Source organism: Helianthus annuus, chromosome 2, assembly GCF_002127325.2.
Source record: "Helianthus annuus cultivar XRQ/B chromosome 2, HanXRQr2.0-SUNRISE, whole genome shotgun sequence".
Classification (NCBI taxonomy): domain Eukaryota; kingdom Viridiplantae; phylum Streptophyta; class Magnoliopsida; order Asterales; family Asteraceae; genus Helianthus; species Helianthus annuus.
In genome coordinates, this window is record NC_035434.2 from 104,349,702 (window position 1) to 104,421,790 (window position 72,089).

Here is a 72,089-nt window from a genome sequence, read left to right on the forward strand (position 1 = left end):
AGGTATATACTAATACTACATAACTTCATTCTTAAGTTAGTTTCCAAAGAAGAAATTTGTCCATCAAACATGTCAACTAAAACATAAATTATACAAGGTTGAAAAGGTGTTCAAAGATCATGTCAACAAACTTTAAAGTGTATTTTATCTCCTCTTACACTTTTTTCTTCGACTATCTCAAACCTCAGCTTTTTCCCCATAGATATTCCCGTTTCATCCATGATATGCTGCCAATCTGTATGCATCACTAGATGGGTGTTGTGGTAGGTCTTCTAGGATCTCTCCTAACAACCAGCTGTACCAAAAACTTCACATGACCAAATGACAGCACAGCTCTACGGTAATCATTTCGCTAGTGTTCTCGAACAAAGTTCCTCGGTATTACCTGTAAAGGAAAATTCTTTCTTTAGTTATTCATTCAAAACAACATAAACTTTAAGTAATAACAGATAGATCCAAGATTATAAGTAAAATCAGCCATATTAAAAGTAGATATGTAAATACCAAGCTGCGTGTCTCTAAAACATGGTATTCAAACTGTTTTTATAATGTGGACGCCTTTTGCGGTGTTGGTGATTGGTACGGCTGCAGTGATGTTTTGTCTCCCCGTGAAGTGCAATCCCGTCTTTGTTAAAAACCTTCACATTGAAGTTAAAGTCGTCTTCAGGAGTACTTCCCATCCATTGAAACAACAGTTGGCAGCTTTCCTCAATGTCATTTTCAAAGCAAAAAAAGTTGTCCATCCTGGTCCCATAAAACCAGCAGCTAATCCCTTTTTGTTTTCCGGAGAGAAAACATAATGCACATCAACTTTACTACTCTGCTTTGGTCCATGTACTTTGGCAACCAAGTTATCAATTTTTAATCTCCTTTGCGACAATAGCTTCAGCAAATCGTGTGGTAAATGCTATAATTTTCATATATTTTAGAAATGTAAGTGCAATCCCGTCTTTGTTAAAAACCTTCACAGTGAAGTTAAAGTCGTCTTCAGGAGTACTTCCCATCCATTGAAACAACAGTTGGCAGCTTTCCTCAATGTCATTTTCAAAGCAAAAAAGTTGTCCATCCTGGTCCCATAAAACCAACAGCTAATCCCTTTTTGTTTTCCGGAGAGAAAACATAATGCACATCAACTTTACTACTCTGCTTTGGTCCATGTACTTTGGCAACCAAGTTATCAATTTTTAATCTCCTTTGCGACAACAGCTTCAGCAAATCGTGTGGTAAATGCTATAATTTTCATATATTTTAGAAATGTCATATTAGATTTTATATAGGATACAAAAAATAAATTAGAAGTTTTTCTAACAGTCCAAAAGATACACTAGCAATATATAAAAATAAGTAGCAATTTTTAACCTGCTTGCAGTATGTTTCTTCTTCAGCCTGTATCAAGCATCCATGAACATAATCTCTGTTCGAGCCATCTTTTCTAATCTCTAATCCCTCATTGTTCAAAACATTTATCTCAAATTTTGCTTCCTTCAATTTTTTTAAACACAGCTTGTCTATGTTGTTATATCTATAAGTTTCAACAAACTGGGTCCATTCTGGCCCGTTTATCCTCTTACTTTTGTGACCGATGCTCTGTACTGCAATCTTATACTTAAAACCCGTATAATCAACCAACTTTATCACTTCACACTTTCTTGGTAATTGGTTAGCCATTATCTTTGGAAGTACCTATGTATATAAAATACACAACATTTAATATATCTTTAATTTTATAAATAAAATATTTAGCATACAATTGTGATTTGAGCTAATTTGTTCTAAGAATATAGCTTACCAATCCCTCATTTAGGTCTGCCAATTGAGAGACGTTGATAATTATCATAAACTCCATCTGAAAGTAAAAAAAAATACAATAACAGTTAAATACTAAAATATAAAATCAATTATATCTGAAAAGCATTCTATTTAAGATATAAAAAAAAATATCCAACACTCTCTAGGACCAAACTTATATGTTGTGTACTTCAATATGGTCCCTACAACCAAAAATATGAATCTAACACTGTGTAAGATCAAATTTTTATTCTTGTATAATAAAAAAGTATTATATGGCAATAAAGTTTTCAAATATCCATGTTTGTGTCAACTTCAAACTTCAGTTTTTTTTTCAGCAAACAAGGCTATATTCACTTACAAATCAGACATATGAGTACTACAAACTGATTGCAGAATATTTTATCAAAATTAATATTGATAGAACAAATGTATCAAGACTACATGGCAGTTCATACAATAATTCTAAAACCATTCGTAAAATTTACAACCAAATATTTATTAAACAATAATATTTCAGATTGTTATTTAGATGGAATGAATCAAAATGTAACTAAATGGGTTGATATAAATCTTATTATAAAATAAAGAAAACAAGTTCATATAAGTTTATCTATTTTAACATCAGTAGATTATGATTTTGATGTTTATATAATTTGAAATGAGAAAACTGAAAGGAACATGTCAAAGCATACCTGTAAAATACACAAGAGAAAAAAAATACCTGATCTAAAACTTTAAACTTCTGATCGTCAAGTCTGAGGAAGAAGAAACTGTAGAGTTTTTTCGCCGGAGAAGAAGAGCTGAGATTGTATTGGGATTGTTGAAAATAAGATATTTATCTATTAACTTGTAATTGTTTATTTATTTAACTTATAACAATCTTTAATATCGGGATTTAAAAACTATTTTTAATTATATAAATATATTAAATTAATAGATAAGTTTTTCGTATTTAACATTTTAAATTTATAGTCAAGCAGTGGTTATTGCTGTGCAAAATTGCCCTGTTTTAATGTAAAAGGGGGTAAAGTATAAATTTTACAAAATTTAATTTCAACCAACCAGTGTAAATGTAACATCTGTATTAACTCCATTTAATATATTTTTCATCTCCATTATTGAATATAAGCTCTAGAAAACATATTCGGAAGTTTTCTCAAATAACTTTCTTATCAAAATTGGCAAGGTTCTATTGCATAATATAGATTACACGCTATAAAATCAAGTATTGTTTCTTTGATTTATTGTTTGTATTATATATGTTAGATTAATCATTATTTGATGTTATGAGTATGTGTTTGTCACTGACGACTTTTCATATTCTCTCTTGAAGCAAACAATAGTTACTGTAATCCGGTGTATTTTTATTGATTAAGTACTGCATTAACTTAAATGAAGTTACTGATAGCATTCTCTGTTACAATTTGTGCATGCATCTTCGTGATGTTGTCTCCTACATTACGATTGATAAATCAACCATATAATTTTTGTTTGATGCTCATTTACTTAATTGTTGTGAGAGATGATGATTTTCGTTTTGTGCTTTGTTTTTATAATACTTTAAATGTGTGATTATACAAATAGTCCGGTTAATATTTGTTACACTTGTTTTTTAAGTGCTGATTTATTTTAAGGGATGTTAGTGATGTCTATTTTATAATGTTGTTTGTCTATGACTTTTGTTGGATGCTGTTCATTTTTATAAATTGTAAGTTTAAATTGTTTATTGCAGATATGAATCTATCCAATCAAACACCATCCTTTTTACAATTCCTTAATGAAGATAATTTTATATTTTTGGTATATTTTTTAACTTTCCTTCTACTATTAGGATTCTACGTTAATTTTTTATGTAAGATGTTTGTTAACTACTGTTGCAGAATATACCACTTGATTTTCAGACTCTGTTGTGGGACAAGGAGGTCCCGTATGGGCGAATTATAGAGTTACTTAATGGTGACAAATCATGGTTAGTACGAGTAAGGAAGAGAGATGATCATTGTATATTTACTGATGGATGGACAAAGTTTGTTAGAGATTGTTGTTTGAAAACGAAAGATGCTGTATTCGTGAAAGCTATTGGACGTTTGTCATTCGTTGTCTCATGTTTTAAAGAAAAAGTCTACGAGAACTCTTACATTTCAGCAAATATTAGCCCTGAAGTTGGCATGACTGTAAGTAACGATATATTATTTTGTTACTTACTCCAAATATTTTATGCTAGCTCAACAGCTTGCTAACATCTGTTTGCCCTTTTAACGTCTGTTTCCTTATAATCTTAATATCTGTTGACTAACCTTTTTAACTTCTGTTGACTAAGTCTTTTAACCTCGGTTGGCTAACATCTGATATTTAAGATCTGTCCACGTTGCAACCTGTAACAACTCTCATTAAAATTATTATTCATTAAATCATTTTATCCAATCGGAAACCCTAATTGAGACCACCAAGTGATTCTGCACAAACCCTAAAATTTTCAGAACAATCAGAATCAGGATCAGGGCCCCTAAAACTCGGGGGGGTATTCCCTATTGACGATTATCCTTATAATTCGCTGTCTAAATCGAATTTCTTCGATCCATCAACTCAGCTAAGCTACAAACACACGTGGCAACCATTTGATGAAATGTGACTCGTCGCGCCACGCGACGCCCCCAGGATGACCCCTCGCGTGGCGCGAGATTTCAGTATAAATAGAGGGCAGTGGGACTTGAAATTCTGCGTTGAAACGACGTTAAAATTCGTTTTACACTTCGAGATATCGTTCAAATACTACTAAACACACACGATCACGAGATGCTGCTACGATACAGGGTATTAACTCGATCGCTGCTAGGATTCAATGTCCGGTCGATTGAAACTATCCGGTGAATGTTTAAGTGCTTCTCAAATTGGGTTTATACTTTGTCATTCGTCGTGATTCGGATAGGATATTTGAGTATCGCCCGAACTCGGGCTATACTCTGTCATTCGTTGCGAATCTGCTGGATGTTTAAGTATCGCACTTTGTCATTCGTTGTGGGGGTTTAATCTCGTGAATTATCGTATATGATGTATCAGTTATTTACCTAGTTCGTATGCAATTAGGTTATCAGGCTTATTAGTAGGCTAAACTTCACCCCATACACTTACAATCAAAGTAGATGTTAATTCTCAGAAGAACTTGAATCAGGAAGCTTGTTAAATCAATACTGCATGCTTATAATGTGAGTCATTCTCTTTTTATCAAATTATTTCCAAAACTCTATTTATTTCAAAAGTTATAATTACAGGGACTAAGTTTTTGTAATCTTCAATTACTGCCGCAATGTGGGGTTTTGTATACATTACTTATTTCCCGTCACCATTGGATAACGAGTTAGCCAATGGGTGATCTAACCATAGTCACATAAACGAGTCGAGTGACAAATACCGATTTGGGGTAATTGGTTGATAGAAACATTGTAATCTCCCTTAATACTGTAAATTATAACAATGTGTCGTTTTGTGCAATTTGAATGAACTCACCAGTATTTCCTGCTGACAAAACCTTTTTAAAACGCGTTTCAGGTAATTACAGTAGATCGGAATAAGAGTTGGATACGGCACCAACAAGATTTACAGAAGTGGCTCATTTTATTAATTAAATTAAATTAAGAATTATCATTTTATGTATTCGGGTTTATCCCATATTAAAAGCTACCTTTGTAAAACATGAGTTTTATCCCATCTATTTAATAAATAAAAATCCGGTGTTTTCTAAACTCTGATAATTTTCCTAACTCACGGTCCTGATGAAATTTCCGCTGCAATGTTTTTCTAAATAACCACCGGTACCACTTGGCTGCTCGCGACGCCCGATTCCGTCCAGGGTGGGGTCGGGGGTCGTGACACAACCTCTGCTGGACATAATGGATGACAGTTGTTACGAAACCTCTGTTGGATAGCAACAGAGGTATGTAATAGTTGATAGCCAAACAGTGGTTAGGTTGTGTGTAAATACTGTAACTACTGTTGACTAACCCTGTTGAGTAATTCTCATTTTAACTTTTGTTGACTAATCCTTTGTAACTTCTGTTGCTCATTAGTTCATATCAAATTTGTAAGTCTGCGCTAAATATTCCTTTGCTTCTTCTATAGCTAATTGCTGAAAATTTTGGAAACAATTCTATGGTAAAAATTACGAGTATGGGATGACAACTATCTATGTTGGCGAAAGGTTTTGGAATGTGATGATGAAAGGATGGACTGATGGATGCAGATTTATTGATGGATGGTCAAAGTTGATTAAAGAAGTTCCCATACCAGTTGAATCTTGGTTGGTTTTCACCATGATTGTATCTAAAACGTTTGAGCTTTTCGTTTTCCATTCCGAGACTGGAACTAAGGTTTCCTTCAAGAAAGCTGATGTAGTTGTTTTGGATGATTCAGTTTATGGAGATGATGGGTTTGATTTATTGGCTGCGGTATAAAATTTTGATGATAAAATACATTGTTTGATAACATGACGGTGATAAGTAACTTTTGTTATATTATGCTAATAACTTTTAAAATCTCATTTTGTAGGCTAAACACAAACAACTTCTGGATTCCGGGGAAGTTGCTTTGGATGATGAGGATACTGGAGCTTCGGTTGGTAATTCTAAGTAGCTTACGAGTTTTGAGGATATTTTTAATGTATATATACACATGTAATATTTATAAATTATTATGATTTAAAATATGGTTTCTTATATATGATTCTTCTTATAAATATAGTTTGCTGATGATGGGCTATTTGATTCAAAGATTGCGTGTCTGGTTGATGAGTCAAATGTTAGAAATACTGTAAATTTATAATTTTCTACGCATATATTTTATTGTATTATAATTTATAAGTATAAGAAGGTTTTTTTTTTTTATTTTGTTGTAGTCTGAAGATCATTCTGTAAAAATAGCTGATGATGTTAACGATCATCAACTACAGTCTAAAGATTTTCCTGTTCGTGACATTTCTGCCTCTTCAAGTGTTGTATCTAATGTAAGTGTTTATTAGTTTTATACTGTCTATTTTATTATTGTCTCAATATATTGATATTATTCTGTATGATTGAGTCTTAAACTTTAAAGCTGAGTTGAGAAGATAGTTTGTGTTGATAAAGAAAGTTATAAAATTTCAAGAATTTAGAGTTGTTATATTCTAAATTAATTTACTTAGGTGGAAAAGATGCGCAAACTTCGTGTCAAGACAATTGTAGAGGATAATAAAGCTGTTGATAGACCGTATAAAGTTCGAATGTTCGTTTAGTATCATCCACTTCAGAATCAGTCTTACACTTCACCACACATGCTGAAGACAGACTTGTAAGCTTTTGCAGTCGTTGCTTTGTTTCGTTATTTCAACAATTTTAGTTATATATCAATCTTTTATAAAATTCACTATTCAATTTTCTGTTTTTAGCAACTGCCATCAGATGTATCTTCTGCGTTGGATGTGCATACTGATAATCCTAAGCCTATCAAGATCCAGAATCTCAAATGTGAAGTCCAGGAACTGTTTACAACATCTCAAAAATCAATACTGGATTCAAATATGCTGTTGTTGGATGGTCTTCTTATCTGAGATCTTGCAATATTGCTTTTGGTGATGAACTTTCGTTAGAGTTTCACAAGTGTACTCAATTGCTGAAGTTAAAAAAAGTTGTGCATATCGTGACAAAGATAAAGTCCTCTTAGTTTCATGTCATGATTGTTTGTGGTTGTACATTTGGTTTGTTGGTGGTATTAATTTTGCTTTTTAGACATGTTCTATATGTAGTTATGTCTATAAACACGTTTCATTGTCAATGGGTAGGTGCTACTTTTTTTGTGGATAGCACAATGGAAATACTCATATGTATCTTATATATTAACTGATGATGCATGTCTATAGTTGTCTTTTAGCTATAATAGATAACACATTTTGGTACAATATCTATACACATATGTATATGTTCTATCAATATGTGTTATGCATGGTTTTCTAACACATGTTGTTAATAACATTATTCTCTTAATATCTGTTTACTAACATTTGTAGTTTCTGTTGACTGACCTTTTTTAACATGGGTTGACTAACATTTGATAGTTACTATCTATCCATCTGGCAAGCTCTGTTGGAGATAATGGATGACAGTTCTTATTAAAGTCTGTTGGAAAGCAACAGAAATTTTTAACAGTTAATAGACAACAGTGCTTTGCTATCAACAGAATGGAATTGCTGTTGAATAAACCTATTGATCATTAATTTATATCAATTTTGTAAGTCTGCACTAATTATTTTTTTACTTTCTGTCAATATGTGTTAGACATGGTTTTCTAAGAAACGACCCATGTTTGCACACGGATTTTACCGCTAATGACAATAAAAGTGAAATCACATAGACCTAAATATAAAAAGTTTCAAATCTGGACTAAAATAGCAAAACCTCTTGAACAAAAAGGGAGTTTACTCAACATAATATTTATAAACTTTGGCGTTGGTAATCATCTCTTAAAAACATAACAATATTTAGTTGGTTGTTTCGTAAGCGTAAATAGTCTTCCTTCCCCAATCAATCGCGCACGGGTTTCCGCCAGATCCAATTCCTTCACATTCTTTCTTTGTATTTGTTCCCGTTTAGTATAAAATAAATCCATTTTTTAAACCGATAATAACATCCGTTAAGCCCAATTGTTAAATCGAAAACAACAAACCCTAATGTTTGATTGAAAAGCTAGTAATTGAAGGTTTTACGGTATGATTCATTGAAGAAATTACGAAGCTGGGGAATAATAAGATGGATATGAACCCTAATTTCAACTTCCTTTGTTAGTTTTGATGGCCAATTCTCAACATCGCTGCGTTTTCGGTTCGTTCTCAGTTTCAATCCCTTTTGTAACCCTAATACGGATTTGAAAGAGCTTAACTTGTGATTTGTTTGTTTGCTTGCAGTTGGAAATATACCGTATGATGCAACTGAAGAACAGCTTGTGCAAATCTGTGAAGAGGTTGGCCCTGTTGTGTCTTTCAGGTCTGTACGTTTTTATCTATTTCACAAACTAATCAACCTGCATTGAAAAATTGTAGATTATTATATGTGCTGCATTTCATAAGTTAGTGGATGCAATTGAGTTCTATTTAGATTGAAAAATGTGGTGATGAATAAGTTATTGTGCCTTATCTTTCATGTTCCATGTAGATTAGGTTATGTTATGCACATAGAGTTTTTTTTATGTTTATGTATATTTTTTTGGTAAATGTGAGAGCGGGTTGGGAATCCTTTCGGGGCCACACCAACACCCTGTTAACCAATGAGACGAGATAAAGTGTGACAGTGGGTAGGTGGCGGAGTACATGAGGTGTGTGACTCGGGGGCGAGGTGGAGGTCTAAATTGCATGAGGCGTGTGACCTGGAAGCGCCTCTTGTACATGGAAAAATATTTTGCTTCTTTTAGAGCATTCACATTGGAGTCTATAAATTCTACTATCTCTCTATATTTAGAGAAAAAATAGAGAAAACAACCAAAACTCACCACATTGGAGCCTCCATAATAGAGAAAGTTTTATAGAAAACGAAAGTTACCCCCTATAGTCTATATGTAGAGGTTTATTGTTCATCAATCTATTTATCATTGTGAGTGTATACAAAAACCGAGAAAACAAAATAACTGTTTGTGATTAAGATATAGATAGAGTCATAGAGATAGAGGGTTGGATGTGAGATGTTTTTAAAACATAAACAAAGTCTAGAGAAAATGGTGTTTTCAGTTAAATTATATAGATGGACTTCGAGATAGAGAATCGGATGTGAATGCTCTTATGCTGTACATATAGCTTTTTAGGCTGTATCTATAGGTTAATTATATTATATTATATATTAAAAGTTAAAATGTATTTCTAGGTTTTAGCATCTAAATCTTCGGTAGGGCTGCAAACGAATCAAACGTTCGGCAAACAGTTCGTGAACCGTTTGGCGGGAAGTTTGTTTGTGTTCGTTCATTTATTAAACAAACGAACACGAAAAAGAAATTTCGTTCGCTTAGTTAAATAAACGAACATGAACAGAGGCCGCGTTCGTTCGTTTAAGTTCTTGAACATTCGGTAACGTGTTAGATAGTTCATTAGTGTTTTTAGTTTTTATATTTTATTTAAAAATTCCGAACATTAGTTTATGTTCGTGACATTAATAAGTGTCAGTGTGTTATATATTTTGTTAATGAACGCTTGTTTGTGTTCGTTTGTTTCCATTTGTGTTCCTGAACATTAGTTTATGCTCATTTGTGTTCCTGAACATTAGTTTATGCTCATTTGTATTCATCAACGTTCGTTTTTCGTTTGTTGTCTAAAATTAACAAACAAACACAAACGAACACGAACAAGTTCATTTCCTTAACAAATGAACACGAATATAAAATCTCGTTTGGTAGGTGTTCATGAACAGTTCGTGAACACATATATTTCTTAACAAACGAACGTCGACAAGGTCTTGTTCGTATTTGTTCGGTTCGTTTACAGCCCTAACTTCGGTACATGATGTTTAACCTATCGAGAACATAAAATAAACAAACAAACAAAACAAAGAAACATACGTACTATCTAGTAAAATCCCACTTATAAAGTTATAGTAGGGTATGGGGAGGATGAGAGAGGCTGCACCCACTGATACCCCATGCTCAAAAGCCCCCTTTTTTGACATATGCGGTATAAAAATACAGATAACACATTTTATAAATATCTTGTGCCTCACATACGTAATGCGAGCCCTTTTGCCTTGGTTTTGGGGACCCTATCACCTCAGTGTGCCTCGATTTTTCTAAAACCAAGGTGGCCTATAGGGGTTAAGGTAAGAATCATTGGAAGCTTGCTTTTGTTAGGTATTACTTATGCTCACTCGTACGGGGCTGATCCAAATGGCTCATGCCTTAAGAACTTGACGGTATTTCTGATCGATTTCTAAAATGAATAATAATAATAACAAGGACAAGTTACACGAGTAACAAACGGTAATCAAAGGAACCAATGAGAAACGGAATAACAAACCAAATTATCTTTGTAACAAACCCAAATGCTATTTAATAGATTGAAATTAATATATGAAAACAAACCTAATTGTTTTCTTGATTTGCGATGGCACCTCTAGTTTTCACGTGGCTACCATTTTGTCTTCACTGATCGAATCAAAGTCACAACAAATAATATTGTTGACTTTGAATTTTGGTTTCTATGAATTAGATGAAAACAATTAACAAGCAAGAGTAAACTTTTTGGGTCTTATCTATCATGTGACGGCGACAGCATGGGTTTGACGGCAAACATAAACCACATAAAGTGATATAATAATAATAATGATATGCAGTAAATAAATACGATGAACATGAGATTTATGTGGTTCAGTTGCGATGTGCAACCTACGTCCACGATCTAGAACAATCCCTTCAGCTTTTGCATGTTTTTTAGTTAATGCAAAATTTGATTGCTTCTAGCTTTGTGTAACAATTAGTTAGTTTGATTCACATCAATAGATATCGAGTCATGTAACTTCTATTATTGGATTTGATTTCATAAATTGAAAAGTATGGTGGAGAAACAGTTTAACCAGTGTCATCGGCTCACTTTCAGATTAGTTATCGACAGAGAAACTGGTAAGCCCAAAGGCTACGGGTTTTGTGAGTACAAGGATGAAGAAACGGCCCTAAGTGCTCGTCGCAATCTCCATGGTTATGATATAAATGGCAGACAGTTGAGAGTTGACTTTGCCGAAAATGACAAAAATCCCGACAGAGGCCGAGAACAGGTAAATGACGTGAAAGTCCCGTTAAGCATACGTATGTTGCTATTTTGCGTTAGCGTAATTTTTCTTGTTTTTTTTATTTCAGGGTCGCGGTGGACCTGGACTGTCTACAAATACTGGTAATGCTTAAATTTAACTATATCTAATTTGCCTGATTAATTATTTTAGCATAAATAACATAATATCATATGAACTTTGGTACCCTAGCTCCTCAAAAACAAATCGGGGGTCCTGCAGTACATAGTGATCCTAGTCTAAACCAGGCTGTTGGTCTGCAAGTGGCCATGGCTGCTGCAATTGTGATGGCTGGAACTCTTGGAGGTGGTCAAACTATTAACAGCATAAGTCAAAATGGTAACCAAAGTCAACCGACATTGGGAACCGACCCTTTGACACTTCATCTTGCTAAATTACCCAAAGGCCAGTTGACTGAGGTTTTGACCGAGTTTAAGGTAACCGTATTGATTTTTACATACAGTGCTCAAAAGGTTATTGAAATAGTATTATTAATTTCGTTTTAATCACAGGCGTTAGCTACTCAAAACAAGGAACAAGCACGCCAGCTGTTGCTTGCTCACCCGCAGCTGTCAAAGGCGATTTTGCAGGTTGTTTGATTTATCAATTTTCTTCATTAAGCTAAATCATTTCATAGAACTGGTTTCTTGTGCATTTTAATTTACTTCTCCAAGTTTCTAATATTTTGGTTGCAGGCTCATATTATGCTGAAGGCAGTTCCTCCCCACATGGTATGCATTTTACTTCACAATTTTTTTTACCACAAGATATTCTAGTGTACTATTAGAGATGACAATTTTGATCCATATACTTATGAATGAATTAGCTTAAAAGCAAAATGTCATACTGTCAAATGGGTTAGACAAGTCGAAATTCATACAAAGTGTGTTTTAAATGCATAAGATCTTCTTAATCATTTTGCGCATTAAAATAAACTTTATTGAAATGATACATTTTTTTTCTAATAATAAAATATAACTAGTGGGTTACCACCCGCGCTCCGCAGCGGGTTCGAAACTTAGATAAAAATAAGTAAATCGCGGGAGTTAAAGTTGTTTGATGTTTTAGTTAAGGAGCTAAACATGTCATTATTAAAGTTGAGGGGCTAAACATGTCATTATTAAAGTTGAGGGGTTAAACATGTCATTATTAAGGTTGAGAGGCTAAAGTTGTTTTAGTTAAGGGGCTAAACATGTCATTATTAAAGTTGAGGGGCAAAACATGTCATTATTAAAGTTGAGGGGCAAAACATGTCATTATTAAAGTTGAGGGGCTAAAGTTGTAGTTAAGGGGCTAAACATGTCATTACCATAGTTGAGGGACAAAACATGTCATTATTAAAGCTGAGTGGCTAAAGTTGGTTAATGCCAAAGTTGAGGGGCCCAAGTTGGTTGATTATTAAAATTAAGGGGCTAAAGTTGGCTAATGCCAAAGTTGAGGGGCCAACGTTGATTGATGTGACAAAAATAGCATATTTATAGTATATATAATGTTTATAATCACACGTACGTACGAGTGAGCTGTTTTTCGTTTTTATCTATCATGTAGTTACAGATGCCAAATGCTCAACTACTTCCTGGTCAACATGCACATCCTCCGGTCCATGGTGGTCAACTGGGTCAACAATCTTCAATACAATCACTATCCGGGCTGCCCCCTCTTGCTCAGAACAAAGTGCCAATTGGATTCATGCAACAATCTCAAAGTCAACCATCTTCTTCAATAGTTCCCAGCCAGTATGCTGCCATGTCACTTCCTCCACAGCCTCGGTTTCAGACTCCACTGCCAGCTCAGCATCAGGTTCCACATTATTCGACATTGCCCGGAGCATCTGTTGCTGTAAATCTTCAATCATTACGTCCACAACATAGTTGTCAGTTAGCGGTTCCTGTTCAGCCTTCTATTACGACTCATAAGGTACCAATAAACACTTACAAAGATCAAATTGTTCATCCTGCAAAATTGTTGAAAATGGAGGACGGAAGGGGTGCATCTTTCTCACCTGCAGATAATAATCTTCCTGCGTCTGGAAACCAGATTTTAAAAGCGGGTCCCACAGAATCTCAAAAACCGAACCCTGAGGTATTTATCTTTTACCCTATCTTCATATGTTTGTGACTCGTGTTCTTAACGTGTCTTATTCTTTAAATGGTGCAGCTTCCTCCTGGTGCTGAGTCGGCTTTACTGCAACAAGTGTTGAGTCTCACACCAGAGCAGTTAAGTTCGTTGTCTCCAGAACAGCAGCAGCAAGTCATTCAGCTTCAACAGATGCTTCGACAATCAACTTAGTCAAAGAGTCGAGGACTCTATGCATGCCGGTGCAAGTTGGTAATGGCATTCATCAGTCTTAAAATTATTTTTGTCATACACATGTAGATTAGTGATTCAGAAATATGAGGGATCCAATAACACTTGCAAATCATGGAATTGAGTGGTTTAAAGGAAAGTAGATTTTGAAACATAGTCCTTTTCTTAATGTTTTTTTTTTTTTTTTTTGTGTGATGAACTGCTTTTCTATTTTTGTATGGTGAATGACATTTGAAGGTTAAATGAAGTTTCCGTTTGGTTTCAAGTTTTAAGCGGTTAAACGCAATTTTGATTGATTTCAACGGTTTACGAACACTTCTTATGTTTTTCTTTCTCGTCTCATATCTAGTGCAAGCTTACTCGTTGTCTACTATATATAAGAACGAACATTTCCTGCTTTGACGAAAGGGGGAGAAGGCATAGGTATGCAACAACTTTAACATGTGTAATTATACTTGAATATATTGTGGGTCGTTCAAAAAAAAAAGAAGCATTGTCGATGCACACGTCTAGTTGGATCCGGATCCACATCTCTTCATTGACATTTGGTCTCAACCTTTGTCGACTTATGCATATCATCCAAAATATCGTTAAATAGTTATAAAATGACCAATAAGCCATATGCGTAAATTGTTAACGACAAAATGTAAATTTTGAGTTAACTCATGTTAATTTACGCTAGACAATTCCGTATCAACACGCCTACCTTTGACACATGATACTCAATTGGTTTGTCGAATTGATTAAGATATATGTCGGATTAGTTTTCAAAAAGTAAATATGTTCCATTCGAAATTCAAATTGTCGTTGGATTCTTGTATGTATCATCATACTCAGTAAATTCCATCAATGGTAAAACTAAGGTAGGGTCTAAGGAGGGTAAGTTGTAGACAACCTTACCTCTACCCCGTAGGAATAGAGAGATTGCTTCAGATGATTCTTGTTTGTATAATGACTATAAAAAGTTGTATACAAATTCAAATAAATATGCATTAGTTATATTTCAAGAAAACCCGATTTAAATAGAGAACTAAGTAAACTTATAAATACATGTTTTAAACATTTTCTTTTCTCTTAGTATACGTACTTATTGTTCATTATTTGTATACCTTATATTCATTAAACGAAGGGTTATTTTGAGGACCCTAAATATTGCGAGAATCGCAAAAGACCAAATGAAAAAATCGTAAGAACTTGGTAAAAAAAACAATTCAAATTCAAATTTTTTTATACTATCATTATTATTATTTTTCGAATACAATATTAGAAATTTACATTTATTCGTAAATAATTTTTTTACACGTGTAAGCTTGCCATTTACACGCGTGTAAATTTGTTGTATTTACACATTTGTAAATTATTTTATTAAGAGTGATTTTGAGAGGATAGACGAATTATTTAAAAAGCAAATTCTTTTTTGAGTAAAGTACAATTTCTGTCCCTATGTTTACACTCGTTCTCACATACATTCCCTATTTGAAAAAAAAAGTCATTCTAGTCCCTGTGGTTGTCAGTTGGAATCAATAATATCCCTGTTCACAGAATTCGTTGGTCAACCGTTAGTTGACCAGTGAAATGTCTGAAAATCCCTCATGTTGCAACTTAAAAAAAAAAGTTTATAATTTACTTCATATTCATCTGAACCATCCCCTTCATCTTCATTTTGGATCAATCACTCAAGAACAAGAATCATAATTTTGATGAACATTTGAACTTCTTCAATTTGGAATTATGATTGGAATCTGAATGGGAACTTTTTGAAAGGCTATTTACAAAATATAAATTAGCAACATTTTGTTGCTCTGTATTGTTGTAACCTATGTATTTGGAGTTTTTCATAAAAAGTTTTGTATTTTTCATTTTTAACCCAAAGGTTTTTATCTTTTGCATTTAACCCTTTGACTTTTTTTATTTAACCCAAAGCTTTTCATCTTTTACAATTTAACCCCAACATTTTTTATTTTTAACTTTGCCCCCCCCCATACTTTTCATGTTTCACAAGTTTTTCGTTTTACGTTTCGTTCTAAATTTTGTGAGTCAACACGCCGCAACGTGCGTGTGAGATTCAATCGTTGTTCGTCTATTTTTTCCCGTTTGACAGACCAGTCACAATGCTTCTATTTTTCTTCGTTTAACAAGTTCGTTGCAACGCGCGGATCCTAGATCGACTTAGTTATTTTTTCAACGTTTAACGTTTATGGCTAATTTATTCGCATTAACACGTCGCAATGGGCGTGCGTAATTCAACGATTTACGTCAGTTTTTCGTTCGTTGTTAGGTTTTTACTTTTTTATTTTATTTTTACGAGCTCTTCTAATGTTGGTGGTTTTGTTTCGAGTTTACCACTATACCCCTTTACTTAAGAAAAACTATTTTTTACGTACATATTTTTGTGTACTTGCCAATATAAATTTGATTTGCTCTACATTTCGACGTAAACTGTGACAACTCGTACTTTACCGACTCTTAAATTACGTATAACGGTTTAGAACTTTGTGATTTCGTTGATTGATTGAATGTTACGTGCTATATGAATTAATATGAATGTGTATGTATTGTGAACCGAACGTTAACTCAACCGAACACAAGCCCATTCGGGCACACAACCGACTCGAGACCAGCCCATGTGGGTTCCGGCCCACTCCCCATTTCATACGTATATATATTATACACATCTCTTAGGGTTTTGGTTTTTCACCACTTAAACAATCTAGAACACAAACTCTTTCTCCCTCGACTTGGAACCGAAGAACCGCCGAACATCCTTGTTGCTTTGAATCCGAATCCTCCTCTTTCTACCTCGGTTAGTATGTTATCCATGATTCCGTGTTTTATATGCTTAGGTGATGCCATGATGAATCGGATTGTATGATTTAGTATTTGGTTGGTATGAGTTATTTGATCGTTCGGGTTGTTTTAAAATTCGGTTTTTGAATATGGTTAATATAGATGATACATGCTGGTTGACGTTGGTTTGTTCTTGATAGTTGGCTGTTTATATGAATTGATGGTATGGATAAATTAGTCCGAATGTATGCGAACCGGGTAGAATGCATGATAGCCAATGATTTATGATTCGGTATAGTTTTTATAATGATCTGATTGCTGTTCTTGATGTTAATATGAACATGCTTGATTTTCATGATTTGAAGTTGTATGAAACTGTTAGAAATTCGGGTTTGATCTGATTTCCGAAACTGATTAGGTTGTTAGCTTGATTTACGGAACTAATTATGCTGGTAATTAAAGAAACTGTTACACAGCCTGGTTGCGACACATGGTTGCGAGTCGAGACCATAGTTGCGGGTCTAGTTGCGACTCGTAACCATCACACTAGCACACAATCAACACAAGCCGTAACCACGGTTGCGAGTCCCATTGCGACTCGTAACCAGACCATGATGAACCAAGATCACCATTGCGACTCGTAACCAGCTGTTGCGACTCGTAATCTCCGGTTGCGACTCGAGACGAGTTAATGCACGTACACTGTTTGGGCCTTCACTGTCACGGGCCCAATCAATTGGGCCCAACGAATGGATTTGTGGACTGTTTGTTATTGGACTAGTATGCGTTTACTATTTGGGCCGGGGTATGTTGGGCCAGGGTTAACACGCACAAGTATGCTCTTGACTGCTAATTGGACTGCTTATCTGTTTGGGCCGAACACTTAGATTGTTTATCGGATTGCTGATACGTGTACGTGTTTGCCATAATTATACGTGATACAATATACGTGCTATATACGAACCTGACTTGTATAATAACCATGATAGGACGTGGTTGACTACTTACTAGCTTAACTGTACTCTTTGTGTATCTGCCGAGCAAACCAAGGTGAGTTCACACAGCCAAGGCATGGAATTCCCGGGTTGGGAATTGGGTTGGATATGTTACTGTTAAAAGAGTTACTCGTACTTACGCATTCTCTAGACTATAGACCATCGTCCTCAGGTTAGTCAGGACACGTTACGTAAAGCCTACGTAACCCAGATCATTTGCCATTTGTCTCCCGGGTCGGGAGGACACGTTACGTAAAGCCTACGTAACCCAATACCATCCACTGGCTTCCAGGTCGGAAGGCCACGCTGCGTAAAGCCTACGTAGCCCCCACGCGTACCATGTCCTCGGGGAAGGGCACGTCACGTAAAGCCTACGTGACCCTGTACGTTTTCCTGTTCTCGGTAAAGAAGAACACATGGTCGGAAGTTAGTCTAGTAAGTACCGTTAATGAGAAGCCCTCATTAGCCAGGATAAACATGGGAAGCCCCCACCAGTAATATGAACACAAGGTTTGGGAAGCCCCCACCTTAGTACACACTAGTATGGGAAGCCCCACTAGTTATACTTATGCACTATGTTATGAACTTACTTTCTGTGAACTCGCTCAACTAGTTTGTTGATTATTTGCTGCATGCCTTGCAGGACCTTAGGTACATTATGGAGCTTGCACAGGGAGGAGCAGGTCGTTGTGGGATACGGATCATGAACGATATTGAACTTATAACTATTTTGAGTTTACATTACTATGCTTCCGCCATTTAAACGATGTTTGGTTTTGAAACATCAATCATGTCATGATGATTTACATTAATTACTTTTATTATTAAATGCTATGTTTGATATGATTGATGGCTTGATCCTGGTCAGTCACGCTCCCAAGAGGTGGTACTCCGCAGGTGGATTTTGGGGGTGTGACAGATTGGTATCAGAGCCATTGGTTATAGAGAACTTGGTTTTAATATGGGAAAACGTCTTTATTAAAACCGGACTATAACCAGAACAGTGCTCTCAACGATCCACAACGACGCTTCGCTCCACGTGCAAGACTCGACATCCTAGGTAATAAGGTTTATGTTTATTGCCTGTTTGCTAGAACTGCTTAGAACTTTGCTCGCATTACGTTTAGATACACATGATACTATAACATGAGAATCCCTACGTGCTTACACTTTTCTGTCATCGCCCTATTCGCGAACTATTCTTACCTATGCTACTTGTTACAATGAAGATCATGTCTGGAAGAATCAACATGACACAAGCCCAGCTAGAGGCTCTTGTTCAAGCCCAAGTTGCTGCGGCAGTTGCAGCAGCTCAAGCAGGTCAACACGCGCAGCAGCCAGTCTGCACATTCAAGAACTTCATGGACTGTCGTCCAAATTCTTTCAGCGGCACCGAGGGGGCAGTGGGACTCCTCCATTGGTTTGAAAAGCTAGAATCTGTATTCGAAATGTGCGAGTGCCCTGAGGCTCGCAAGGTCAAGTTTGCCACCGGCACTTTGGAAGGGATAGCACTGACTTGGTGGAACGCCCAAGTTCAGATCTTAGGGTTGGCAGCTGCTAACGCCACCCCATGGAACGATTTCAAGGAACTCATCAAGCGTGAGTATTGTACGCGTGAAGATATTCACAAGCTGGAAGACGAGCTGTATAATCTGAAGATGGTTGGGTCAGAGATCGAAGCGTATACTAAACGGTCGAATGAGCTGGCCGTTCTGTGTCCAACTATGGTGGACCCTCCATACAAGCGCATTGAGATGTATCTCAAGGGATTGGCGCCAGAAATTCAGAGCCACGTGACGTCGGCTAATCTCGACAACATACAGGAAATCCAGCGTCTTGCTCATCGCATCACCGATCAGGCAGTGGATCAGAATAAACTGCCCAAGCGTGTTAGTGTTACTACTAACGTCACCACCTCAGTTACTCCTGCTACATCTGGTGACAGTAAAAGAAAGTGGGAAGGAGATTCTAGTAAAGGTTCAGCGACTGTTCAGCCACAAGCTCAGCAGCAGAAGATTGACCACTACCAGAGTCCTAGTCAGCAATCCTCTGGTAGTCACAGACAGAGGAGATATCAGGGTAGTCAACCTAGGTGCCACAACTGCAACAGGCATCACCACGGCCCGTGTAACAAGGGTCGTTGTCAAAGGTGTCTTAAGATGGGCCACGAGGCCAAAGACTGTAGGAGCCCTCGTCCTGCGAATCAGAATCAGCAGCCTCAGCAACCAGCTCCACAGAACCAGCAGCAGCAACAGCAGCCACAGCGTGGAAACCGGGGATGTTTCCAGTGTGGGGCTGAAGGTCACTTCAAACGCGATTGCCCTCAGTTGAACCAGAATCGCAACAACAATAACCAGGGCAACGGGAATAACAACAACGGTGGGAACAACAACAACAACGGCAATGAAGCTCGTGGTCGTGCATTCGTACTAGGTCGAGGCGACGCAGTGAACGATCCCAACGTGGTTATGGGTAAGTTTCTCCTCGACAATATTTACGTTACTGTTTTGTTTGATTCGGGTGCGGATACAAGCTATATGTCTGTGAAAATGTGTCAACTGCTAAAACGTGCACCAACACTTTTACCCACCAAACATGTAGTAGAGTTAGCTAACGGTAAAAGTCTAGAAGCCACGCACGTAGTTCAGGGTTGTAATCTTATCTTAGCTGGCCAAGCCTTCTCTATCGATCTCATTCCCATAGTTTTGGGTAGTTTCGACGTCGTGATTGGGATGGATTGGTTATCCCAACACCAAGCAGAAATCTTATGCAGTGAGAAGATTATTCGCATTCCTCGTTCGGGTCAGGAACCTCTCGAAGTCCAAGGCGACAAGAGTGGTGCTGTGGTTGGCATCATCTCTTTCTTGAAGGCTCAGAAATGCTTACGTAAGGTGCACACTGCCATTCTGGCACTCGTTACAAACGCATCAGCAAAGGAAAAGAAATTGGAGGATATTCCAATTGTACGCGATTACCCTCAGGTGTTTCCTGAAGATTTACCTGGTTTACCGCCTCATCGTCAGGTTGAATTTCAGATCGAGCTCGCTCCAGGAGCAGCACCCATAGCTCGCGCACCATACCGTCTAGCTCCATCAGAATTGGAGGAACTGTCAAAGCAGCTACAAGAGCTCTTGGAAAAGGGCTTCATTCGTCCAAGCTCTTCGCCTTGGGGAGCTCCAGTACTTTTTGTGAAAAAGAAAGACGGTACGTTCGGGATGTGTATCGACTACCGTGAACTCAACAAGGTGACGGTGAAGAACCGTTATCCTCTTCCGCGCATCGACGACTTATTCGATCAGTTGCAAGGGTCGTGCTACTATTCGAAGATAGACTTGAGGTCTGGTTACCATCAGCTGAGAGTCCGGGATGAGGACGTCTCCAAGACAGCCTTCAGAACTCGTTACGGTCACTACGAGTTTCTCGTCATGCCATTCGGGTTAACAAACGCGCCTGCTGTATTTATGGATCTTATGAACAGGGTGTGCAAACCCTATCTTGACAAGTTCGTCATTGTATTCATCGACGACATTCTGATTTACTCCAAGAGTCAGGAGGAACACGAGCAGCATCTTCGCCTTATATTGGAACTCCTTCGGAAGGAACAGCTGTACGCCAAGCTTTCTAAATGCGACTTCTGGCTTCGTGAAGTCCACTTCTTAGGCCATGTGGTGAACAAGGATGGGATCCATGTCGATCCATCCAAGGTAGATTCGATCAGAAACTGGCCTGCACCGTGTACCCCGACAGAAATACGCCAATTCTTGGGTTTGGCGGGTTACTACAGACGGTTTATTAGAGACTTTTCGAAGATTGCTCAGCCACTTACGTTACTGACACAGAAGGGTGTTACTTATTGCTGGGGAGAACCCCAGGAGACTGCTTTTCAGCACCTAAAGGATAGACTTTGCAGTGCACCTATCCTCTCATTGCCAGAGGGCACAGATGACTTCGTGGTTTATTGTGATGCATCCATTCGGGGACTTGGATGTGTGTTAATGCAGCGCGACAAGGTTATCGCTTATGCCTCTCGTCAACTCAAGGCTCATGAACGCAACTACACGACGCACGATTTAGAGCTGGGAGCTGTTGTTTTTGCGCTTAAGATATGGCGACACTACCTGTACGGTACCAGGTGCACGATTTACACCGATCACAGGAGTCTCGAGCATATCCTTAAGCAGAAGGATTTGAACATGCGTCAACGACGATGGGTCGAGTTACTTAACGACTACGAATGCGCCATCAAGTACCATCCAGGCAAAGCCAATGTTGTGGCTGACGCTCTAAGTCGAAAGGACACCTTACCGAAGCGCGTGCGAGCGCTACAGCTTACGATTCAGTCTAACCTTCCAGCACAGATACGAGCTGCTCAGACAGAAGCACTGAAACCAGAAAACGTCAAGGCTGAAGCCTTACGCGGCTCACGACAACAAATGGAACAAAAGGAAGACGGCGCCTACTATGTAACGGGCCGGATTTGGGTCCCTCTCTATGGCGGTTTACGCGAACTTGTGATGGATGAAGCACACAAGTCTCGCTATTCGATACATCCAGGGTCGGATAAAATGTACCACGATATCAGCACTACTTATTGGTGGCCTAGCATGAAGGCCCACATTGCTACGTACGTTGGAAAGTGTTTGACCTGTGCGAGAGTCAAGGTCGAATATCAGAAACCAGCTGGCCTACTTCAGCAGCCTAAGATACCGCAATGGAAATGGGAAGAAATTTCCATGGATTTTGTTACAGGCCTACCTAGATCCCAGCGGGGGAATGATACCATATGGGTGATCGTGGATCGACTCACCAAGTCTGCACACTTCCTACCTATAAAGGAAACGGATAAGTTCTCCACTCTCGCAGACGTCTACCTTAAAGAAGTTGTTTCGAGGCACGGGGTGCCCACATCTATCATTTCGGATCGCGATGCACGATTCACGTCAGAACTTTGGCAAGCGATGCATAAATCCTTTGGCTCACGACTAGACATGAGCACAGCATATCACCCTCAGACGGATGGGCAGTCTGAGCGAACGATTCAAACTCTTGAAGACATGCTTAGGGCATGCGTTATAGATTTCGGCAACGGCTGGGAAAAGCATCTCCCTTTGGTGGAGTTCTCGTATAATAACAGTTATCACACCAGCATTCAAGCCGCTCCCTTCGAGGCATTGTACGGGCGTAAATGCCGGTCACCCCTCTGCTGGGCAGAGGTGGGGGATAGTCAGATTACGGGTCCAGAGATTGTAGTGGACGCCACAGAAAAGATTGCACAAATACGACAACGCATGGCGGCAGCACGCGACCGTCAGAAAGCCTACGCGGACAAGCGTAGAAAGCCATTGGAATTTGAGGTCGGGGACCGAGTTTTATTGAAAGTTTCACCCTGGAAGGGTGTGGTTCGTTTTGGCAAACGGGGCAAACTAAATCCGCGGTATGTCGGACCATTTGAAATCATAGAAAAGATTGGCAAGGTAGCCTACAAGTTGAACCTACCAGCTGAACTCGGGGCAGTTCATAATGTCTTTCACGTATCGAACTTAAAGAAGTGCCTATCAGATGAAAACCTCATCATTCCTTTTAAGGAACTCACTATCGACGAGCGATTGCAGTTCGTCGAGGAACCAGTAGAAATCACGGACCGGGATGTGAAGGTCCTCAAAAACAAGAGAATCCCTCTTGTTCGAGTTCGTTGGAACTCCAAACGTGGTCCAGAGCACACCTGGGAACGCGAAGACAGGATGACAGAAAAGTACCCCCAGTTATTCGGGAACAAGGCAACCACTACTGAGGCTGAAGCTACTACTTCGGAATTTCGGGACGAAATTCCAGATCAACGGGGGGAGGATGTGACACCCCAGGAAAATCAGTGAACAATACAGTCTACCTAGCTTCCTCAGTGAGTGCATACCAAATTTCGGGACGAAATTTCCAATTAGTTGGGGATAATGTGACAACTCGTACTTTACCGACTCTTAAATTACGTATAACGGTTTAGAACTTTGTGATTTCGTTGATTGATTGAATGTTATGTGCTATATGAATTAATATGAATGTGTATGTATTGTGAACCGAACGTTAACTCAACCGAACACAAGCCCATTCGGGCACACAACCGACTCGAGACCAGCCCATGTGGGTTCCGGCCCACTCCCCATTTCATACGTATATATATTATACACATCTCTTAGGGTTTTGGTTTTTCACCACTTAAACAATCTAGAACACAAACTCTTTCTCCCTCGACTTGGAACCGAAGAACCGCCGAACATCCTTGTTGCTTTGAATCCGAATCCTCCTCTTTCTACCTCGGTTAGTATGTTATCCATGATTCCGTGTTTTATATGCTTAGGTGATGCCATGATGAATCGGATTGTATGATTTAGTATTTGGTTGGTATGAGTTATTTGATCGTTCGGGTTGTTTTAAAATTCGGTTTTTGAAAATGGTTAATATAGATGATACATGCTGGTTGACGTTGGTTTGTTCTTGATAGTTGGCTGTTTATATGAATTGATGGTATGGATAAATTAGTCCGAATGTATGCGAACCGGGTAGAATGCATGATAGCCAATGATTTATGATTCGGTATAGTTTTTATAATGATCTGATTGCTGTTCTTGATGTTAATATGAACATGCTTGATTTTCATGATTTGAAGTTGTATGAAACTGTTAGAAATTCGGGTTTGATCTGATTTCCGAAACTGATTAGGTTGTTAGCTTGATTTACGGAACTAATTATGCTGGTAATTAAAGAAACTATTACACAGCCTGGTTGCGACACATGGTTGCGAGTCGAGACCATAGTTGCGGGTCTAGTTGCGACTCGTAACCATCACACTAGCACACAATCAACACAAGCCGTAACCACGGTTGCGAGTCCCATTGCGACTCGTAACCAGACCATGATGAACCGAGATCACCATTGCGACTCGTAACCAGCTGTTGCGACTCGTAATCTCCGGTTGCGACTCGAGACGAGTTAATGCACGTACACTGTTTGGGCCTTCACTGTCACGGGCCCAATCAATTGGGCCCAACGAATGGATTTGTGGACTGTTTGTTATTGGACTAGTATGCGTTTACTATTTGGGCCGGGGTATGTTGGGCCAGGGTTAACACGCACAAGTATGCTCTTGACTGCTAATTGGACTGCTTATCTGTTTGGGCCGAACACTTAGATTGTTTATCGGATTGCTGATACGTGTACGTGTTTGCCATAATTATACGTGATACAATATACGTGCTATATACGAACCTGACTTGTATAATAACCATGATAGGACGTGGTTGACTACTTACTAGCTTAACTGTACTCTTTGTGTATCTGCCGAGCAAACCAAGGTGAGTTCACACAGCCAAGGCATGGAATTCCCGGGTTGGGAATTGGGTTGGATATGTTACTGTTAAAAGAGTTACTCGTACTTACGCATTCTCTAGACTATAGACCATCGTCCTCAGGTTAGTCAGGACACGTTACGTAAAGCCTACGTAACCCAGATCATTTGCCATTTGTCTCCCGGGTCGGGAGGACACGTTACGTAAAGCCTACGTAACCCAATACCATCCACTGGCTTCCAGGTCGGAAGGCCACGCTGCGTAAAGCCTACGTAGCCCCCACGCGTACCATGTCCTCGGGGAAGGGCACGTCACGTAAAGCCTACGTGACCCTGTACGTTTTCCTGTTCTCGGTAAAGAAGAACACATGGTCGGAAGTTAGTCTAGTAAGTACCGTTAATGAGAAGCCCTCATTAGCCAGGATAAACATGGGAAGCCCCCACCAGTAATATGAACACAAGGTTTGGGAAGCCCCCACCTTAGTACACACTAGTATGGGAAGCCCCACTAGTTATACTTATGCACTATGTTATGAACTTACTTTCTGTGAACTCGCTCAACTAGTTTGTTGATTATTTGCTGCATGCCTTGCAGGACCTTAGGTACATTATGGAGCTTGCACAGGGAGGAGCAGGTCGTTGTGGGATACGGATCATGAACGATATTGAACTTATAACTATTTTGAGTTTACATTACTATGCTTCCGCTATTTAAACGATGTTTGGTTTTGAAACATCAATCATGTCATGATGATTTACATTAATTACTTTTATTATTAAATGCTATGTTTGATATGATTGATGGCTTGATCCTGGTCAGTCACGCTCCCAAGAGGTGGTACTCCGCAGGTGGATTTTGGGGGTGTGACATAAACTTCTCCTGTAAACGATTCGGGTTAAATATAATACGTTGGCATTTAACAAAAAAAACATTTTTTCGTGCACATTTTTATGTACGTTTCGGTATGAATTCGAGTTGGTGTATGTTTCGATATAAACTTTTTTGGGGAATGAGTCAGGTCGAATATAATATGTTTTCGTGATTATTTTATGAATGTTTTGTAAATTTTGTTTCGATTGGAGTGGAGTCAAATTGTTGTTTCTTTTTTTCCTTTTTTAAAAGCTCTAATTAATCTCTTTTGAGTATACGTGTCAACTTTTCCGTTATACATGTTACATTTTCTATGTATGACTAGGGTCACATGTAATACGTTATGATTGTACAGTATAAATTTGATTTACTTTATGTTTTGATCCCATCACATTGTTTATATAGGTTACATTAAGTTCAATCGATTACTTTTAAACACGTGTTTTTATATGGTTATCACATCACATAACGTTTGGACGTGTTTTTATATGGTTATCGCATCACATAACGTTTGGATTAATTCATTTGATGTTTGCGATGTACCCGCGCCGTAACGCGCACGGGTCTCATTGCTAGTTAATCAACAACTCTCATCATCACAACAAGCTAATAACATCAAACATTTCCATCTTTTAATTGGAGACTAAGTATTATGGAACTGGGATCATAAATTTTTAAACCTAAAGAGAAACCGAGCAGGATCCCTGACCCTTCTTGAGAAGATACATATGGAACTCTAAAGGCTGTTAAGAATACCGGTTTTATCTAGACTCCCTTTCGGTTATCTAACTATTTTATGAAAAGTACCTTAACATGACCAACTCCCGCATGGTATGAAAGTCTAAGGTAACTTGGGTTCTTGATTCAACTCAATAGACAAGAATTGATAAGGCAACTAAGACGGGCTTCCTACGAGGACCTACATAGCAATTTACCAAACTAGACCTACCGATAATCTCGCACCTCTCGATTGTTAAGATTAGTAGAACACCTAGACCTACTTAATTATTTAATATTACTTCTATGGTAAATCGACCGATTAACCAAACAAATCACAAACACAAAGTTAATGATCTAGCACAATCCTATTATATGAAAGACATTCAACTAAGATCATGCGAAACAATAAACAGTGATTAAACAAATCTAAATATGCAAACACGCCAAATCAATAATCAAGTTCTCTACTTTAACATAAAAGATCCATAAATAACAAATATCCGAATCAAAACAAAGACCTTAACATCTGTTCATCACAATCTAGGTAGTTTTAGGGTTTTAGCCAACAATCATGTTCAAAATAATCAAATCACAAAGTCTAAACAAAGAATTCATAGATGAAGTAGAAGGAAACTAGAAAACAAGACAAAACGGGAGGATAAAACCCGGAAAATCCTCAATCCCGTGCCTTCAAGCTTCTACCCGATAGTTCCTAGCTCGAAAACCTTGCAAAATCTTGATCTCCAAGCTCTTTGGTTCGTCCAACACGGTTTCAATTCGTAGATATTTTCGTTTTGCAGTTTGAGATGTTTATATAGGTTTCCCAGCTTAACAACCAATAGCCCCAACGAGTAACTATGTTAAATTTGGCCTTTTGCCACCCGCAATGGTCAACAGGCTTCTCTCCCGCGGGTGGCAAGGTGTTATTTTGGTCAAATCTGGTCAATGGGGCTCTCGCGGCACGTGACGGGCCTTCCTCTTTCTTCTCGTGGGCCGTGAAAAGGCTAATTTCCTTGAATTTTGTGCTTTCCTCAGCTATTGACCTCCCGATCTCATTCTGGTACTCATTTTTTTGCATATTTTGGCTCGTTTTTTGCACTTTACAGCAACAATTATCACCCGAGACTTGGTAAACACAAACGGATCAGCAGTATACACATTCTACTAAAAACCAAATGAAAACTAACTAAAACTATACAAACTATACACGATAAATGGATATATTTTGCAATACATCGAATGTCCCCACATTTACTCTTTTTTTCGTCCCTGAAAAAGATTTATGCTACGGAATCATATTTATATTAAATATTCGGTTTCAAAACTAAGGTTACTTAATTACAAATTAAACACACGTTAACTGCGAATGCGGATATACGATCCACTTAAACTCAACACCGGTTCCTAAGCCCTTATCATGTTTATTTATGTTTAAGTGTGGTTAGTCCACATAGGATCTCACACTAAAAAGTCACGGATCCACCTAATCTCGAGTTGTCTTTACAATAATAAAAATTAAAAAAGTTCCCATTTGACCGGAACTCGTCTTAACCTGTTACTCAATCCACCGATTATGCCACATTTATCCAATCTTTGTAAGTTTTCTTTTACAAAATATGCTTACATATATTCTTGACATGGTTATTATTTGTAGAGGCTGGTGAACTAAAATGGGACGATTGTAAGGGTGTACCCAAGATGATGGAATCTAACAGGATCCAATTACCATCAGGTTAGCATGATATAAAAGGCATTAATGGGGTGGTGGTCCATTGACAAATGTAAAGCTTTTAAACACCTGGGTTTGTGTGACACCTTGGAAATTTATATTGAATAATATGGCAACATGTGTCCGGAAACTCGAAAAAATTCTAGATTTGTTGAAAGAGAGGGACAAATATATCAAAAATGGAAGAAGGAAAATAGTTGAGGGATCAATATTGGAAAAATGCCAAAAAAAAAAAAACCATTCTGAAGGTCCTTTACGGCCGCAAGGCATATGCCTTACGATCAGTAAGGCATTTAAAAGAAATTTGGCGCCGAAGGTCCTTACGAACCGCAAGACGGATTTATTGACAAGTTCACATTATATACTTTTACAATACCAAAAATTCTCTTATGTCTTATATATGGTTTTTACGGACCTCAAGAGATGTCATCTGAGTTTGAAATTGATTATACAACATAATGAAATATGTTTAAACATAATGGACTTGTCATAGACCTATTCGACCATCCGATACCACATATGGCGTACGACTAGTTTTAATAGAATAAATATATAAACTAGTCGAATCGGGTCAAAACCTATCACATTTAGTTCTAATCAGAATGTTTGGTTATTAAACCCATAGTACATGAGTCCTTGCACTCGAAAGGGTGTAAACCACATTCTATCCGGTCAACGCTTAATCTAGCAAACCGAATGTATCCATTAAGTTAACTGGTCAAATTCAATGACTTATAAATGACCCGTTGACATTCTAACGGATAATATTTCCGTTCATTCCAAACTAGAAGCGTCTAGTAAATTGCGCACAAGTTTTAAGTTTTTTTGAATTACGACTGTGTTAAACATATTGATATTATAAAGACTAGCAAGGTAAATACCCTTAGCATATCTTTTAAAAAGGCTTGGGATATAGCATTAGCCACTTGGTCAGGTATTGCAAAAAAGGGCGAATGATGTCATAGAAATGAAAATAACCCGTTTTAATCCGTTTTGCTTGATAACTTAAACACTTGGGGGTTAACACGACCGTGTCCTGGATATCCCGACTCATTTAGTTGTAGATGGTCATGACTTAAGCGCGGGGTGTAGGCATACACCTGACAGACGCTAATGCTATATATTTATATGATATGGAAAATGTGGTGTGTCGATTAATCAAGTACCGACATATGATTTCCGGTCCCCGACTGTATTGACAAGCATGTAAATTTGGCAACAATGAGATATAGTTTGTCCCAAGTTATTTAAAAATGATATACCAAATGGTATCAAATAACTTTTGAAAAGATTTTCAAAAGAGTTGGTTAATTGTATTTACCAGTGAAAAATTTAAAAAAAAAAAACTAAGCGCATGTTATTAAGCAAATACGAAATAGGCTAGAGCGACTTGGTATTAAGATATTGAAATTTGCAATTCCACGGAAAAAGACCCTTATCAGTCTAAAGCGACTTTTTTTATCCGCCTATGGATAATTACACGTACAAGCTTGTGTAACTTATTTATTAGTTTCAAAATTTTATTTTAATTACTTTACTTTATTTCCATCTTCCGTTGTGCATTGTGATAACTGGTATTAGTCGTTACGTACAAACCTTAAGTCCGGGCCCACCAGGAAATCGTCACGCATAAAAACACTTGAGGGTACATGATGCAATTTTTCCACATAATAATTTATTATGTGGCAATAAACTAACAATCATCTCCATCTACACACCTCCACCTCACTCTCACTCAAACAATGACTGAAACTACAACCCCAAATCCGATTCAGCATCTTAGGCTGCGCCGACATCGCTCGCAAGGTCTCCCGAGCAATCAAAATCTCAAATGACTAAACTTGAAAGCAAGTGACTAATTGTTAAAACCACACAAATAAAAAAGTGAGACGGCTGATTATAATTCACATTTCGGATTGAATTTGCACAAATAAGTTAAAATGAAGAAATCATAATAATTAAAGAGCAAAACATAAAACACTCGAAAGCTTTGAGGGTCGTCATCATCATCATTATCATCATCATACTCATACTGAGCATTAATAGCAAAGTTAAGGTAGTGTCTGAGAGGGTAAGATGTAAATAGCCTTATCTTCACTCGTTAGAAATAGAGAGGCTGCTTCCAGTGAAACCCCCAGCTCGATAGTAGTTTTGGATCAAGCCTTGGACATCTAACACTTAGCAATTAAGACAAACGCCGATTAGTGCATGTACTCCCTTATCTTTCAGCTATCAACGCTACCATACGATGCATGATTAACATCTATCTCTTTTAACGTTATTTTCACGAAATTAGTAAAATAACGTTAAAATTAGTGTAGTTAGACTTTGGCCCCAAACACACACACCGTCAATCAGCGATGCGTTTGAAAGCTTTAAGGGTACATGATGCAAATTAACACTGTTTTCTCTTGATAATCTTTGTGGCAGGCAATCATATTCCCAACCACCCATCACAATCACAATCATCTTCACACTCTCACTCCCAAACAACAAGAATGGCAGAAACCCCCTCAACCCCAATCCGATTCGGCATCCTAGGCTGCGCCGACATCGCTCGCAAGGTCTCAAGAGCAATCACCCTCTCCCCCAACTCCACCATCCACGCAATCGGCAGCCGATCACTCGAAAAAGCCACCAAATTCGCCGCCAACAACAACTTCCCACAACACGCCAAAATCTACGGAACTTACGACGCCGTTTTGGACGACCCTGACGTTGACGCTGTCTATGTTCCGTTACCCACCAGCCTGCACATCAAGTGGGCCGTGCTTGCGGCCCAGAAGAAGAAACATATTCTGCTTGAGAAACCTGTGGCGTTGAATGTTGGTGAGTTTGATGAGATTTTGAAAGCGTGTGAGGTTAATGGTGTCCAGTTGATGGATTCTACTATGTGGATGCATCATCCACGCACGGCTAAGATGAAGAACTTTCTTTCGGATTTGGACAAATTCGGGGAGTTGCGATCGGTAATTACTTATTTCTGATTTTGGGTTTCAAATCCACCAGAGTTTAAAGTTTAAATGAGTTTGAAAGCAAAGTTCATATGAAAAATGTATATATGTTAAATAAATGAAACTTTTAATAAAAGTAGTTATAAATGTGTATAGGCTAAATAAATAATAAATAATAAACTAGGTGAACTTAAGTTTGAAATATTACACTCACGAGCCAAGCTTTAGATTTCATAAGTCGAGCACCGGGGCCGATCCTCTCGGTTTAGAAAAAAATAAAAAAATAAAAATAGTGGAAACGTTATATGATTTGGAAAAAAATAGTGAGGATCTATCGAATGTGCAAAACATTTCCTGGTTCCGCTCTTAAGCGTGCCGAGCTTAGGTTCAGGACTGGTTAGCTTTAAGTGATTTTCTATTTAATTCATTAGGCATTTATCTTTTAGTTTGGGGAAGTTGGACATTTGCTCGCTAATGTTTTGTTTATTATGATTGTGGTAAGTTTTAGCTATTGTTTTTATATGTGTGTCATGATGTAGGTAGGCCTGTAAACGAACCGAACGTTCATGAACTGTTCATGAACTTGTTCGGCGGGAAGTTCGTTTATGTTCGTTTATTTAATAAATGAACGAACACGAACATAAAAGTTTGTTCGTTTAATTAAATGAACGAACATGAACACACCTTGTGTTCGTTCATTTATGTTCATGAACATTCGTTCATTTATGTTCGTGAACGTTCGCTTATTTACGTTTATTTATGTTCGTTTAATTTTTAGTAAATACATAAATAGTTATAGGGTAATGCTAGACAAAAAACCCTAAAATTCTTAGAAAACTCTGGAAACCCAAATCTCCCCCCATTTTTACCCAACCTCCCGACATTTTTTTTTTGAAAAAAATTACACATGTAATATACATGTTTTAGAGTGTTTTGGGCCAAAAAAAACAAAAAAGCGCCGAAGGGATTTTTTTAAAAAAATAAACAAAATTCAGTGCCTAACATGTGTTAGACAAAAATGCTGAAAGTTGCTGAATTTTTTTTTTTTTTTAAATTATCCCTTCGGCGCTTTTTTGATTTTTTTTGCCCAAAACTCTTAAAAACATGTATATTACATGTGTTATTTTTTTCAAAAAAAAAAAATGTCGGGAGGTTGGGTTTTCTAGGGTTTTTTATATAGATAGGGTTTTCTATCTAGCCCTACCCAATAGTTATATTTATATAAATATTAGGTTTTCTAACTACTTATATAAATATAACTCATTAGTATATCTATGAACCCTAATTTAGATGTGTTTTCGGATGAACTGTAATATGTTAGACTTGTTGTTCAATCATGCTAATTTATGTTTGTTTTTGTGTATTCAAATACATTCACTTAAATTTTTTTGGTTATGTTTGTTTGTGTTCGTTAATGTTCGTGAACTGTTCGTTTGGGCTTTAAACGAACGAACATAAACGAACACGAACACGCTCGATTTATTAATGAATGAACACGAACAAAAAAATGTGTTCGATTATATGTTCGTGTTCGTGTTCATGTTCGGTTAAAGCTAAATGAACGAACACGAACATGCCTGTGTTCGTGTTCGTTCGGTTCTTTTACAGGCCTAGATGTAGGTTGGGGTTCAGGTTCTGGTTAAAGCATTAGGTTTGTATGTCTATAACATTTGTTTGACCCTTTTATAACTTTTTTCTTTAATAGATTTGTTTGATATGTTTTTCTTGGGGTGTAAATGAGGCGAGCCGACCCATGCAAGCTCGAACTCGGCTTGTTTCGAGCTATATTTCCAAAGCTTGAGTGTGCTAGTGAGTAGTTTTTACCAAACTTGAGCTCGACTAATTTATTATTTAATTTACATATATTTTTAAATATTTTTTCTTTTATAATTATTTTTCTTATGTAACATAATATATATTAGTTAGTTATTTTTTTTTATCATAATTTTATGTACAGTAAAACCTCTATAAATTAATACTCGATAAATTAATAACCTTGCCTTGGTAAAATTAATAATTTGTCCAGTCCCAACTTGGGACTATTACAAAGTTGGACCCCAATCGATAACATAATAACTTTTTTGAAATCCTATATATTGGTCCCAACGAAAATATAAATTAATATTACTAAAAGATTCAAATTCTAAGATTGTCTAGTAAAAGATGAATCTATAGTAACTTTTTTTTTGCTAAATTTCTAACCATGTTAATGTATTGTACATGGAAAAGAAATGTGTATTGAAACTTTTTTTTTATAATTTAGTTTTTGGTACCAGGAACTAACTTTTTGTATTAAAAAACAATGAACTTGACAAATTCAATTAATTCGTGAATGTATATTGGACTTGGAAATTTAAAGGTCATATGTAGAACCATTTTAAATTAATAAATTGTTAATTTGTCGATATAATAATATCTTGCTAAGTTAATAAAATATCTCGGTCCCAACATTTTCTATTTATAGAGGTTTTAATGTATAGTAGTTATTATTATATAAAAATATATTAAATAAATTTAATAAATAATAGACTCATTTAGGATCGTGAGCTCGCTCGAGTTCGATACGTGAAACTTGGGATTGGGCTGGTATATTAAACAATTTTTTTTTTAAGTTTGAGTTTGTTTAAGCTCGGCTCAATTCAAGATTTTAACTTGCTGGTCCCGAGTAGCTCACGAGCGGCTTGGCTCATTTATACCCCGTTGATTTTCTAGTGCCAAACATTAATTTGATTCTTTTGACCCGTTTCCTTCTTAGTTGATTTTGTTTGTTGGCCCGTTTAAATGTCTAATTTGATTTAGGCTTCTAGTGCTAAAGATTCTGATGATTTCAACCTGTTTGGCCCATTTTCTTTTTCGTTAATTTTGCTTACTTGACATGTCTGAGATGATTTAGAGGTGTAGTTAAATTTGTTTATTTGGCCCGTTTGATATGGTATAGGCTTCTAGTAGCAAACGTTCGGGTGATTTCGATCCATTTGGCCCGTTGGCCGGTTTGAGATAATTTAATGTAATTCATGTGAAACTGAAAGTTCTGTACATCATTGTAGATTCATGCAACCTTTACCTTTGCTGCTGATCAAGACTTTCTTGAAAATGACATCCGTGTGAAGCCTGATCTTGATGCTCTCGGTGCACTTGGAGACGCAGGATGGTATTGCGCTCGTGCAATATTATGGGCCAATGATTTCAACCTGCCCAAATCCGTAACCGCGTTACCAGGAACCATATTTAACAAAGCAGGAGTTATCATATCCTGTGGGGCCGCTTTACACTTGGACGACGGCAAAGTTGCAACGCTTCACTGCTCGTTTCTCGCAAATCTAACAATGACCATTGTCGCTTCAGGAACAAAAGGTAGTTTGCATTTAAATGACTTTGTTATCCCTTTTGAAGAGAAGCAGGGTACGTTCACGACCGCAACCGAATCGGGGTTCACCGAGTTGGTGACCGGGTGGGCCCCTTTACCAAGTCAGCATACTGTCATGACTGATCTTGCACAGGAAGTTCGTATGGTTACTGAGTTTGCGAGGCTGGTCAAAAGTGTTAAGAATGATGGTGCGGCTGTTGAGAAACTGTGGCCAACGTTGAGTCGGAAAACACAGTTTGTGTTGGATGCAGTGAAGATTTCAGTTGAGAAAGGTGGTGAGACTGTGAGTTTGAGTTGACTCGGTTAGGGTCGGTTTGTAATCAAACTTGGATTTCGTTGTTTGAGTGTGAAAACATGAATAATGTTGTAGCCTGTACTTGATAATAATGCATTTTGTATAAGTTATATGTTGGGTTTTTACTTGGTGGGTGGGGGGGGGGGGGGGGGGGGTTTGGCCAGGGGAGGTTCTTAGAAGGCCCGTGCCAGGGCCACGGCCCTGACAAGTTTTTCGGCCGTAGTGCTAATTTTCCGCATTTCGATCGAAATTTTTTATATATACTATGTTCGGCCCGGGCATTTTTTAGTGCCCGTGTCTTTCGGCCCTGGGACGTTCAACGGGCAAGATCCGCCACTTGGGGTGGCAGAAGTTCCTATAAATTCGCAGGGTCGAACACGTATATACCCAAAAATTTCTATACGGAAACTACATACTCTCCACTATTGAACGAAAAGTTCGGGGGTCGGCCGCCCCCTCCCGCCCTACTTAAGCTGCGCCCATGGTTCCGGTGACACCTGTTTGGCCTAAATTTGTATTCGAATCAATGCAAGGGCCGGGTTGGTTTCGACATACTTTTGAGTCTAACCATTGAACCATTAAGCCTGCTTATATGGTGGTTACTTCTGGTTTTTCTTGTTTTTCTTGTTTTCTATCGTCTCACCGGTCAGAGTTGCAGGAACTTTGGACTTTTAACATATTAATGCTCTAAAATACAAATTTATATTCATAAATACAAACATGTATAAAATAGTTACATTTAAACCATGATAACTTACGCTTATCTCTCTTTTTTTTAATAAAAAAAATCAATATAAAATACCTAATCACCCATCAAGTAAACCAAAATATAACTCTATTAGTTAAATGGGTTCACGAGTTTGGCCTGAAATTGATCAAGTCGTAAACGTAACTCAAACCCACAAATTTTATCTTAGAATGGGCTTAATTGTTTACTTGTTAAGATGGGCTTATGTTATTAATAGTTTAAACTTGGCTTAATTTGTTATATATTTGTTAATTAATTTATGGTTTAAACTTGACATAAACACCCCTAATTTTTATTGGTAATTTTGTGATTACATATATATATATATAACTAGGTTATCACCCGCGAACTTCGCGGGTCGGAAGATTTAATCTACATTATCACAAAGTGTATAAATAATATAAATACAAAGGTAACACATTACATAAATTACTTATTGACAAAGTGAAAATATAGTTAAAATGCATTGAAGTATAAAACATTATATCTTTTACTTTTATTAAGAATTAAGGTGTCTCTAGACAAACAACAGTTACTCTTACTCAAAGGTGTCTCCAGACAAACAACAGTTACTCTTTATCAAAAGTATAAAACATTATCACCCATAAATACTCACGGTTTTGGATATTTAAATTTTATGATATATTTTAAAAAGTGAACAATGTGTGACGAATCATTACAAGTTTAATATTATATTTTTATAATACATATTGTATTTATGATGGTTGAACCATTTACGTTGTATAAGACATAAATATATAATGAAAATAAAACAAAAAAGAAATTGCATATTATCAAATCATAATAAACATAGTAACATACTATACATAGAAAACACTAACCTCATCTACATTTAAATACAAAATTCTTGTAAACAAAAGCTTACTCAAGTTATGCCATGAAAATCAATATCAAAGTTTCATGCCTGGAATAAACCAAACAAAATTATAATTTCTGAAAGAGAGTAAACTTTTTTAATGCGAGTTTAGTTAATTCTTAATCACTTATGAGATAGATGGTCAAAAGAGTAACTTACTTTTTTAGTCTCTATGTTGTAGTGGTTTCAACTATTTGAGTCCAAAATCAAGAAATTTAACGCCCCGGGTCCCTAACCACTCATTTTATAACATTTTGAGTCCATTTTTTTGACACTTGTACTTTTGACTTTGAACTCAAGTGGTTAAAACCATTTAAACACCCGGACTCAAGACGTTATAAAATGAACGGTTAGAGACTCAGGGCGTTAAACGTTTTGATTTTGGACTCAAGTGGTTAAAACCACTAAAACAAAAGGATTAAAAAATTAATTTACTCTGGTCAAAATTATGTGAATTTTGTACAACAGATCAAATTCTTCATTGATAAACTTATCCTACACTATGATAAACATTATATAACCAATCAGATTATCAAAGAACAATTTGTACACAAAACATAGCAGCTTAATGACCACAAACCTTGCAAATTGTTTATTTAGAGCTCTCACATGTCTTGACGATTCAGGACGATGCACATCCAACGGAACCCGATTGATTTCATCTGAGTCGATGTTGCCCACGGAGCATTAATTTATGATTCTACAATTTTTTTTACTCTGAAATCACATAAGCATAGTAGCAATTAAAAGCGGGTTCAAAAAAACTATAAAAGTAACTAATTCATTGAAAACTCCTTTTGCACATCAAATTAAACTTATTAATCCATTAACTAATATAACGGAACACATTAAGCTGGTTCAAAGACCCAATTGACTATAGAATTGGACCAAAAACTGAGCTTGACCTTAGGTCGAGCACCCGGAGTGCACTAACATTCTGCCCCCAACCAATCAGGTATCGTCCCATTAAGAACAAACCCATATGAATTAAATGAAATTTATCGAGTACACTTGACCAAAAACATAAGAATGTGTTTAAAAATCAATGAAGCTTACCTTGTGTTGCTTGATTATTGGTGGATGCGTATATATCAAAAGAGTTCTTCATCAAATCTCAGCAATTAAGAGCTTGTCCAAGTTGAGACTTGAGAGAATATCAAGCATGGTATTAGAAATGGTGATACCAGTGCATTAAAAATAAATAAATGATGCCTTTAGAAAATTTATTTAAAATTACGCCATAAATTATTATTATATACAACGAAGATAGAATAATCTCATCTTTAAATTTGTATATACGTATAGACAAAACCTCACTGTCACTCTACACTCTAAATCAAACTGTTCACACCATTGAGCCACCGCATCCCAAATTGCCTGAGCAAAAACACACGACACAAATATATGGTATGTTGCCTCCTCAAATTCTCCGCAAAAACTGCAGTTTCACGAGCCAATGCTGATGCCCCTTTTGTCCAAAGCAACCTTCGTGGTTAACGGTCCCTAGATGCTCTCCAAACCATAAAAAGTCACCTTGATTGGCGCCCAGTTGTTCCACTTGAACTTCTGACCCGTGTTGACCTGATTTGGAACCTGCATTTTTTGCACGAACAATTACATACCGAAAATACCCCTGAAACATCTAATACTAAATTTAAGAACCATGGCTATTTACCTTGGATCCATAGTAACCATAGATATATATCATCAAGGGTTTGATACATTAAGGTCCCACCAGTTCAAAGCCCAACCTTTCATAAGCTAAGCTGTTTTCGCTCTTTTTTTTTGAACCAGACGGAACTATTTTATTCAATGCCACAAAACTTACAAAACCCTATTGCATCAAATCCATTTAAACTTGATTTTGTACATTTTTACACTTTAGACGACTTCCAATCCGTTTGACCCTGCTCCACTCACCGACCATTTTTCTTCTAAATTTCTTTAACCATTTGACCCGTTATACATTAAACACAACACGTTGATCCTTTTATTAGTAATTTGGTTAAAACTGAAAAAATAAGCATGCATGAATCTAAATAATGTATCTATACTACGATATGAAACGATTCAAATCAAACTTGTTACAAACATAGGGAATAAGAAATATTTTGAACTGACCTCCTTGGCTTTAACATTAGACAAAAGCAATAGTATAAGAAGAAGCTGATGTGGCCTTTGTATAAGTTAATGTGCTTTTTAAATGCGTGTCGATTTGAACATGTTTCTTACCCATTTAGCCTTGTATAAGTTAATGTGCTTTTTAAATGCGTGTCGATTTCAGCCTGTAAAACCTTTTAGTAGCCAAATTGATCGAATACTCATCAAAGATCTCCAAGAACCGATTCCAAGTAATCAAAAGCAAAATGTGATACACCAAGCTTTTACATATGTGTATTGTTTAACACTACTACCCCCATACTTCATCAACAATGTAACAAATTTTTAATTATCGTTCAAAACCAAAATTTATCAACAATTTTCAATAATGGTGGTAACCATCAAATTTTCGAGTTAGGGATAGCCTGGTGCTCTCGACTATGAATTAGAATTATACTGCACCTCCATAATTAAATTAGCAAACGATTCACCATTAAAAAACTTAAGGAAAAGGAAAGGAAAAAGGGCGCATAGACATAGTTCTTTCCCATTCCATTTCCTTTAAAGCACTTGTTAATCGTTATTTATAATAACAATAAACATACTTTTGTGATTATTAATTCATAGCTCACCTCAAAATAACATGATATAATACCCATTTAGTAATTAGAACATACTAAAAGCAAGACAATCTTACTAAAATAGTAATCTGACCTGGGAATCTACGTAAATGAACATTGTTATAATTGTGGATGACCATCGAGCTAACTATAGCCACGACTATCGTACTCTCGCCAACCATTTTGACCTGCTCAATGAGTTGAATATTGGAAAGCCATAAAGCATGAATTTTGCTCACTGAAGTTAAAATTGGAGTAGACATGGATAAATAATGAAGATAACTTGCTTGTATTCGAACGTATTCTTGACTGGTGGTGTCCCATACATGCGCTTTGATCACCTTGTCCTCGATATCCATAACCCGCGTGAGAAATTTGACACAACTAACACAGCCAAATCAACTCTGACAATACACCTTTCGATAACCTGTTGGTGAGATATCACTTTCTATAAGGTGAACAACACTAAAAACTGGCAATCACAAACGCAACTTATAACCATCAAAAATCGCTGTTTGACAAAAATCACAATTCTCGTTTTTTCACGCTTGATTAACTTCCCCGACACCTTCCCCCCAATTTGTGTGAAATATTGAATGGCAAATAGGTAAATTGCAACTATCAACAATAAACTCACACAAATTAATAACAAAATGTAACAGAAATTAGGGATAAAACCTACATCAGCGCCATCATCGAAGACGGATTTGCAACTGAATACGATCTATCTCTTTCTTGTTTGCTGTAGAATGTGATTATTGGATCTGACAAGGAAAAAAAGACGATTAATATGATTAGAATCATATGAAAAAAGAAAAAAATTGCCAAAAATTTGATACGCTAACTGAAAAAAATAGAATCAGAGGTCACACTTACCCAACTCCACAAACCTGCTGCAGAAAATAAAATTGCAAAGTTTTTTAACCAGAAGCCTTTTCTTGTATTAACTCTCCCTCCCTCTCGACTAAACAGCTAAACTTCAACCTATAATGACATGAAAAGGTTGTCATATTCAGGCCGCGCAAAATCAGGTAAAGCTTTGGCAAAAGACACTACTTTCTGTACCGACATATTTGGGTCCATGGAGACGACATGAAGATAAGAATCCACCAGTTTCCCAACCTTTGTAATCATGTTAAGTGAACTTCCATCTCTGGAATATGATTTTCTCTATTGCTTGACATAACCCTCCAAGACAACCTCAATCAATTCAACATCATAAATTTTAAATTTTATGATCAGCAGAATTGTCATGTGAAGAAGCTAACATCAAATCATCTAGTGTGGCCTCCTCTAATTGCAAGCTACATTTCTTAATAATTTGTGAACGAATTGCTTAAGACGCGCCTAAAAGATCTCCCATGTTAAGGAGTCTCAGCAGGAATCCAACTGAAACTGATCCTCTCTCGTCTGGAATAAGGCTTACGATCATCTCAAGTTGTTTTTTTCTCTTTTCAGATTCTTCTTCTTGGTTCATTTGAGAAGCTGTTGAGGTTTCTGGGTGAGGCCTTACATCTCAAAGCCAACGGCAAGCATAAACATGTAAAGCTTCACCAATAAGCTGTGGTGGTAGCATGTTGGTTGACTTCACAGTATTAACCACACATCTGAATAGGTCTATATTTAGGTCTGCTATGTCTTCAGTCCACCAATCTTTAGGGGTGGACTCGTGGTGCTTCTTTTTCTCATATCCTTGTCTGGTATAGGTGAAAGACCATCTAACCTGCAACGGCCCATGACATTTAGTCTAAAGTTGCAATTTTCTGACTACTATTAATCGGCTATTGAAGCTGTATATTCTAGCGATTACCTTTGATGGGGGTGTGAGTATTTTATCAACTACACAATCAATGCAGCTTCTGATAATCCCAAGATTCTCAGACCATTCAGGAAACCTTTCTGTAGTCTGCAACGCAACGACTGAATCTTTCCATCCTTCAAGAATGCAAGAATTATAGAAAACCTCTAGCTTTGAGATAAAGTTTCCCTTCCCAACAGATTCTGTCATTTGCATAAACTTAGCTGCACATATTGCTGGTACAAAGTTACGGGCGCTTAGATCAATTTTGATCCCATAACAGAACTTGGCACACAGCTCAAAACCATCCGCACCACCCGGGATATCATGAAGCTCCACCGTAAATGCTATTACATACTTTATGCGAGCACCACCAGGCATGCTATGATCATGTTTAAGATGAAACACACCTCTTTTCTTGTACATTAATTCGGCTAATCTTATGTTCTTGCACAAACAATTCTGGTCCAAAAAAATCAAATGTAATCCCTCAAGTAACCAATAGAGCAGACCTAAGAAACCCTAAATCTCAAATCACTACGAATCCAAATAAAGCTCATATAGCAATCAACATGATAGTATATTATAAATGGGAAGATTGTGTTTAATAATCCGAATCAATCAAAACAATTAAATCATGAAGGTTTAACATGAAATCCAAATCAGTTCCAATCAATCAAAAACTAAATTAAGAAAACAGAATGATGTAAACTTACCAAAAATCAATGATTATGATCAGCACCAAGAAACCAAATACCTAATCTACAGATATGAGATTTAGATGCGGAATAGCGGTGAAAATCGAAAATACGAAAAACTAAACAACGGTAATAATGGATGACGTCTGTGTGTGCACGATGGTTAAAAAAAAACTTAAAAAACCCTAAATCATAATCATGTAAGAAACCTCATAAACAACCAAAAGAATCTGACTATATGCAAAATCAAACAAAGAAACAAAGAACATACCAGGAAGTGGAGAATGGAAATGCTTTGAACCCGAATGGAGTTAGAGAATGGAAATGGAGACGAAGGCTCTCTAGGGTTTTGGAAAAGAAGATGGAACTGTGTCAAGGAAGAAAGCGTTCAAAAAATATAAGGGATCCGTTTCTTAATATTGGGTGACCCTAATCTTCAGCCGGATCCCGCGTCCATATCGATTTTGGTTTGTGTTTTGTGAAATTTTGTTTGTTTATAAAGAATTAGATGATTTCCCTCCCAAAAGAGAAAAATGCCTGGATAGTCCCTGTGGTTTCGCCTTTTTTCACCTATAGTCCCCAACTTTCTAAAACTACCTGAATAGTCCCCAAGTTTTGCAATTTTGTTCTCGGATAGTCCCTGGCGCGTAACTGGGTTAGTTTTTAATGTTAGATGGGTGTGAAATTACAAAAATACCCTTACTAATAATTTTTTTTAATTTTTAATATTAAAAGAAATATTTAAATATGTCCCACTGTCATCATCTTCATCACCCCAAACCTTATCTCACTATTATCATCTTCTTTACCCAACCCACCTCCAATCTTACCCCATCATCAACTCAACCCAGTACATACATATATAATTGAGAGACAATTTCAATTTAAAGCTTGCATACATACATCAGACAGTTCAATTTAAAACCAAACACATACATACATTGAACCACCACTGTGGAAAATCTCCAAAACTTGAGGCGGTGGTGAGCAGAGCCGACATCTTTTTCTTCATCTCCGTCCGATCCCCACCAGAGCCGACATCGGCCGGCGACCCCCATACTCACTGTATTTCACAACGATCAAGCGAACACCATTGCAATCCCTGATTAATACCAAAGTTTATAGTTTTCTCTAATTTTCAGTTGACTCAAGAATCAAGGTATGAAAGCTCATTTTTTTTATGTCTATGCACAATTTACATGATTTTTTTTCCTGAAATTGTTAAAGCTTATCATTGGGTTCAAATGGGTGTTGAAAACAGGGACGTAGTTGATTTCTGTTGGGTTTGAGGTGAGTTTGTTAAACAGGTAGTGAATAGCATCTCATTCAGCCTAGAAAAACCATTACCTGTGTAAAAAATCCATATTCTGGTTGTTTGATTCCTGGGTTTGTTGCTGAGTCGAATCAGGGGGCTAATGGGGGGTGCAAAATTGGGGTTTAGAAGTCTGGTGAGGAGGAAAAGGGTTGATTCTGTTCATTCTCATTGGGGTTTACATCTCATTGCCATAGGTATAATCATGGTGGTGGTGGTGGTGAAAGGTGGAGATGGTGTTGGGTGGTTTAGAGTGGGGAAGATGGAGTGGGAGGGGTGGGTGGGGGGTCGATCGGAGGTTTGACAGTGAAGAGGTGGTAATCGGAGGTGAATAGCGTATGGTGGTCGGTAATGATTGTTGTAAATGAGGGTGAGATTTAATCGAGGATGGTGGTGGTCGATCGGAGGTTTGACAGTGGAGAGGTGGTCGCCGAAGGTGATTAATGATGGGGTAATCAGAGGTGAAATAGGGTGAGCTGAAGTGGGTGTTGTTCGACGGAGAAAACACAGAGAAGAGGAAGAAGATTTTTAATGGTGAAAGATGATAATGTTTCTGATCTAGTCCCTGTGGTTTGCCCTTTTTAAGGAAAGGGTAAATTGGTCATTTCACACCATCTTAACAGAGAAAACAAACTGAAGTTAGACCCAGGGACTATCCGGGAACAAAAAATAAAAACTTGGGAACTATTCAGGTAGTTTTAGAAAGCCGGGGACTATAGGTGAAAAAAGGCGAAACCACAGGGACTATCCGGACATTTTTCTCCTCCCAAAATTACCCTCTACTCAACCAATGGATGCCACATTATCAAAATGGCTTCACCATTCAAAGACACATAGCCCAAATCATCTCATTTATTAATATATATAGATAATAATTGTTCGTGGGTGTTGGGCAACCCCGTCAAACCATCTAAGTTCGCTCATGTAGTAACACGTCACACTACATGGTATTGTTGAGAATATCTCCAATGATAAGGCCGGAGGGTGTGGGGGCGCCACCCTTGCCACATTATCGTCTATAGCGCCCCAAGGCGCTATACATCCACACCATGCAATTCAAGAGGGGGCGCCATTGATGGGGCTCCATCATGGTAACGAGAAGGAAGAAGGGTTCAGGTGGGGCCCATATCTATTTCAACCAGTACCATTTTTTATTTTTTTATGTTGTTTTATAGGGGGCTCTATCCACACCATGGATCCTACGTGTCGCTTACATGGCCTGATAAAGCCCCTAGGGGGCTCCAACCACACCCTCCAGACTTAGTGTGTCCTTAGTCGCCCTTGGCTGTCACGTCATCTGCCACATAATATCCTTACAAATCCTTAAAAGCCTCACTTTCATCTCCAACGCTACAAATATCCTTACCTTTCTTAATTTCCACCTCATCACCTATCCATTACACACAATATTTAAATAAAACTGTTCTTTTTTTCACTTTGGACCCACCATATCGCATGAACCGAGGCAAAGTCATACCCTTGTGTAAGGCTGGAGGGCTGTCACGTCATCTGCCACATAATATACTTACAAATCCTTAAAAGCCTCACTTTCATCTCACTGTCACGCCACACAAGCCCCTTCCTTTAACTTTCATGGTGTGGTTTAAAGCCCATGTTTTAACTATAGCGCCCCCATCGACTTAGGAAAACCTCAAATGTCCTCATTAACGTGCTGGTGGAAGGGCCATGGTGTCCCCCCTTTAATCGCGACAGTGTGGACGATGGCGCCCCAGGGCGCTATGGAGGGTGATGTGGCGGCCATGGCGCCCCCCATATCCATCGGCCTAAGGGCATCCAACCTAAGGGCTTATTAAGATAGATGAGCTCCAATGGTAAAGGCTTCTAAGGGCCTCTAAGGGCTTATTCTCCAAGGACCTCAGATAGTCTGATTATAACATGGCATATGTTGTACTTGCTTAAAAAGTTAAAAGTAAGGATGAAAGAACGTTCAAAATTGTTTTGTACAACGAATAAAGTTAAAAATCTACTAAAAAAAGTTAGAAAGCGACAAAGGAGGCGAATACGTGTCTCAGTCTGCTGATTTGTGTGGACTACCTAGAATTAATCCGACATGAATTCACCATTCCTTACCTTAGCATAATGACATCGTTAATGCTGTGTTCCAGAGATCTACTTAACAGGGGGAGGGGAGGGGAGGGGAGGGAAAATGGGGTTTTTTTTGCCTGATAATAGTCTTTCCAATTTGAAAAGACATGGAGGGGAGGGGAGGGATGGGGAGGGATTTTTAACTCGGGAACACACCCTAAAAGGAAAATTCATACCTTAAAATAAATGGTTAATGTTAACTCAATAGTTCCAAATTAAGTCAGAACATGTATATCGACTATTTTTCTTTTTAAGGTGGTATGACAACCATCTTATATGAATTACCTACAATAAAAAAACAAATAAAGGCAATGTTGTGTGTGATTATGATGTGTACCCATGGTCACCCCCATTTCCTTGTTCCATATTTTCTAATTGCACAATTAGCACATGTTGCCATCAAGGACGAAGCTTAAGAAGGGCCGGGAGGGGCGTCCAACTCTCCGAACTTTTCGCTCAGTAGTGTTATATATATAGTTTTTGTATAGAAATTTTTGGGTATATACGTTTTCGACCCCCCGGTTCTATAGAAAATTTTGGGTATATACGTTTTCGACCCCCCCGTTTTCATGGTCAAGCTTCGCCACTGGTTGCCATGCACACCACTCTCCCACATTCCATGAATATTCCTTATTATTTGACATATTCCTTTTAATTGTTTGTTAGTTATTATTAGTGGGAGGTAGTTTTATATTTCTTTGTAAGCCTATAAATAGGCAAGTATGTTTAGTGTTTTGATTATGGATGAAAAATATTAAAAGAGAGTTTTCTCAAATCTTGTTTCCTGCTATTTTCTTTTGAGGTTAATCCACTCAACGGATTATTTATCCCGAATCTGATTGGTTCATATCAATTGGTATCAGAGCGGTCTTGATCCACACTTATGGACGCTCAACAATGGAACGAGTCGATGGTTCGAATTGAGTCAATGATTGTTGAGATCATTGATTTTCTCAAGAACCGAACTCGATTGTTACCACCCGCCCCGTCACCCGCTACCGCCTCACCATAACCAACAACTACCATCAAACCTCCACCACCAACCGTTGTCGCCAAACCACCTCCATTAACCGTATTAGTCACACCGCCACCAAACCCCACCCCTACGTCTTCCATTGCTGTTCAAAACCCAGCCCCGAAACCAACATCAACACCAAGGCAAACCGTTTCCACCGCAACATATTACACATCATCAACCACACCGGCAACAACCTTCTCCGTCTCCACCATTATTAACACCCCATTCACACTAGAACTTCAACCCAAAATTGTTTCAAAAATTGTCACCATACACACCAACACAAGTTCCTTACTGTTGAGACCACCAAAGCCTAATACCAACTCATCAGCCCGCAAAACCGAATCATTTACACGTTTCGCCCCACCATCAAAAACGACGACTATGATTTCAGCTACGAAAAAGATGAAATTCTCATTGTGCATCACGACAAACGGAAGACGCGAGTGGCGCCCACCGTGGCGACTCGTTGAGACCTCACCAAATGCAACCAAAAGAATCGAATGGCGACCACCTTGGCAAACCCGTTTCGTTCTTGAGGACAAGAACGTTTTGAAGCGCGCGGGATTGATGTGTACCCATGTTCACCCCCATTTCCTTGTTCCATGTTTTCTAATTGCACAATTAGCACATGTTGCCATGCACACCACTCTCTCACATTCCATGAATATTCCTTATTATTTGACATATTCCTTTTAATTGTTTGTTAGTTATTATTAGTGGGAGGTAGTTTTATATTTCTTTGTAAGCCTATAAGTATGTTTAGTGTTTTGATTATGGATGAAAAATATTAAAAGAGAGTTTTCTCAAATCTTGTTTCCTGCTATTTTCTTTTGAGGTTAATACACTCAACGGATTATTTATCTCGAATCTGATTGGTTCATATCAATTGGTATCAGAGCGGTCTTGATCCACACTTATGGACGCTCAACAATGGAACGAGTCAATGGTTCGAACTGAGTCAATGATTGTTGAGATCATTGATTTTCTCAAGAACCGAACTCGATTGTTACCACCCGCCCCGTCACCCGCTACCGCCTCACCATCACCAACAACTACCATCAAACCTCCACCACCAACCGTTGTCGCCAACCACCTCCATTAACCGTATTAGTCACACCGCCACCAAACCCACCCCTACTGTCACACCCCAACCAATGGCGGAAACATCGGGATGAGACGAAGTGTGAAGATTGCTAGAGACATCATAACGCTATTTGTGACAATATTTAGAAATTCCAAATTTCATCTCATTTCATAACTTCAAATAGTCAACATTACAAGAAATTCAAATACAACAAGTTTAACATAACAACATGATAACATAACAAAATTTGATACAACATATTAAACCCTAACGTCTATATGTGTATCTAGGCATCAACGCTACTTCTTTTCTTAGCATCGTCCTCATCAACCTGTAACATGTTTAAAATAATTCAATGCAAAAGCAAAGGCAAGTATACAAGTTTGGTACATACATAGCATAAGATAAAAGTGTGAACAATTCCTCATGGCAAGCATATGATTCAAGATAAACCTTAAATATGGCATGTGTCTAACATATCAAACCAAGAAAACGCAATATGCTCAAGACATAACCTCAAGTTTACGGGCGGGTCGTTAATCCTATAGCGCTACATATGTCAAGGTTTGGCTCGTACGAAGTTAATGATAAGTTCAACACATAAGAATAACCCAAGTTTAAAGTATCAAGTCATCACGTATACAAGCATGTTATAGGAACGTTCATGTGTTTAACAAAGTGTTCATGTGTAAGTTAATAGGTAAACATGTTACACCCCAAAAGTGGTAAAAGTAAAAAGGGGGAAATACGAGTATACTCACAAAGTTTGCATATGTTTTCCGATTATCCAATTGTTGACGAGTAGAGATTTAGAGTCCGAATGTATAAGGGTTAAGGTTCAAGTATGTTTAGAGTCGAGATTCGGTGTTTAAAACAACATAAAAATAAGATATGAGAATAACATGGAAAATAATCATTTAGTACATATGATGCTTGTTCTTGACACTAGGAAACTCGAAGGAGTTTAGATGTTTTCATGGAACAAGGTTCCATTAGAATCGTGACAAGTTATCATAGTCTAGGATGATGTAATCTAGTACCCCGACATATGAACACTAGTTCATCATCAAAGATTCGATTATTCGAATAATATATTTAGGTTATATAATATATGTCCAATAGTTCAAGCATGAGGTAGAAGATTAAAATCTTCATTTTGGTACCTCTAAATGTCATAGAAGTCATGTAGGAGGTAGGAAGATCAAGTCTTCCATTTAGGCACCTCTATGTGTTCACCACTACACTTGATGTAAAAAAAAACAACCAAGGAGGGTCATGAACATACAATAAAGAATAAGAAATATACACACTAACTAAGAGAAATCATCAAATCATGTGAGGATTGTATGTTTGGACAACCCAAGTTGTTCCATAATCACTCATGTATCAAAGACAAAGTTTGACATGACTTGTGGGTTAAAAACCCTAAACAAAACACCAAGTTTATGAGGTTTAATCCTCTGATTTTAAATGTCTCAACCTTGTTTTTAAGCTTAACCAACCATGGGATAAGTTGTAAGCATTAGGACATAGGTATGAGATGTGTTAGACACAAGTTGCATAGGTTTAAACAAGTTTTTGATGAACATAAAAACAAACAGAAAGTTTATGGACTATTTCGGGGCATTTCCAGGTCTGATTTCTCCAAGGAGAAGTCTAGGAATCGAACCCCATGATTATACAAGCAAGTAGGAAAAAGAATCGAGTGAATCGGATAAGAATTGAGTGAGTTATGCTCATTTTCGTGAAGGGGTGTCAATCTACTCGAACCCTTACTTTCAGCTACGGTTTGGTGGATGTTTTGTGAGTTTTTAGGGTTGCAAAAGTGGTAGGGAGGCTGGTTATAAGTGGTATTTATAGGGGGGAGGATTAGGGTTTCAATGGGTTGGGCTTTGGAAGTGTTTAGAAGGGGTTACACCTTGAAACTAGCCCACAAAACCCAACTATATGGGGCTGAATTTTGCTGAATTTGGGCTGCCATGTTTCTTTAGTTTTTTATTTTTTTAAAACATTATAATGAGTAATTTTGTTAATTAAGTTGTGTAATAATATGCAACAATGTTTCCCCTAACTTGTAACAAGGTGAAATATGAAATAAAACATGATTTAACTAGGTAAAAAGTGTAACGTACAAGCTTTATTTACGAAGCAAGTTCCGTATTTTACAACGATTACGATGAAAGAATGGTTATAAGAACACAAGATTTCCAAAGATAGAATTTCACGTAAGGTTTCTAAATGTAGGATGTTTGAAAACGCAGGGCGTTACAGTCTCCCCTCCTTTAGGAAATTTCGTCCCGAAATTTATTCAAGAGGAAGGCTTGAAAGAGTTTTTGGCATAAAGGTGATCATTAAGAATTGAAACTTGGGAAGTTTGAAAGTTTTGAAAAGTACCAATTTTGGAGAACATCAAGGTAGATTTGCAAGGGGAAGTTTTTAAGGATAGTATAAAAAAATTCATACTTTCGTAAATCCTGTTTATTGAGAGGAACGAAAAGGTTTGTTACTTTAAATAAGGCAATAGAGGTATACTAAGTATAGTTTCACAAGAATCAAGAATAGGGAGGCTATTTTATAGGTAACGAGGTAAGTTAGGACTCAAATGTTTAAACAAGCTGGATTGCGAACAAGTTTTGTATAAAATAATACGAGTATAGAATGAACGAATGACTCTTAAAGAGTACAAGTATGTGAATAGCATAAGTGTTGGATAGATGAACGTAGTGTGTTAAGGATGGAGTCTCGTCATGAATAATCGGATATAATGCGTTTGTGAGTTGCGTGAAGTTGTATTAGGTCCAAAAGGTCTGCAACACACTGAATTTCTCATGGCACGTTTTACGAAAGTTTGGTAACATGGTGAAAACACTTATATATAGGAAGTACCAGCGGCGTATCCACCATGTTTTAACCACATTACGTCCGTTTCGTTACTTGGGGTCATGTTACGTTCCGTGTCTTACCATACACAGTAGTACACTCTATGGTTCTCATACGCCTATCACTATAATCCCGTGTGCACCCGCGATTATACTGATTGTCGCATGATCCACATAGCTTGTACTAGTTATGTATGAATCAAGGTATACATGAATTTGAAAATAAGAATGTGTACGTAGAAGAATGTCGTATGTAAGCATGTTTATGTTTAAGCATGTATGGGACCCACGTAAGCGAATCCCTCGGATTACGCTCGCGTATAGGTACGAATGTACGAATCATGAGTAAGGATGAAAGTATGAGCATAAGTTTAAGTATGAATACGCATGTATGTATGAGCATAAACATAAAACGTGTAAGTAGTATGTGTATAAGCAGAAGCGTAAAACGTATAAGTAGTATGTGTATGAGTACAAGCATAAAACGTATGAACATAGGTGTAGGTATGAAAAATAAATATTGCGTATATGGTGTACGTTGAGACATTGTAGAGAACAAAAAAAGGTTAAGTATGTAGATACGAACGATATAAATGATGTTATCACGAGATATCGACTAAAATGTGTATGATGATGTGCATGTATAGTTGCTTAAACAAAACGTTGAGTTTGTCGAATCAAAATTAGATTGAGCTTGGTTTGAAAGGTAGAATATAGTTTGTATATGCAAAGGAACATAAAGTACTCATTGGTCATGCTTAACGTATTTTGTAATGATTGAAATGCTACTTTTGTTTAAAAAAAGGAGTTCACGTATGTTGAAAATTGTCGGTCCCCATGAAGTCTTCTAGCCCACGTGTTTTGAAATTTGGATGACGAGTTAAGCGTTGTAGAGAAGGGTTTTTTTTTTTTTTTTTTTTTTAATAACGTGTTTGTTTCATTTGCATCAAAACATGAAAATTTTGGACTTTGAAAGTTCTTGTGAAAACGTCAACCCTTAGAAAAGAAAAGAAATTTAGTAAAAGAACTTAGTGATTGTTTAAAAAAAATTTTAACAAAGGATTTATTGATGTTGGAAAGAGTATTTGGTAAACGGTCATATAACATCTATGAGGTCTTATAAGTAATTGAGAAAGGTTAGTTTGATTTCGATTAAGAGTGGAAGTCTCTAGTATGATGATATAATGTGAATGTGTTTCAGTTAATAAATCAGATGTGAAGTTCATGGGCAAGAGATTCATTAGACCGATTAAATTGATAGGTAGCATTTCGTAAGGTTTGGAAATTCATGTAGTAAAACGGTAAAGACATGATTAAGAATCTTGTGTATATGATTTGAGTGAAAATGGATGGTAGAATAAGAAGTACGTTTGATAAACAATGTATTTTGAAATCGGAATAAGTAGGTATTTTGAATAATGATAAATGATTTAGGTATAAAACATGATCGAGTTTGCATAATAAAATATTTTGAAAGAGAAGTTTTGGGTAACGGTCACCTAAGTAAGGGAATCACCCCTAACTCGTTGGTGAGGTCGTTTTAAGGGAAGAGGGGTGGAGTCAATCGTCAAGGTAAGGAAGTCACTCCAATCTCGATGATACCTCTCCACTAGTTGTTACAAGGAATATGAATTTAAATTATATGAAAATCATGCATATATAAATGTATCGAAAAGGTTCGATATGTTGTGCGTGTGAAAAGAGAAATCAAAGGTAAACTCGAGGTTGAAAGATTGCATCGTATAAAATGAACAATAGAAACACATGTTTGACCAAAGTTTGGAGTGTTCCAAACGGAACTTTGACTAACCAAAGTGGTCGAAAAGTCTTTTGAATTTGAGGAGCATGCTTTGGCCTAATAGGTAAAATACTCTCGCCGACAAGTCGGTTAACGGTATTTACCCTTCCGGTTACTACATGTCCCAAATCAATCGAAATTTCAAGACTTGGCGGGATTTATGAAAAATCAAGGAGTGGAACTAGTCGACAAGGTGCGGGTTTCACCCCTATCTTGACGATTTCGTATCCTAAGTGTGGTTGGTACTCGTCGGGTCAAAATTTAAATTTCGACATGTTGACGAGGGTCCACTAGAATTTGAAATTTGAGATTTACCATTAAGATGTGGATTTCACTCCTAGCTTAATGGCGATATCTCGTGTAAAAAAGAAGAATAGATAGATTGAGAGTCGTTCACCAAATTGTGGGTTTCACGCCTATTTTGGTGAATTCGTCTCATTTGTATAATGCGAGTGTTTACGGATTTAGAATAGTCGAGTAAAATGCATGAGGTAAAGAGTATGTTAAAGGAATAAACAAACAAATTTAAATGCACAATGAAGCATATTAAGAATAGAACATAATGAATGAGACAATAAAACATGTATTAGCACATATTAAAGTAAATATAGCATGCCAAGTGTTAACACATAAGCGACATATATGCTTAAAAGATAAAAAAAAAGGAATAAATAAAAACAAATAAGGTAGCATGTAAGTAGTTTCAAGCAAAACATAAGAATAAAGCTCTAAAACTATAGACTAGGCTAAAGCATTCCCACTTTCCCTAATTCCCTATAGTTATGGCTCTGATACCAATCTGTCACACCCCAACCAATGGCGGAAACATCGGGATGAGACGAAGTGTGAAGATTGCTAGAGACATCATAACGCTATTTGTGACAATATTTAGAAATTCCAAATTTCATCTCATTTCATAACTTCAAATAGTCAACATTACAAGAAATTCAAATACAACAAGTTTAACATAACAACATGATAACATAACAAAATTTGATACAACATATTAAACCCTAACGTCTATATGTGTATCTAGGCATCAACGCTACTTCTTTTCTTAGCATCGTCCTCATCAACCTGTAACATGTTTAAAATAATTCAATGCAAAAGCAAAGGCAAGTATACAAGTTTGGTACATACATAGCATAAGATAAAAGTGTGAACAATTCCTCATGGCAAGCATATGATTCAAGATAAACCTTAAATATGGCATGTGTCTAACATATCAAACCAAGAAAACGCAATATGCTCAAGACATAACCTCAAGTTTACGGGCGGGTCGTTAATCCTATAGCGCTACATATGTCAAGGTTTGGCTCGTACGAAGTTAATGATAAGTTCAACACATAAGAATAACCCAAGTTTAAAGTATCAAGTCATCACGTATACAAGCATGTTATAGGAACGTTCATGTGTTTAACAAAGTGTTCATGTGTAAGTTAATAGGTAAACATGTTACACCCCAAAAGTGGTAAAAGTAAAAAGGGGGAAATACGAGTATACTCACAAAGTTTGCATATGTTTTCCGATTATCCAATTGTTGACGAGTAGAGATTTAGAGTCCGAATGTATAAGGGTTAAGGTTCAAGTATGTTTAGAGTCGAGATTCGGTGTTTAAAACAACATAAAAATAAGATATGAGAATAACATGGAAAATAATCATTTAGTACATATGATGCTTGTTCTTGACACTAGGAAACTCGAAGGAGTTTAGATGTTTTCATGGAACAAGGTTCCATTAGAATCGTGACAAGTTATCATAGTCTAGGATGATGTAATCTAGTACCCCGACATATGAACACTAGTTCATCATCAAAGATTCGATTATTCGAATAATATATTTAGGTTATATAATATATGTCCAATAGTTCAAGCATGAGGTAGAAGATTAAAATCTTCATTTTGGTACCTCTAAATGTCATAGAAGTCATGTAGGAGGTAGGAAGATCAAGTCTTCCATTTAGGCACCTCTATGTGTTCACCACTACACTTGATGTAAAAAAAAACAACCAAGGAGGGTCATGAACATACAATAAAGAATAAGAAATATACACACTAACTAAGAGAAATCATCAAATCATGTGAGGATTGTATGTTTGGACAACCCAAGTTGTTCCATAATCACTCATGTATCAAAGACAAAGTTTGACATGACTTGTGGGTTAAAAACCCTAAACAAAACACCAAGTTTATGAGGTTTAATCCTCTGATTTTAAATGTCTCAACCTTGTTTTTAAGCTTAACCAACCATGGGATAAGTTGTAAGCATTAGGACATAGGTATGAGATGTGTTAGACACAAGTTGCATAGGTTTAAACAAGTTTTTGATGAACATAAAAACAAACAGAAAGTTTATGGACTATTTCGGGGCATTTCCAGGTCTGATTTCTCCAAGGAGAAGTCTAGGAATCGAACCCCATGATTATACAAGCAAGTAGGAAAAAGAATCGAGTGAATCGGATAAGAATTGAGTGAGTTATGCTCATTTTCGTGAAGGGGTGTCAATCTACTCGAACCCTTACTTTCAGCTACGGTTTGGTGGATGTTTTGTGAGTTTTTAGGGTTGCAAAAGTGGTAGGGAGGCTGGTTATAAGTGGTATTTATAGGGGGGAGGATTAGGGTTTCAATGGGTTGGGCTTTGGAAGTGTTTAGAAGGGGTTACACCTTGAAACTAGCCCACAAAACCCAACTATATGGGGCTGAATTTTGCTGAATTTGGGCTGCCATGTTTCTTTAGTTTTTTATTTTTTTAAAACATTATAATGAGTAATTTTGTTAATTAAGTTGTGTAATAATATGCAACAATGTTTCCCCTAACTTGTAACAAGGTGAAATATGAAATAAAACATGATTTAACTAGGTAAAAAGTGTAACGTACAAGCTTTATTTACGAAGCAAGTTCCGTATTTTACAACGATTACGATGAAAGAATGGTTATAAGAACACAAGATTTCCAAAGATAGAATTTCACGTAAGGTTTCTAAATGTAGGATGTTTGAAAACGCAGGGCGTTACACCTACGTCTTCCATTGCTGTTCAAAACCCAGCCCCGAAACCAACATCAACACCAAGGCAAACCGTTTCCACCGCAACATATCCCATTTACACATCATCAACCACACCGGCAACAACCTTCTCCGTCTCCACCATTATTAACACCCCATTCACATTAGAACTTCAACCCAAAATTGTTTCAAAAATTGTCACCATACACACCAACCCAAGTTCCTTACTGTTGAGACCACCAAAGCCTAATACCAACTCATCAGCCCGCAAAACCGAATCATTTACACGTTTCGCCCCACCATCAAAAACGACGACTATGATTTCAGCTACGAAAAAGATGAAATTCTCATTGTGCATCACGACAAACGGAAGACGCGAGTGGCGCCCACCGTGGCGACTCGTTGAGACCTCACCAAATGCAACCAAAAGAATCGAATGGCGACCACCTTGGCAAACCCGTTTCGTTCTTGAGGACAAGAACGTTTTGAAGCGCGCGGGATTGATGTGTACCCATGTTCACCCCCATTTCCTTGTTCCATGTTTTCTAATTGCACAATTAGCACATGTTGCCATGCACACCACTCTCCCATATTCCATGAATATTCCTTATTATTTGACATATTCCTTTTAATTGTTTGTTAGTTATTATTAGTGGGAGGTAGTTTTATATTTCTTTGTAAGCCTATAAATTGGCAAGTATGTTTAGTGTTTTGATTATGGATGAAAAATATTAAAAGAGAGTTTTCTCAAATCTTGTTTCCTGCTATTTTCTTTTGAGGTTAATCCACTCAACCGATTATTTATCCCGAATCTGATTGGTTCATATCAGATTATGGCGCCACTATGAAAATTGGCGCAACGTAATAAGTGTCTAGGAGTGAAATCTTGGTGTAAATAGTGGCGTAGCTTAGTGTAAATTGAGGAGTGCACCCGCCCCCGTATGTTTCAGTTAAAAGTGTAAAATTTCATATTTTTCGTCCGAAAATTTTAAAAGTATATAGGATTGTCACCCAAATTATTTTGCCTAAATATTTATAAAATATATATTGGGTCCCATGACTTTCTGCTCTCTCGAAACTTTTGGTCAAGCTCCGTCATTGGCTGTAATATGAAGACTTCACAGCTTTTGGCTTGTTTTTTTTTTAACGACAAATTTGGATTACTGACGTACCACTGGAGTATCATCATGCCACAAGTGGAACCACCAAATCATATCCATCTCCAGTAGACATAATGCTTATACACCATATTAAAAGGAAATCCAATAAATACGAGAAAAACTCTCCTTGTATGAATCAAACCTAGAACCTATTATTCTTATTGTATTTTGTTATAAAAAGTATTAAAGAAAAATCATGGTGAACTTTCTCAATGATACTAACGAAGCTCTTTAATGTCCTCATATTTCGATGGTTATTAATCAAGCAATTTCATCAACTATAGAAACACTAGAAGACCAAAACTCAGGATGTTCTAGAGTAATCAAAACAACATGCAAGTACAGATTATTATAGCTATTTCAAATGACATATTTCAATATGTTGTCAAGTGCCAACGCAAAAAAGAATCGACGAATTCAGTGTAACAACGAGTATGAATCGTTCAAGACCATCTCATGATAGTCACTTGATATAACATATGCACTGATTTTACAATGTTCTTTTTTTTTCGTTCCTCTCTCTCTATATTTATTTATTTAAAATTCAGAAAATCTCAACAACAGAGAATTTGATTTTACGTCTTATGCAAGGGCGTAGCTTAGTGGGGCCCGACCCCCCGAACTCAGTAGTGCCCGATATATAGTTTTCGTATAGAATTTTTTAGGTATATACGTTTTCGACCCCCGGTTTAGTAATTTTTTTTAGGTATATACGTTTTCGACCTCCCGGTTGAAATCTCAAACTTCGCCATTGATGTTATGGTGTGTCATACGCGAACTAAGGATTAGAAATTATTCTAAGTAATATTAATTAGGCTTTCTTTTCATGAAAAGAAAAAGATAAAAAGGTTGTGAATCTATGTGCAGTGGTTTCAATCTCGAGATGGACATTGTAATACTTGCAAAATATCGTTTTCGAATCAAGTGAAAACTTTTGTTGTGTTGCATTCAAAATATCGTTTTTATAAGTTTTCGATGAATGTGTGACGGTAAAAAGAGGTGGCACCATTAAAATTTGAAGCATGATGCATGGTGATCTAGATATTCCTAAATATAAGGGGGGCTATTTTTAGTGCCTCTGGATGGAAAATTGTTAGAAAATTCATACATATTCCTAAATATATGCCCAAGGTTACCCAACCCAATACGCACAAGTCAAATTGTTAGAAAATTCATACGAGTCCCCAAGGGACACTAGAGGTATATTTGGCATGAAGCTTTAAAAAGTTTTTAACCTTTTCAAGAAAAAACTTATACTTAATAAAAAGTCTTTTTTGGTTGAAGGAGGTTGAAGCTTTTGGTTGAACGCTCTTATTAGTTATGTTTAGAAGAGGTTACAAACTTTTAGGGAAAAATTACTATTTTAACCATTAAAGATGGGTGTGCTTATTAATTGGCACACCAAACCCTAGCAAAACTAGGGTTTATCTACGCAGCGTATAGGTCAATACGCAGCGTAGGTAAAGCATGGATCTCAGTGCCTGATCAGCAATCATTGCACAAAAAATAAGGGGTTTATATACGCTGCGTATAGCTTTATACGCAGCGTATATAAACCCTTTGAACTTTTGGGATCATTTTGGTGGGTTTGAAGCATCAGTTTTTCACAAGGTTTATATACGCTGCGTATAGAGCTATACGCAGCGTATATAAATGTCAGAAAATGTCCATTATACCCTTGTGTTGAGGCTATACGAAGCCAAATACAAGGGTAGTTATGTCATTTTTTGTTTCATACGCTGCGTAGGGATCTATACGCAGCGTATATAAAGCTCCATTTTTGTATTCTTTTGTTTATTTATAAAAAAAATTAATTGTGTGTATTTTGGGTTATTTCCATGTTTATTTATAAAAAACAATATTATTGGAAAATAATACAAATATAAATTATAAAAATTAAAAATAATACAAATATTACGAATTATAAAAATTAAAAATAATAAATATTATGAATTACAAGACCTACAGGGAACCTATACGATACTTATACTATATACTATACGATACGATACGATACTATACGATATAACACCCGTATAGGCCTATAGGTGTGGTTTAGGTCCCATATTGACATCGTATAAGCCTATAAGTGTGATATCGTATCGTATAGGTGTGGTTTAGTTCCCGTATTGCCCTCGTATAGGCCTATAAGTGTGATATCGTATCGTATAAGTGTAGTATAGGTCACGTATTGACCTTGTATATAAAGGGTAATTTTTATTTTTAACCCCAAACCTGTGGTAAAAATATATTTTTTGACCCTTTATATACGCTGCGTATAGGCCTATACGCAGCGTATATAAATGGTTAATTAAAAAAAAAACATTTTTAAGTATCGTATCGTATAGTATAAGTCTCGTATAAACCTCGTATAAGTCTCATATAGGTCTTGTATCTGCCTATAGGCCTATACGGGACCTATACTATAGTGTCGTATCATATTGCATCGTATCGTATCGTATAGTGTATAGTATAAGTCTCGTATAAGCCGCGTATAAGTCTCATATAGGTCATGTATATGCCTATAGGCCTACACGGGACCTAAACCACACCAATAGGCCTATATGGGACCTAAACCACACCTACAGGCCTATACGGGTGTTATATCGTATCGTATCGTATCGTATAGTATAGTATAGGTTTTGTATATGCGAGGTCAATATACGAGGACATATACGAGGCCTATACAGGACCTATACTATACCTATAGGCCTATACGGGACATATACTACGCTATACCTATAGGTCAATACGTGACATATACTGTATAGTATAAGTCTCGTATAGGTTCCAAGTAGGCCTTGTATATGCCTATAGGACTACACGGGACCTAAACCACACCTATAGGCCTTTAAGGGACCTATACTACATCTATAGGCTTATACGAGTGTTGTATGATATCATATAGTATCGTATCGTGTTGCATCGTATCGTATAATGTATAGTATAAGTCTCGTATAGGTTCCATGTAGGCCTTTTATATGCCTATAGGCCTACACGGGACCTAAACCACACCTATAGGCCTATAAGGGACATATACTACACCTATTGGCCTATACGAGCGTTATATCGTATTGTATAGTATCGTATCCTATTGTATAGTGTAGTATATTCGAACCGTATATACGTTTTCCAAAACAATTTAACGGTATATAATATTATTGGTATAACATTAACGGTTATATATTTTAAGCGATTTAACGTTGGAACCGGGTGAGAATTCATACCTCAAATACATCAAAATAGCAAAAAGAAAAAAAAAACTAATGGGTTATATACGCTGAGTATAGGTCTATACGCAGCGTATATAAACCCTTGTTTTCTGTGCAATGATTGCTGATAAGGCTCTGAAATCCATGGTTTATATACGCTGAGTATAGGTCTATACACAGCGTAGATAAACCCTAAGTGTGTAGTTAGCCAACCATGGTGTGCAGATAGTTTGACCCTTAAAGATAATGAACTTTTAATGCACAAACTTTTAAAATTTTTAGTTATGTCCATTTTCGTCATTTTATACATTTTATTAAAAGCTTCAGTTACTCTGCCAAACACCAAATATATCTAAAACGCTACAGCTACTAGCTACCAGCTACTTTTGCCAAACATATCTTAGGTGGAGATAAAGCGTCTCTTCTTGTGTGATGATTTAAATCCTACAAGTTAGACAATCAGTTATGGCTCAAGTGAGCACCAGAATTCATTATGTAATATTGTTTTATCTAGCGCTAACTAAGCACTGATTAAAGTTACTGCTGATGCTTCATCACCCTGTTGTAATTGTGGTTCAGGTGAGCAGTTGCTTCAGCGAATATTTTTTATTACTAAATAAATGTATATAAACAATATAAATTTAAAAGATAAATTTTATAACAATACATAGAATATAAAACTTAATAAAGAAAACATCAAACATTTTTACACATAAAAAAAACCAAACTAGTCCCTCGTGCTTTGATCTTTTTCGAGCTCCTTTGCGATATGCTCCTGCTTCTTTTCAAGTATCACTCGGTGATAGGTTGCTGAAGTCGTTGGTAAGAAAGTCCAAGTTCCTCAACCTTTGTTTCTCAATTTTCATTTGCGCCATCGCCATGATACTACTAGATATTTTCTGAATCTCAACACAAAATTCATTATCGGCTTTTGAAGTTGTTTTTCCCCGGTCCCTTCCAGCTGGATGACGTGGTGCCTCATCTGCCGCTTCATACCCGTCAATGTTTAGATCAATCCCTACATGAGCATCCGAGCTACGAGGAGACGAATGCCCCGGACGAATTAGTTTTCGTACGCTTTGATCCCGAGGCGCCCATTTAATCTACGCTAATTAACTTGGTCCATTTCGAACAATTCCGTAGAATGTTCCACAAATAGTCCTCTTCAAACATTTTCCTAACCTTGTGCTTACGAAACACCTCTTGCTTCCATTCTCCGCAAGTGAATCGGTAAACCTGAAGATCATCACTCCCACTTGGTCACATTCGTTGACTGTTTCTGTTATGAAGATTCGTAAATAAACTAAACATATTTGCGAATTTCGGACCACCCTCCCGATATCACATCTTGATTACATGCTTTACTACCAACTAGCTAGTAGAGCACCTCTCGTATTTTTTTTCCTAAAATACTAAGAAAGTAAGTAAAACTAGGTCAACGACTTGGGTTGTTCTCAAAAGTATCAGTGTCCCCAGTAACGGAGCAAAAAAGTTGATGTGTGAAAAGTGTATGTATTAATTTCAAACAAGTCTTAAAAAATTGGAATCGCTAACTAAACCACACACAATCGACAAGTGCACCGGTCGCAGTATAGTGTAAATGGCAAGACAGGATATCAATCTGTGGACACTATGAGCAAACTCTCGATACTGAACCTCTATAAAAAACCTAGTTAAATTTTTATTGATGAATTTTATGATTTTCTAAAAACCTAGTTAAACAAAGAACACGAATAACAATAAATGGTGATTTCACTCAGATGACTTAGCAAAGCACACTGATGACTTAGCAAAGCACACTGAACATAGCAAGCAAGCAGACAGACTCAAAGAATGGGATTTAAGATCAGATATGAGAAAGAACTACCTTGGTTTCGAATCCCTAGACTAATGCAATGATATCCTAACTGCGGTAATAGACAGAATACCCTAATCTACCTGATAAACCTCCCGCTAGAAATGATAAACCGTGCAAGAAAGTGGGCAAATTGCGAAGTGCTAAGATGAAGCGGCTTGACCTATCGATACCAAATCCTATAAATATCAGATATGTGACAACTAAGGTGTCAAAATCCTCACTTTGTGAAGCAGGTAAAACCTCGAAAATTGAAATCCTAGGAAACCTTAGACGCGGAGAAATAGACGGATATGAGCTATCGGTCATCCAATCTACCCATCAACAATAGACTTTTACTTGATATTTCTAAAACAAGATCTAAATCGAAAACCCTAGAATTACCGATTTAAACTGACTTCTAGATCTAGGTGATATCTCTATGTGCCTAAACCAATGAAATCAACAACCAATAATCAACACAACCAACTTTAACATGTAAGATCAAGATCAAATTCAAATCAAAATCATGTAAATAGCATAAAACAATCAAGACCGAGTCAAAACATCATCAAATATCGTCTAGATCATCGCAACCTAAGTAGTATAAGTGCTTAGCTACTCATAATTTTATGTACCAAAGTGATATGTGTAAAATGCAACATATAAATTACATCAATTGAGGCATAAAACTAACCCTTTTTAAGTACTAATGTTGGAAAAAGAGTGTTTTTGTCTTCCTTTTGTATTTTCAGGATAAAATGAGCTCAAATTCACAAAAGAAGCAAAAAGACAGCTAAATCTAACATAAATACAAGAAAAGGAACAAAAGTGGATTGCCCGACCCCTCAACGGCATCTTCCCAAGCAGAAAAGAGAAGTCAGAAGACTGAACACGCCCCGTGCTCAGCCAGCACGGGGCCGTGCCCAAGAAGCAGCAGAAAAAGACAAACCTATAGAAGCTTCTATTTCCCACCACGGGGCCGTGTCCAGTGAGCACGGGGGCGTGGCGAAAGTACAGCAGGCGCATTAATTGTAATTACGAATTACAATTAATGAAGAGAGAAAGTGTCAGACAGGCACGGGGGCGTGTCCAGCGGACACGGGGCCGTGCCCAGCCTTCTGTTCAGCCTATAAATAGGAGTGCTTGGTTTCATTTCAACTCATCCCTTGGCACACCACCTCTCTCACACTTCATCCACCACCCACCACCATCACAACACCATCATCCACCACCATCATCCATTGTCAATCATAGAGTGTGTGAGTCGTCTCGGGATCCAAGATTGATCGTAAGAGTTCTTGACAATCAAGGCCATGTTTGCCTAAGTCTCTTACATCACTTGGTGAAGACAAGTGTTTAGTATAATACTTTTTATTTTTAATCTTTTGCACTTTTTATTTGGTTTTGTATTAATGACTTTAATAACTAGTTGCTTATGTTGAAGGTGATCTTTCCTTATCGTTTGTCCGTGGTGTCTTGGCATTATTTTACTGTCTATATAAAATAAAAGATTTTCACCATTCATATCTCCACGGTCTATATGGAGGTATGTTGGCTACCTGGTCGGGGGTTAAGGGAACGGTTTGGTAAGGGTCTTGCCCTTGTTCAGCGTTTAGAGGTCCTGCAGGGGACCTGTGTCAAATTTAGTAGGATCTCCTTCAATGCCCATAGGTATTGGATGGCGGGGATCCAAACTCTTTGACCCCCTCATAAGTTAACTACTATTAGTACTATAACCCGGCTATTTAGGACTGTATCCCTGCTGACTCAGACTACTTAGCCGAGGGTAACGTCACCGCTAAAAGCGAGGCCTACCATAATTTGCATCAATAACTTAATTCATTATCTTCCAATAATCCAACCCTTTAGGATTGTATCCTTGCTGACTCAAACTACTGGGTTGAGGGTAACGTCGCCTTCAAAAGAGGGGCCTACTACAATAACTAAGATAATCTCTTAAACAAGTGCAAAAGTGCGAAAATAATCAAAGGTTATACTAATACACGAGTCGGATCCAAGTGATTCATCTTGTCTATCTGTTTTTATTTTATTTTAATTTTCAGCATTTAGTTAGTTTTTATTTTCTTAGTTTAAAAATCTTTTATAACTTCTTTTTGATTTGATTAGACGTTGAGGATAAACCGGTACTAAAAGCTCTTGTGTCCTTGGACGACCTCGGTATCTTACCAACACTATACTATGTCCACGATGGGTGCACTTGCCCATATGTGTGTTTAGTGTTAGTAAATATCGTGTTTTATAAATTTAAAACTTGGCTAAAAGTGTAAAAAGGGCTTAAATATACATCTAAATTATATCACACTTCACGCACATCAAGTTTTTGGCGCCGTTGCCGGGGACACAAGGATTTTAAGAAAGCTTAAAATCGACGGCGTAATCAGTTTTTCAAAACCTTCTTAAAACGCGCGCACATTTTTCTGCATTTTAGTTTAGTTTGGATTTACAGTAGTCTGAACACGGGGCCGTGCTCACTGAACACGCCCCCGTGCTGCATTTTTTAGTTAGATACCCAGATACAGAGTCTGAACACGGGGTCGTGCTCACTGAACACGCCCCCGTGCTCAACGTGACCAGTAACTTTAATTAAAACGCCCAGATACAGATCCTGAACACGGGGCCGTGTCCACTGAACACGGGGCCGTGTCCACTGAACACGGGGCCGTGTCCAGCTTCTGTTTCCGTCTTTGTTTTTGTTTTCTGGTCCCGAGACTCAGTTGTGGTCTGTTGAGTGATTCTTATGGATCAATACTCAGGAGGTTACAACTACACCTATGATGATGATGATTATAGGGGTAATTATTGCACTAATTATCGTAACACACACCCGGTTCAATATAGTAACTCATATCAACCATCCAATTCATACAACCATTATGAGGAGCCCAGGTACGAGCCATCAACTTCATACACATCCTATGAAGACCAAAGGTATGAACCTTCTCCCTCATACTCATATTTTGATGAACCAAGGTATGAACCTTCATACTCATACTTTGAAGATTCAAGATATGAGCCACCACCTTCATACACTTATTATGAGGAACCATGGCGTGAACAACCCACCTCATATGGGTACTATGAAGAACAAAGTTTCAATCCTTATCCGTCATATACTTACAATGAAGAACAATGGTGTGAACCATCTACTTCATATGAGTATTATGAGGAGCCAAGGATCGAACAACCGGATTCAAGCTTTGAGGATCCCAATTCTTTTTCTCTCACCGAAGTAACCAATAGGATATTAGAACACATTAAAACTATCGAACGTTGCATAAAAGAATCTCGCGCAAGGGAAGAGGAATCCCGCGCAAGAGAAGAATTAAATTGTAATAATAACGTAGAGATAGTTGAAAATGTAAAAATGGAAGAACAAGAAAGTGAAAAACCGACACATGAGTTAAACAACGAAAAAGGTGAGGGCGGTAATGTTAGATTACTAGAAGAGTCTAATTTTGAAGAAATTGATCTCTTGTCACCTACTTTCGAAAATCATTGTTTAGTAACCCCTCATGCAAAGTTTTTAAAAGAGTTAAACAATAGTGCTAAAATCAAAGAAATCGTAAGTGTTAAGTTAACTAATGATCAAACCTCGCTAATAAAAGAAGATCCTTTTGAAATTAACATTACACCTGTTCCATGTTTCTTTCAAAATTCATTTATTAGTAATATCACCATTGATAAAGATCTTTGTGTTAACCACATAATGCCTAACTACATTTTTGAAAAATTAAGTATTAGTGATTTTTCTCCACTTCAAATACCCATTTTTCTATCCGATCGGAAAGTAATAAAATCAATCGGTGTAGTTGAGGATGTTTTGGTTCAAACAAATCAAATGGTAATCCCAACCGACTTTGTCATCCTTGATGACGCTCCTCTTGTCTTGGGAAAACCTTTTGTACAAACTTATAAAGCTTTGAAAAACCGGAAATTCAACAATCTACCTCTTCAGTTAGGGGCATTCAAAAGGAGCATAGATCTTGAGCGTTCAATGAAATATCCTTTTGGCAATAATGACCCCCTAATTGAAGATGAAAATGAACCACCCGATACGATTGAAGAGGATGACCACCTTGTTGAAGAAGAGATCGCCATAGAACAAACTTTTGTGGTTCTTGATCTAAACGAGCCACAAAATAAGGTGTCTTCTAAAGACCCACCCATTGAGCTCAAAGAACTTCCTAAAGGTTTGGAATATGCTTTTCTAGACAAATATGGTAGTTTACCTGTAATTATTTCTTCTAAATTAAGTAGCATAGAAAAAGAGAAATTAGTCAGTCTTCTTAAAAAACACAAAAACGCGATCGCTTGGAAGCTTGTAGATATTAAGGGAATAAGTCCTTCCATGTGCACGCACAAAATTTTAATGAATGATGATTACAAAACAGTAATTCAACCACAACGAAGAGTAAATCCCAATGTACAAGAAGTGGTTAAAAATGAAGTCATCAAGCTACTTGACGCCAGACTAATCTATCCTATCTCCGATAGTCCATGGGTAAGTCCCGTCCAAGTAGTCCCAAAGAAAGGAGGTATGACGGTAATAACTGACGAGAAAAATGAATTAATACCGACAAGAACCGTCACAGGATGGAGAGTTCGTATAGACTATAGGCGATTAAATGAAGCAACAAGGAAAGACCACTTTCCTTTGCCCTTCATTGATCAAATGTTAGAACGACTATCCGGTCATAAATTTTATTGTTTCTTGGATGGTTTTTCAGGTTACTTTCAAATACCAATAGCACCAGAAGACCAAGAGAAAACAACTTTCACATGCCCCTACGGAACCTTCGCCTATCGACGCATGCCATTCGGTCTATGTAATGCACCTGCAACATTCCAACGTTGTATGGTAGCCATTTTCCATGATATGATAGAAAAGACAATGGAAGTCTTCATGGACGACTTTTCTATCTTTGGAGACTCATATGACCAATGCCTCGTTAACCTCGAACGAATGCTATCCCGATGTGAGGAGACTAACCTCACCCTTAACTAGGAAAAATGCCATTTCATGGTAACGGAGGGAATAGTACTCGGTCACAAAATCTCAAGCGAGGGTATGGAAGTTGATCGAGCAAAAATAGAAACTATTTCTCGATTACCTCCACCATCCTCCGTTAGAGCAATCAGAAGTTTCTTAGGGCATGCCGGATTTTATAGATGGTTTATCAAAGACTTTTCAAAAATTTCAAGACCTCTAACAAAATTACTTGAAAAAGATGCACCTTTCATCTTTGACAAGGAATGCAATCAAGCATTTCTAACCCTTAAGGAAATGCTAGTCAATGCACCTATCATGATAGCACCCGATTGGAAATTCCCTTTCGAAATCATGTGTGATGCAAGTGACTTTGCCGTTGGAGCAGTCTTGGGGCAAAGAAAAGAAAAGCATTTCCACCCAATTTATTACGCTAGTAAAACGCTTAACGATGCACAAGAAAATTACACAACTACAGAAAAAGAATTACTAGCTGTGGTATTTTCTTTTGATAAATTCCGTTGTTACCTTGTTCTTTCTAAAACTGTAGTCTATACAGACCATGCAGCTATCAGATACCTCTTCAAGAAACAAGACGCAAAACCCCGTTTGATCAGATGGATTCTACTCCTCCAAGAGTTCGACATCAAAATCAAGGACAAAAGAGGAGCAGAGAACTCTGCTGCAGATCATCTTTCACGCCTAGAAGACCCAGCTTTGGAGGCGACCAGGGACGAGCAAATCAACGAAAAATTTCCCACAGAGTCCTTGGAGATGATGGAGAGTAGACAAGAACCATGGTATGCCGATTATGCTAACTATCTAGCCAGCGGTATAGTCACCAAAGGATGGCCGCATCACCAAAGAAAGAAATTCTTTGCTGATGTAAGGCATTACTTTTGGGAAGACCCTTATCTTTTCAAAATGTGTGCCGACCAGCTCATCCGAAGGTGCGTCCATGGTAATGAAGCACGAAGAATTCTCCGTCATTGTCATGAAGGTCCATACGGAGGACATCATGGTGCCGCTAGTACCGCACGAAAGGTATTTGATTCAGGATTTTATTGGCCAACCATTTACAAGGATGCACGAAACCTTGTAAAGGCATGTGATGCTTGCCAAAGATCAGGTAATATTTCTTCCAAAAATGAAATGCCTCAAAACGACATTCTCGTTTGTGAAATTTTTGATGTGTGGGGACTCGATTTTATGGGACCTTTCCCACCGTCAAAAGGAAACGAATATATACTTGTGGCAGTCGATTACTTGTCTAAATGGGCGGAGGCCGAAGCTCTTCCAACAAATGATGGAAGAGTAGTGGTAAAATTTCTGAAAAAATTGTTTTCTCGTTTTAGAACACCAAAAGCTTTGATAAGTGATAGAGGTACCCATTTTTGCAATCATCAACTCGAAAAAAAATTAACAAGGTATGGGGTCTATCACTGGGTCTCAACAGCGTATCACCCTCAAACAAATGGGCAAGCCAAAATGACTAACCGAGGTTTAAAACGAATACTTGAAAAAACCGTAGGTTTAAATAAAAAGGAATGGGCTGACAAATTGGACGATGCTGTATGGGCCTTTCGAACTGCTTATAAAACCACTATAGGCACAACCCCGTATAAGCTCGTCTATGGAAAAAGCTGTCACTTGCCGGTAGAAATAGCTCACAGAGCCTACTGGGCAATAAAAAATGTAAACTTAGACTTAGAAACTGCCGGTAAAAACCGATGTTGTCAAATGAATGAATTAGACGAATTAAGGAACTATGCATACTCTAACTCCGAAATTTATAAGGAAAGAATGAAAAATTTACATGATAAACTAAAATCTCGGTGGTCAGGACCTTTTTCCGTCACCCATGTTTTTCCTCACGGTGCAGTAGAAATTAAAGCTCGAAATGGGAAACCATTTAAAGTCAATGGCCAACGGATAAAACTTTACCAAGGATCCATTGAGGATGAAGAAGAGGAGATCTCACTTCAAACGGTTAACGAATGAAAAGCATCCACATCATACCCAACATGTTACGAACAAGCGAGTGTACATCAAAAACCGGTAAGTCTTCTAACCATTTTTCGGAAAAAGGGGCATGCACACGAGCACGTTAAAAAAAAAATTTTGCTCGGCACGAGGCCGTGTCCACTGGACACGGGGCCGTGTCGAGGCAACTGTCGGGATAAGACCCTCTTTTCATAACAGTTACCTCATTCCACACGCCCCGTTTCGCCGAAAACGCTCTGGTTCAAGGCGATTTTCCGTAGATTTTCGACGTCACCTCCACGTTTAACAACATCAAGGTATGATTCTATCATCATTAGTAGTTAGATTAGTTACTTGCATGTAGTTAAACATAAAAAATTTGGGGAAAAATCTAGGGTTCTTCAAGTTCATCCGGATCGAACTTCAAATTTTTGATGCAATCTGTTAGTATTAGCTTAGATTAATATAATAGGAAGTAAATACACTTGTATTGTCGATAAATTTGTTCGATTTCTCACTAAAACCTCAAACCCTTGTTTTTGAACCGAAAAAATGAAACTGGAAGGGTAAACGGGTTGTTTTGGGAAAAACGACACTTAGGGTTTCATTTTCGGGGGAAACCGCAACTACTTGACTAAAAATTTTCAGATTTTCGGGACCGGGACGAAAAATGAAGCTTTTAGGTTATAGACGCCTGGACACGGGGCCGTGTCCGCTGAACACGGGGCCGTGTCCAGCCTACTGTTTGCAGTTTCTTTAAAAATCTCATTGTTTCGTGCTAATTTTTGGTGTATTCTTTCAGATGGCTAAGTTCACAAGGTTCAATGCAAGCGAGCTCGATGCTAGGGCAAGATACGAATTACTTCAAACGAGACCCGAGGAGTACCCCAGGCGAGCATGCACGGACCTGTTAACCATGGTGAACCAACTGGACCGATTCAACAACATCGTTACGGGACCACTAGCAGTTGCATTGAACACTCGGCTCCGATCGGTGCATCAATGCACCATGGAGTTCTACAGTACTTTCACCTTTATTTCGAGGTGTGACCCGTTCGACAATAAAGGGGTCGCATTTCGGTGTGGCAGAACAAAGTACTCGATCTCCATGGCACAGTTTGGATCTATAATAGGACTATACGGGGAAGAGGAATCGGGAAATGAGGAAAATACAGGGGGATTACGAGACTTGGATGAAAATGAACGTCAAGCCGCATAGGCTCAAATCGGTGAAGGAATCTACAACCCTAGCAGCACCAAGAGTACTAAGCTGAGGGACCCGCTCTACCGCTACATTCACAGGCTCCTCACTTACTCTCTTAACCAACGTCACGACAGTAGTGGCGTTGTAGGGTTGAAAGATTTGGTTGTCCTTCACTGTATCCACAACCGGAAGCCTCTCGATGTTCCATATCTCCTGTTACGAAACATGCATCTCAATCGCCTTGCTCGCGCTCCAACACCTATCTTCTTCGGGGGGTGGGTGTACCGTCTTTTCAAGCATTTCACGCGAATTCAGAGGTCCTTTGAAAGAAGCCCATGGCCGGGACGAGTTGACTACCACATTTGCCGGGCCATGAACTTACTTTATGAGGCGGAAAACGGGACGGTGAGCTTCCAAAGGGCACAAGGCTATGCATGGAACCCACAGGAGGCCCTAGTTCTTCACGCACCACCTCCCCACTACCAGTACCAACCCCATGGTGATCCGGGTCAATCCTCCTCACAAGGAGGCGGTTTTCCTAACTTCCAAAGCTTACATGATCTTTTGCAGGAAAACCTCATGTGTACCAGGAACGCCTACAACCTCGCCAACAACACATACCACCGGGTCGGAGCTATTGAACGCAACATCAATGATATACAAGACGATATCGGTAGCATCCGGGAGTATATGGCGGGGCATGGGGATGGAGGTGATGATAGCGATGAAGACATGGAGTAGGAGGTTTGAAGGAACAGAAGCGGGTTGATGGCGAGCCCACAGGTTTAAGTCCCTTTTTCTATCGAACAGTTTATGGCCTGCATGCCAAGTGTTGAACAATTTACTTTCCTTGACTACTTTTATTTTCCGTTTTATTTTTCTTTTACTTTATGCTTGAGACAATTAACTATGGTAATGTAGGATGTTTGTGTTGCTTGGTGTGGTATTAAGTGATGAAACAGGTACAAACCGAGGCTTGGAGTGCTAGACCTTAGCACTTACACGCCCAAAATGGAGAAACCGGGGGAAGAAACCTGTTTTTTTAGGCTTACAGACTGTCCACACGGGGACGTGTCCAGCCGACACGCCCCCGTGTTCACCTCCCAGACCTGCTGTTTGGTTACTTTCCTGCAAATTTTTGCCAGGCACGGGGCCGTGCCTAACCAACACGCCCCCGTGTTCGCCTTCTGTAAGTTTTCGTTACTGGCAGTTCACCACGGGGTCGTGGCCAGCGGACACGGGGCCGTGTCCAGACTGCAAGTAACATAAATCTTTGCTTTTTAACACCACATTACACATCCAATCAACCTAAAAATTTATTTTTGGGACACATTGAGGACAATGTGTAATTTAAGTGTGGGGGGAAGCTAAAACTTTGAAATTTTGCAAGTCCTATTAACAAGCCTTACACAAAACTCTATTGGAACCGCTAATCACCCCCAATTTTTTTTTCAAAAACTTTTCGTTTTTTTACTTGTCTTGGTTTAATACGGGAATAACAAGTTCTAAAAAGGTTATATTTTTTACAAATTTACAACCGATAGCGTCGTGATAAAAAGAACCAACATAAGAAAATTATGAAACAGCATGATAAGCTTGGTTAAAATTCGATTATATATACTTGATCACATAAAAACCCATTCCCACAAAAGTGAGTTTTGAGCCTTTATTGAGCATACAAATTTACATCTTTAGACTAAATGCTCATTTTTCGTTTCTTGTGTGAATAGCCGCTTGGTTCTTACGACTCTAGAACTTGCCACGACGATTCATTCCCGGTCCTTACCAACTTAAACCCAAGTAAGTAAATGATGGAGGCATTAGGACTAACCATTTTTCTTTCTACACCATTATTTTTCAATTTTTTTTACCACCTACCCAAAATCCCCCTAGTTAACCCCTTTGAGCCTAAACCTTTCATTTCTTTACCCTAAAACCTTTCACCCACCAAAAACCCTTTTTATTTTCACCCTTTATTTTAGTAACAAGCTCGGTTTTTCGTGTGACTAAAAAAAATGATGAAGTTAGAAATAAACAAACAAAGCTATTAAAACAAAAGCTTGTTTGGAGAAATACCTCGAAATAAAAAGTCACTAAAACAAAGTGTTTTACGAAAACCGACGCTTTTTACGCTTTTCGCCATTTTCTACTAACCCATTCACACACCTTTAGCCCAAGCCTATACCCAAAAAAGTCCTCTTGATATTTACAAAGGTAACAAGTTAAAAAGGAGGAGGATTGATTGCTTGGCAAGCTTATGGTAGGAATAAGTTCCACGCCGCTCTCGAGTGATTCACTAAAAATACACCTTCGGCCGAGTGTGAGTGATTTCTCCCGTGAGGTATGTGAACTTGTATATAAATGGAATTTAAAAAAGAAAAAGAAAAGAACCATGTTATGCCCAAATTAGTAATTTCTCCTATGAAACGTTCTAAACAAATCATAACGAATAGGATTGTAAATAAATAAAAATAAAACCCAAAAAGATCTTGGATTCCCGACACTCTATGACAAGCCAAAAACTGTGACAACCCTCAAAATCCCATGTATTCCGTACAATTTATTAATAATAATTAATGTGCTTGACGACTGTGTGGAATTACGTAACTGCTTTCTGATATCTGTATTATATTTACATGTGCATGTTGACACACTAATAGTGTACAGAAAAGTAATTAAATAGTCTGTTATGACTTCCT

The 72,089-nt window shown here is 37.5% G+C and overlaps 2 protein-coding genes and 1 pseudogene across 3 annotated transcripts; 2 read left to right on the top strand and 1 right to left on the bottom strand.

Moving 5' to 3' along the window:
• Positions 1-8,277: 8,277 nt before the first annotated feature.
• LOC110916191 (cleavage stimulating factor 64) lies at positions 8,278-14,144 on the top strand. 2 transcript variants are annotated; one of them, XM_035986222.1, is made up of 9 exons: positions 8,278-8,639; positions 8,723-8,801; positions 11,390-11,564; positions 11,647-11,680; positions 11,769-12,013; positions 12,089-12,166; positions 12,272-12,307; positions 13,131-13,658; positions 13,734-14,144. In XM_035986222.1, exons 1-9 carry the CDS (start codon positions 8,609-8,611, stop codon positions 13,863-13,865), a joined length of 1,338 nt encoding a protein of 445 aa, XP_035842115.1. In that variant the 5' UTR covers positions 8,278-8,608; the 3' UTR covers positions 13,866-14,144. The 2 variants fall into 2 exon arrangements, with proteins under 2 accessions (XP_035842115.1, XP_022016640.1); XM_022160948.2 differs by having other exon boundaries at positions 8,279-8,639; positions 13,125-13,658.
• A 16,521-nt stretch (positions 14,145-30,665) lies between these two features.
• On the top strand, positions 30,666-35,050 carry LOC110916181 (uncharacterized oxidoreductase At4g09670). Its single transcript, XM_022160943.2, has 2 exons — positions 30,666-31,293; positions 34,326-35,050. Exons 1-2 carry the CDS (start codon positions 30,823-30,825, stop codon positions 34,941-34,943), a joined length of 1,089 nt encoding a protein of 362 aa, XP_022016635.1. The 5' UTR covers positions 30,666-30,822; the 3' UTR covers positions 34,944-35,050.
• A 2,715-nt stretch (positions 35,051-37,765) lies between these two features.
• On the bottom strand, positions 37,766-42,245 carry LOC110916176 (annotated as a pseudogene).
• Between the last annotated feature and the right edge of the window lie 29,844 nt (positions 42,246-72,089).

Bases quoted from the DNA above. Each gene is read 5' to 3' on its own strand.
- LOC110916191 (XM_022160948.2), top strand. From the start codon at position 8,609: ATGGCCAATTCTCAACATCGCTGCGTTTTCG. The intron at 11,565-11,646 runs GTAAATGACGTG...TTTTTATTTCAG, and splicing joins CCGACAGAGGCCGAGAACAG to GGTCGCGGTGGACCTGGACT. The intron at 13,659-13,733 runs GTATTTATCTTT...TAAATGGTGCAG, and splicing joins CTCAAAAACCGAACCCTGAG to CTTCCTCCTGGTGCTGAGTC.
- LOC110916181 (XM_022160943.2), top strand. From the start codon at position 30,823: ATGGCAGAAACCCCCTCAACCCCAATCCGATTCGGCATCCTAGGCTGC. The intron at 31,294-34,325 runs GTAATTACTTAT...ACATCATTGTAG, and splicing joins AATTCGGGGAGTTGCGATCG to ATTCATGCAACCTTTACCTT.